Source organism: Trichechus manatus, unplaced genomic scaffold (genome assembly GCF_000243295.1).
Source record: "Trichechus manatus latirostris isolate Lorelei unplaced genomic scaffold, TriManLat1.0 scaffold00087, whole genome shotgun sequence".
Taxonomy (NCBI): Eukaryota; Metazoa; Chordata; class Mammalia; order Sirenia; family Trichechidae; genus Trichechus; species Trichechus manatus.
In genome coordinates, this window is record NW_004444023.1 from 5,249,869 (window position 1) to 5,321,015 (window position 71,147).

Here is a 71,147-nt window from a genome sequence, read left to right on the forward strand (position 1 = left end):
TTTTCTAGGCTGTAATCTTTACAGGAGCCGATCACCAGGTTTTTCTCTCATTGAGCAGAGCAGCTGGTGGGTTCAAACCATTGTGCATCTGGGGCTTCATTTTTGGATGAAGTTCATTTTCTTGAACTTACCTAATTAGAAAAGATACCCTGCTTTTCTAACTTCACAGAGTTTCCTCTACTGGTGTGTTTCTGTAGTGTTCAACGATACATGGCAGCTTGCTCTCTGGGGTTTCTTAGTTCTGTTCCCTTCTTGTACTTTGGTCTGAACCATCTCTTCGCTTTTCTCCCTTCCTGCTCATTTTTTAATCTAGTCCCAGAAGTTCCTCCTTAATAAGGAGTTCTATCCTAGAAGGTACCTCTGGTGGATCCATTTTGAGATTCCTAAGGGCTGGGCTGCTCTGCGGAGTCCCTTGGTGGCAGTTCGAGTCTACCCAGAGGTGCCTCGGAAGTCAGGCCTGGTGATCGACTTCCAAAAAATTAGCCATTGAAAACCCTGTGGTACACAGTTCTACTCTGCACACGTGGGGTCACCATGAGTCGGAATTGACTGGACAGCAACTGTTTTATTTTTTTCTTTTTCCCTTAACTCTGGACCCTGAGTGACTGACAGTGTGTTGCCTTTCAGGAGTTTGTAACCCTCAAGGACGTGGCCATGGACTTCACCTTGGAGGACTGGGAGCAGCTGGGGCTGGACCAGGGGGATCTGTTCTGGGACACAGCGTTGGACAACTACCAGAACCTCTTCCTGCTGAGTGAGTATCTGCCCTGACCCCCGGGGCCCAGTCCTGGCTTTGCTTGGTGCTCTTCCATTCAACCACCACAACCAGGGTGAAGTTCCAGCTCCTGAGCTCCTCAGAATCAGCCCAGAGTGATTCTGCCCCACACGGGGCATTTAACAATGTGTAGAGACAGTTTTGGTTGTCACCACTTAGGTGGGTGGAGTGCTACTGGCATCTAGGCTAGGGATGCTGCTCAACATCCTACAATGCATAGGACAGTCCCTGCCACAAAGACCCATCCAGCCTTAAACATCAGTAGTGTCCAGGTTGAGAACCCTGATCTGTCCCCTGCCCCATCTCCAGCCTCATCTCCAGCCCTTTCCTCCTCATAACTATAGAGTAATTCCTCAAGCTGACACTTCAGGGTCTTTGCAGTTCCCCTTCCTTCTACCTAGAAGGCTCTCATCCCTTCCCTTCGCTGGGGCTTCTCGTTTCAGACTGTAAACTGTGGCCCCATTAGCACTCCATAGCTCACTTTCCTGCTTACCTTTCTCCATAGCTGCATCGATTTCTAACCACTTATTTCATTACTTGTTTTCCTCTGCTAGAATGTGCGCTTTGTAAGGGCAGGAATTTTACTTACTAGGATAGCCCCAGTTCCTAGAAAAAACAGTCTTGCTGTAGGGCTCAGCACATGTCTGTTAAATTAATAAATGAATGATCCCCAGAAGATGCATTGTCTGGAGCCAGGCCCTGAGCTTGATGAACTGAGTACTTAGAATAGTCTCGTTAAGTCCTCCAGTAACCTCACAAGGAAGTTCGATTGTCTCTGTTTTGTCGATCAGGGAACTGAGGTCTGGGGAGGGGAATTAACCCTCCCAGCTGTGTTGGGGGTCCCCAAGACCAACCCATATTCAGTGATTTACTAGGCAGACTCACAGGTCCTTGGACAAGGACCGAGTGTGGTTCGGTGCTGCATCTGCAGGGCCTGGCACTTAGGAGCCCTCCACGAAGTGTTGGTGTAAATCAGGGGCTGGCAAACAGCAGCCCACAGGTGCACTGGCCCACCACCAGTTTTGTCAACAAAGCTTTATTGGAACCGGCCCTTTGCTTACTTCTCCTCTGTGGCTGCTCTCATACTGCTACAATGGCAGGGCTGAGTAGTTGCCACAGAGACAGCAGAGCCTCAACTATTTACAACCTGGCTCTTTAAGAAAAAGTTTGCTGACTCCTGATCTAAATAATCAATTTATGCCTTTCTCTACTTGGTATGCTCTTTTCTTCCAAACCCATCTCAGAAAGTATCTTCTGGAAGCCTTTGCTGATGTCTCCAAGCAGGCAGTTGCTCCCCCAGCCCCTGGGTCTCTGTTACAGCCGTGATCCCTTTTGGTTATAACTTTCTCTCAACCATCCTTGTCTCCCCCACCAGCCTGAGAGGTCCCTGAGGTGGAGAGGAGGTCCCTGATTCCTCGGCCCAGCATTTAAGGCCCATGGAGATGTGGCCCCTGCCTAGCCCGTCCTCCTGCCCCATTGCCTCCTCTGTATCCCCACCTAGGACCCTGTGTGGAGAACCAGCCCCTCTCTCCAGGCACAGGGCCTTTGTGCATACAGTTACTTCTCCTGACGCTCTCCTTTCCCTGTTGTCCAACTTGCGTCTTTTTTTCAAGGCTGTATTTAGAAGTTTCCTCCCCTGCCTGGGCTATGCTAAATTTCTTCACTAGACTGATTGGATTCTGAGTCCCCAGCATCTTCCATCATAGGCCTGGCCCTCAGAGGCCTTGGGGTGATGTGTGATACCTGGGTAGTAAGTGAATCGTACGTGCCTCTTGTCCTTCATGAGACATCTTAGGTCCTTTGTGCCCCCACCTCTGGCTATTACCCTCGATCGTGACCATCTGGGTCTCTCTCTACCAGACTGGGAACCCTCCAGGGCAGGACTGGGCTGACTGACCACCCAGCACAAGATCTGGCCCACAGGAAGTGTGCGTGGGATAAATAATCAAACAAGAAAACTGGAAGTCTCCCACTGAGTATTGGGGCGGACCCACAGTCTTGGTGGGTGACTTTGCCATTCTTTCCCTGCAGACCCCCTGAGACCCAACCTGATCTCCCACCCAGGTGATGGGGAAGAGCTGGAAGCCCTGGGGAGAGAAAGCTCGAAAGCAGCAGACCCCGGTGAGTGGGGATGACCCAGGCAGGTGGGGAGGGCAGACTTATCCCCCACGGAGGGTGGTGGGGTCATGGGAACAGCTATTGTCATACTCTCCGTCCTCCAAGCCTCCAGCTAGAGGCTCCAGCCAACCCTCCAACACGTCCACCCAGACATCTCAACACCTGGCTTCTGGGCTTCACTCTACCACTGGCTGGCTTCTGTCCCCTCATCCCAGGTGGGATGGGAACACTTTAACAGGCTCCTCACTCTGACCTGCCGGCCATAGGTCTGTTCTGGCACCCTTCCTTCCGCCCCCTCCTTGTTCCTTCCTGCCTCAGGAATGGAGGGTCCTTCCATTCCTGGGGTCAGTTCTCTCCACTGCCTGTCTTACACAACCTGAGCACTAGGGATCCCCAGTCTACATATTTGACCCCCCTTTGTACAGACCCAGCCCTCCTTCCTGGCCCCAAGGGGCACAGCAAATGGCCACATTTGTAAGTAACCCAAGCTCAGGCATAAATGCCACCAAGAGCACTCGCTCTGCGATTGCCCAGCCCAGGGTTCCTTCAGGTGGGTTGAGTTAGGTGATGAGGATTCCCAGGGTGTCACATCTGGTCATGACCTCCCCAGTGAGAGGAAGCAGAGGCAGGTACCTGGCTTGGAGCACGAGTGACTCTTCTAATCATAGTACTGTTGACATGAGGAGGGATCTGGAACCAGAGACCATAGGCATGGTGCCTGCACAGTGTAGTCTTAGCCTCCACCCAATCTGGTCAGCCTCTGTTCTTGGCTCATCTCTCATGAGCCCTCTGCAGCCTCCTCTTCATCATACCAGTGTTTGTGTGTAGTTTACTAATACAGGCGCAGACTCCCACCACCTCTGATTCCTGTTTCTACCAGCTTAACATAGGGGATGTTTCCAAGCTTATGCAGCCATACCTTTAACCAGTAACCAGTTACTGTCGAGTTTATTCCAACGCATGATGACTGTGTTGTGTCAGAGTAGAACTGTGCTCCATAGGCTTTTCAGTGGTTGATTTTTTCAGAAGTCGATTGCCAGGCCTTTATTTCAAGGTTCCTTTGGTTTCCTTTCGGTTAGTAGCAGAGTGAGCACCTCAACCAAATACCTTCTGTATTCTTAATCTCATACCCTTTCTTCCAGTAGTAGTAATCATATTGTTAAAATTTCTTTCTCCTTCCCCCTTTAACAGTGCACTTCTCTAGGAATTAGACCTTAGCTGATTCATCTTTGTGTCTCCAGCTTGGCCCACATGAAGTGCCTATTACATGTGTGTTGATGCATCCCAGGCAGGAGAGCAGCTTGAACAAAAGCTGGTGAGGAGCATGAGCCTGATGTCCGTGGGAGACAAAGCAGAGGCCAGCTTGACCGTAAAGGGCAGGAGCTGGTTTTGGAAGGTTTTAGTTTGCTCATTTCAGTTCCAGGCTGAAAGACATCGAGTAGTCTCCAAGATACTAAATAGATGGTAGGCCAAGAAATTGTAGAAGAGGGAACAGGCTTGGAAAAGGGTAATGATGGTGCAGGATGGAGTAGAGGAACTTCATGTGTTGGATGGTTCCCAGAGAGTAGTATGGTTTTATGGATTGAATTGTGTCCTGCCCAAAAATATGTGTTGTAAATCCTAACCCCTATACCTATGATTCAAACCCAGCAGCACTCCACAGAAGATGTGGCAGTCAGCTTCCATAAAAATTTCAGCCTTGGAGACCCTATGGGGCAGTGTTACTCTGTCCTATATAGGTTTGCTATGAGTCTGAATCTACTCAAAGGCAACAGGTTTGGGGTTTTTTGGGGTTTTTTTTTTGGCCGGGTGGGTAGTTATACCTGTGGTTATAATCCCATTTGTGAACAGGTTTCTTTGTTATGTTAGTAAGGAAGTATTAGTGTAGGGTGTGTCTTAAGTCAGTCTTGTGAGATATAAAAGAGCAGAGATGGGGAAAGATAGAAGCCATGCCACATGAAGATCACCAAGGAGCCAAGGCTGAAAAGAGACAAGGACTTTCCCCCAGAGCCGACAGAGAGAGAGCCTTCCTCTAGACCCAGTGCCCTGAATTCAGACTTCCTGCCTTCTAAACTGTGAAAAAATAAATTTCTATTTGTTAAAGCTACCCATTTGTGGTATTTCTGTTAAAGCAGCACTAGATAACTAAGACATATGGCTTGGCACTATTGGGTCTGATGGGCCTGGGTTTGAACCCTAGCTTTGCTGCTGACTTAGTTGTATAAAAGGATAAAAGTGCCCACCTTACAGAGTGGCTGTGAGGAGTCACTGAGGATATATCAGAAGTGCCCCTCCCAGTGAGCAAACACCATCAATGGGAATTATTCCCCTTGGTGAACATTTCCTGTAGCCTCCTGCATGGCAGCCCCAGACTGGCTCTGAAGATACACAAATGAGCAATAGAAGGTCCCCACCAAAAACCTCACCATCTGGTCAGGGATCAGACCCAGTAACACATACTTAAAATTGTGGGTGGTAAGTGCTCAGCTATAGTTCAGAGAATACAAGGGAAGGTGTTTAAAGCAGAATAGGGTGTGGAGATGTTACCTGTGCCGATATAAAAAGAAATACCACAAGTGGGTGGCTTTAAAGAACAGAAATATATTTTCTCACTGTTCAGGAGTCTAGAAATCCAAATTCAGGGCGTGGCTCTAGGGGGAGCTCCTTCCTTGTACCTTTCCGTTTCTAGTGTTGTCATTGTTACTTGTGAGTCAGTTCCAACTCATGGCGACCCTGTGTGTGCAGAGTAGAACTGCCCCATAGGGTTTTCAAGGTTGTGACCTTTCGGAAGCAGATTGCCAGGCCTGTCTTCCAAGGCCTCTGGCTAGGCTCCAACTGCCAATTTTTTGGCCAGTAGTTGAGCTCTTAACTATTTGTGCCACTCAGGGATTTGTAGTTGCCAGCAATCCTTAGTGTTCCTGGGCTTATAGATGTATCTGTCCCCATCATCTATCCTCCTCTTCCTCCTATGTGTATCTTTGTGTCTATTCTACTGTTTTTATAATTCAGAAGTGATTAGTATAGGGACCCCCCCCCCCACTCTGGCCTCATTAACATGACAAAGGAAATCCCTTATTTCCAGAGTCGTATTTACAGATACGGGGGTTAGGATTTCAACACGTATATTGGGAAGACACAATTCAGTCCATACCATGGTATCAAAGAAGGCTCTCAGAGGAAGGTGATACCCAAGCTGGGCATTAGTAAGGACACATAGGTAGGTGAGAATACGCTGGATTCAGGAAACTGCAAGAGTTCTGTGGAGCTGCCACAAAGAATGTGGAGCTAGTACATTTGCACTTCGCTCCTCCAGACAAGGAGCCATGGAAGGGTTTAATCTAGGGGGTGGCATGGTCAGATCTGTTTATTAGAAAGTCCCTTGGAGCTAGCATGCAGGACTAGGAAGAAACTGGAGGTCTGGGGCCAGATGGGAGTTGATGATAGAGGAGAGGGGGTTGAGAAGATTTGAAGGAGAGCTAACAAAGTGGTACTGAAGTCGAGGAAGAGGGGAGAAGTGAAGGTTGACTTCTAGGAGTCTGGCTTGGAGGACTGGATGGATGGCTGTACCGGGATGAGGAACCCAGGATAAGAGAAGCAAGATTTTAGGGACAGTGAAGGATAGGGTGGAGGAGAGGAAGAAGATGCGTACTGGACGCTTTAGGAAACTTGCTCAGTAATTTAGGTATGAGGGTGATAGAGGGGAATATTCGCTAAGAGGATCTCCTTCCCTGTTGAAACTGTGCTGTTCCCCATCTTATGTCTTAGACTTCCCAGGAATGTGCTCTTTGTTTTCTGTGATGCCAGTTCAAGCCAGACCACTTCTGGCCCCTTTGCATTTATCCCCTTGAGTGAGAGGCTTGACTCAGGACCCATACTCCCTCTTGTCCACATTCTCACCCAGCAGTTCCTGTTTCTCTACCCTTGGGAACAGGAGACATTTGCACTTTCCATCTCTTTCAGATACGGCTGAGCCCAAGAGCTCTCCTCTTAAGCAAGACTTCCTGGAAGAAGGACTATCCCAGGAGATAATGGAGACCTTTGCAAAGGATCCAGTCTGTTATTCCAGTTTGGGAGAAGCTTGTATTGGTGAGAGCTGGTTAGATAATTTGCTAGGAGATCCTGAGAGTCTTCTGAGATCTGACTTTGTCACCAACAAGGAAAGTCCCACAAAGTGCAGTAGCCCAGAGCTCAAGAGAGGCTTTAGTCCTAGGTCCTTCCTCTTCACAGGAGAGAATTCCATGGTGTATGATCTTCCTGAAGAGAGCCTCACACCAGCGAAACCTCAGGAATTTCAGAATGACTTTGGCCGCTACTCAGACCAGAGCCAACAAGATGATACAGTCCAGGGTGGCGAGAAACTATATAAATGTAGTGAATGTGGGGAAACCTTCAGTCAGAGTTACCACCTTATCCAGCACTGGATCATTCACACTAAAGAGAAACCCACCACCATGTGTCAGGACTATGAGAAAGATTACAACCAGAGTTCTTGCCTTTTTGTGCATCAGATAACTCACTCAGTCTACAAATCCTATGTGTGTAATGTGTGTGGGAAAACTTTTAGTCAGAATACACACCTCCTGTGGCATCAGAAAATTCACACTGGAGAAGAACTGTGCAGGAGTCAAGACAGTGACCATGCGTTCAGTCACAGCGCACAGCCTGTTCAGCATCAGAAAACTCACCCAGCTGGCAGACTCTACAAATGTAACGAGTGCGGCAAGACTTTCAGTCGAACCTTCCATCTTACTCGACATCAGCAGACCCACACTCGGAAACACTATGAATGTGCCAAATGCAAGGAGACCTTCAACTTGAGTAAACATCTCATCCAACATCAGAAGACTCATGTTGCAAAAACTACCTCTGAATGTCAGGAATGTGGGAAGGCCTTCAGGAGCAGTGCATCACTCATCGAACACCAGTCTGTCCACACTGGAGAGAAGCCTTACAAGTGTAATGAATGTGGAAAACTCTTCAGGCATACCTCAACTCTAAAGATCCATCAGAGGGTTCACAGTGGGGAGAAGCCTTACAAATGCAGTGAGTGTGGAAGAGCCTTTTGCCGGAACACTCATCTTAGTGAACATAAGAGAACGCATACAGGCTACAGGCCCCACAAATGTCCTGAGTGTGTCAAGAGTTTCAGCCGGCCCTCGCACCTGATTCGCCATCGGTCGACACATAGCACAGGCAAACCCTACAGCTGTGCTGACTGCAAGGAGACCTTCAGCCATAATGAACACCTTATTCAGCATCAGAAGATCCATACTGTAGAAGCCCCCTATGAATGTCAGGAGTGTGGAGAACGCTTCATTTGCAGCTCGACCCTGAGTTGTCACCAGATTGTTCACACAAGAGAAAAACAAGGGTTGGTTGAGAGTGGGAAGGTCTTGAATCAGGACTCACAACCTACAGAGCACCCAAGGATTGGAGAGAAGCTCTACAAGTGTAACAAATGTGAGAAAGCCTTTAGTCGAAGCAAATATCTAAATCAGCATCAGAGGATTCACACCAGGCTGAAGCCCTTTGAGTGTAGCCAATGTGGGAAAGCCTTTAGCCAAAATAGACAGCTTATTCGCCATCAGAGAATCCACTCTAGAGCGAAACCCTATGAATGTGGTGAATGTGGGAAAACCTTCAGCCGCAGCTCCTCCCTCACTGAGCATCAGGCCACCCACACAAGCGAGCACCCATTTAAATGTAATGAGTGCGGAAAGACCTTTAACCAAAGCACACATCTTTCAGAACATCAGTTAGTTCACACTGGAGAGAAACCTTTCAAATGTAACAAGTGTGACAAAGTCTTCACCCAGATAAATTACCTCATTCAGCATCAGAGAATTCATGCCAGAAAGAAGCCCTTTGAGTGTAACGAATGTGGCAAAACTTTCCGCCAGAGCTCCTGCCTTTCCAAACATCAGAGAGTTCACACAGGCAAAAAACCCTACAAATGCAGTGACTGTGGGAAAACCTTCAGCCTGGGTGCCCAACTTATCCGACACCAGAGAGTTCACACGGGGGAGAAGCCTTATGTTTGTAAGGAATGTGGGAAAGCTTTCAGCCAGAGCTCATGCCTTTCCATTCACCAGAGAATTCACACTGGAGAGAAGCCCTACGTATGTGCCGAATGCGGGAAAGCCTTTGCCCAGAAAGCAAATCTGACACAACATGAGAGAATTCACACTGGTGAGAAGCCTTATGCCTGTGATGTGTGTGGCAAAGCCTTTGGCCTCAGCACCCATCTTAGTCAGCACCAGAGAATTCACACCCAAGAAAAACCTTATCAGTGTCAACATTGTCAGAAGGCCTTTAGATGCTGCTCAGGCCTCAGCCGACACCAGCGAGTTCACACTCAAAACAAGTAGCCATAATTCAAAACAAATAGAAAGCAGCCATATTTTCCATGGCCACTAGGTGGCAGCAGAGTCACAGACTCTATGTTCATCAGAGGTCAAACGTGGAAACCACCATGTTGCAAGCTCCCCGCTCCAAAATAAATCTGTTAATAAAGACTTAAATCTGCACATGAGTTGCAATGAAAACACAAACACTGAGAAGCAATATAGTGTTAGAATTAAAAGGTAGACTTTGGAGCCAGTCTGCCTGAGTTAAATCCCAGCTCTGTCATCTACTACCTAAGTGACCTTGGAAACATGGAACCTCTCAGGGCTTCAGTCTCCTCATCTGTAAAATGGGAATGATAATAGTTACCTACCTCAGAGAGCTGTTGTGAGGATTAAGTAGATTAGTAAATGTAAAGCACTTAGAATGAGTGCCCAGCACATAAATACTCACCAAGCGTGAGCTATAACTATAACATCAATATACTCTTTTGTATTAAAAGGAAGAAAAGAATTGGCAACCTTCTATCTCTCTGTTTACTGCACTTGATGTTCTTCCTAATGTTACGCACGGCTCTAACTTTTTGAAATTACCTTTGGCTTAATTTGGTTCTAAAAACCCAGCTCCTTGCTCTCTTAACTTCTGGTTTTTCCCTTCTTTTCCTCCATCTCTGCTTTGTCCTAGTTTTTTTCTTAACTAACCCACAGAAAGCCAAAAAAAGCATTCAAACTCCTCATGCCTAACCTCAAATGGCTAAAACGTTCGACTTTGAACCTCCCAAACCTTTTACTCAAAAAGGGCCCCTGTCCCACATACACACACTACCTCTTCCCATTTCCTCCCCAGTTTAAAGCCTTTGGTTATGTGAGACCCAGATTAGCATGGGAGTTGACAATACTGAAAACACTGCCGAACTCAGAAAGGCTGCATTGAATATTACCACCAAGGAAACAACCTATATGGAAATGGTGCGTGGTGATGCAAATTGTGTTGTAGGAAAAAGATTGCTAGGATGTTTACCATTCACCAGATGTCCGAGCCAGCCACTCACTGGGCACATTGCTGGTGGGTGAAAGGGAAATGAATGGCCTCAAGTTCACAAAGGAGCGCTATTGGCTGATAGTTGACATCTAAGATGCCACATTCACTCATGTCACCTAGTAAGGTCTGTGGCCACTGAGGATTGTTGGAGAGTCTAGTGGGGAAGTGGTCTTTCCTTTTGGAGCCCCCAAGTAAACCTTGGCCAAGCCTGTTCCATAAGTTGAGACTCACCTAACGGAGCCACACAGCCAGCTCCCTCTTGATGGAGCCTCCTGAACTCTGGGTACCTGTACCCTGCAGGTTAAGTAAACCAGTCACATGTTGGCTGAAGCACAGTAGAACCTCATGAAGACGTTGGACACTGACACACTCTTAATCTTTCATGCTTTTTGGTGCTTAAAGAAGTTTAGAGGTGTATGTTCTGTACTCTTGGGCTTTTAAAACCTTGCACCTTGAGTTTTATTGGTTGGTTTTGTCATTTAAGCTGTTTGAGAACTTACCATAGGGCCCACACCATAGCGGAGGACACACTGCTTTTCAAATGGCTAACCCTCAGCTCCCCGCCCACAGCCCGTACCCTCCAGAACCCTGTCCAGTCTGGGAAACAGGTGTGTTACACACTAAAGGTATGTGGAAAGTGTTGTGGAGCAGGTCAGAGATGGGCACACAAATTGATAGGTTTGTGTTCACTGAGAGTGTTGACACCAAAGAGAGAGGTCAGAGCCCCTGTGGAAAGTTGGCAGCCAGCGGGGGCAGTCTCTGTAATTCGTTACCTCTGTTGCTGTGAGCCAGTGCAGACCCATCCTCCATGTGTACATGTTTGTTCTCTGATTAAAGTTTTGCATATGAAAATGTTCATTCCTTCTCTCCACCTGATGCCACCAAACACTGGGGTTGCAGAGACCCCACCTGCAAAACTCATGTTCCAATGTGGGAAGGGACTAAATATACAAACATAAATAACTACAGACAGAAGTGGTCATTTTTACTTAACAGAAGGGAGAAGAGAGAAACATGGGAGAGAAGGCTTGTGGCCGAGGGGACTGGGGGAGGCACCTTGAGGAGATAACATTTGAGATGAGCCTTGAAAGGGCAAAGAACATTGTTATCTGTGAAGGTGGGGGTAAGGGTGCTGTGGGCAGAGGAAACGGCCTGACTGAACAAAGGCAGAGTTCGAGGTCACCAACAAAAGACACATTCACACTCTAATTGTGCATGAGACAACGCTTTATTCACACAAAGAAGAGACAGCGAGATAAAATTCACTAGTGGACGCCAGTCTCCCATGGCCAGTGAGTTGCCCTCTGTAGCCGGTGCAGGGCAGATAGATATTCCACGCGCACCCCTCTCATTGTGCAGTTGAGGGAGACCCCTTAACCTCACTGGGAACAGATGTAGAAGGGAGGTTGGCCAGGTGCCATAGTGCCCCTGCATGAGCCAGAGACAGAAGTTTACTGTGTGCCCAGAACGGGGAAGGCTTCTCTGGTAAAGAGGAGGGACTGGGAGAGAGAGACCCAAAGTCTATCCTTAACAGAGAATTTTCTGGGCCCAAGGCCTCTGCTTAGGCAATCCATATGTCAGGTGTAGAGTCAGACCATTCCCCAACAGGAAGAGTGTCTCGTGAGCAGTGTGGGCTAGGCTGGAGGGTAGGGTGCGGGGAGGGGAGTAGCATCCTGACCCACCCTGCCAGCGTATCTTACTTTCCTGCATTACTCTTGAGGGATGGAATGCATTGTTCTTACGAACAAGCAGTGTTCACTCACTTATCATTTTAGTCAGTCATCATTCAGCAAACATTCGTTCACTGCACATCATCAGTGCGCCTGACCCAGTTCTCAGAGCTGAGGACACAGTGGAAAATGAGACAGGATCCCTGCTCTTAATGAAGTTTAAATTCTGGTGATTCCAAAATGACTTAAGGTAACAGATGATCAAGATAGTCTCAGTGATAAGGGTAACCACTAGAGTCAACCCAAACTCATGGTGACCCCATGTGTGTCAGAGTAGAACTGGGTTCCACAGGGTTTCCAATGGGTGATTTTTCAGGAGGAGGTAGCCAGGCATTTCTTCTGAGTCACCTCTGCATAGACTCAAACTTCCAGACTTTCAGTTAGCAACTTTAACCGTTTGCACCACCCAGGGATTCCCAGTGATAAGGATTGTCATTGGGTGCCGTCAACTCAGCAACCCCATGTGACAGTAGAACTGCTCCTCGGGGTTTCCTAGGATGTCATCTTTACGGGAGCAGATCAACAGGACTTTCACAGAGCCGCTGCGTGGGTTCAAACCGCCAACCTTTCAGTTAACAGCTGAGTGCTTAACTGTTGCACCACCAGGGCTCTTTGTGATAAGAGTAGAAGGTAGCAAAGGAGGGTAACATGATAGAGAATAATGGGGGAGGGAGACCACTTTAAGCAGAGTGGTCAGGAAAGGCGTCTGAGGAGGTGGCATTTAATCACAGGCTCTTAGGTGGAACCAGCTGTGAGGTATCAGCAGAGCATTTCGGGCTGAAGGAACAGCAAAGGTAAAGGCTGCGATGAGTTTGGCAGGTGTGACTAAAGTAAGTTTTTAAGGCCATTTTTAAGATATTCTCGTAGGGAATGGGTTGCAGAAGGGGTAATGACAAAGGGAAGGAGCCCTGGTGGCTCAGTGGTTAAGCGCTTGGCTGCTAACCAGAAGATTAGCAGTTAGAACCCGCCCAGAGGCTCCATGGGAGAAAAGAGCTGGTGATCTACTCCTGAAAGTATAACCTTAAAAACCTTACGGAGCAGTTCTACCGTCACATGGAGTCACTATGCTTTAGAATCAACTCGAAGGCACCTAACAACAATGGCAAAGGGAGGGAGGCCAGCGAGGAGGCTGTTGTGCTGTGGGAATGAAGAGCAGTAGGTACATTCGGCCCACACAGGACAGACGGAAACAACTGTGGATCAGGCCTTGGGGTCTTGAGAGGCCTGCCCACTGGGCCTCCCCAACCCAAAGGCCTTCCCTTAAGAAACTTTTTGAACCCTGAAGCCAGTACACAATTTACAAACACTGCCATATTAGAAAGAGCCCTGGTGACACAGTGGTTAAACTCTTGGCTGCTAGCCAAAAGGTCAGCAGTTCAAACACACCAGCCACTCCACGGGAGAAAGATGTAGCAGCCTGCTCCCATAAAGATTACAGCCTTGGAAACCCTATGGGGCAGTTCTACTGAGCTGGAATCGACTCAGTGGCAATGGGTTTGGTTTTTTGGTTTTTAGCCATATTAGAACATCCTTCCGTTCCACAAGCATTATATTACATTTTCCCCCCAGCTATTTCAGTTTTAGTGAAAATGCACTCATTTTTTTTCTAACTCCCCATCCTCCACCCCGCCACCAGCACCTGCCTTCCCCTAGAGGTGGTGCCCTGATTTTGGACTTCTAGCCTCCTAACTGTGAGAAAATAAATTTCTGTTTGTTACAGCTACACAGGGTTGCTGTGAGTCGGAATCGACTCAGCAGCACCCAACAATAGTCATGGTGTCACTGTTTCAAACAGCAAGCGATCAAAACAACGTAAATATCCACAGTAGGGAACTGGTCAAATAAAGAAAGCTGTGGGTTGAATAGTGGCCCCCCAAAAAATTCATGTCTATCCAGAACCTCAGAATGTAACCTTATTTGGAAATAGGGTCTTCATGGATGTAATTAGTTAAGGATCTTGAGAAATCATCCTGGATTTAGAATGGGCCCTAAATGCAACAACTGGTGTCCTTAGAAGAGAAAGCAGAGGAAGATTTTGACACACAGAGACACGGGAAAGATGGCGATGCGTGGACAGAGGCAGAGACTGGAGTGAAGCAGCCACATGCCGCGGAATGCCTGGAGCCACCAAAAGCTGGAAGAGACAAGGAAGGATTCTTCCTTAGAGCCTTCAGAGGGAGCACAACCCTGCCAACACCCTAATTTTGGACTTCTGCCCTCCAAAACTGAATGAATTTCTTTGTTTTAAGCCGCCCAGTTTCTGGTACTTTGTGGTGGAGTGTTATGGATTGAATTGTGTCCCCCCAAATTATATGTTGGAATCCTAACCCCTATGCCTGTGGTGTGGGAGCCCTGGTGGTGCAGTGGTTAAAGCGCTCGGCTTCGAAACAAAAGGTCTGCGGTTCGGACCCACCAGCTACTCCTCGGGAGAAAGATGTGGCAGTCTGCTTCCATACAGATTACAACCTTGGAAACTCTACGGGGCAGTTCTCTGTCCTATAGGATCACTGAGTCAGAATTCGACTAGACAGCAATGGGTTTGGTTTGGTTTATATCTGTGGATGTAATCCCATTAGGAAACAGTTTTCTTTGTTGTATTAATGAGGCTTACCAGTGTAGAGTATGTTTTAAACCTAATCACTTCTGAGTTAAAAAAAGTGTAGTAATTAGGCACAAAATCAAGGAAGCACAAATGAGGGAAAGAGAAATGTCATGTGGTGATCGCTAAGGAAAACCAAGAACACTAGAGAAGCTGAGACAAGGATTTTCCCCCAAGCAGACAGAGGGAATGTTCCCCTAAAGCTGGTGCCCTGCATTCAAACTTCTAGCCTCCTAAACCATAAGAAAATAAATTTCTATATGTTAAAACCACCCACTTGTGGCATATCTGTTATAGCAGCATTAGATAACCAAGACAGAGCCTCAGGAAGTTAACGTACCCGCAATGCTGTGCAGCTGTTATGAAGAATGAGCTAATAGGGAACAACCTCCAAGACAATTTGGCATCATTAGGGGGTACAAAGCAACAAGTTCTGCCACAATTTTGACGGAAACAGAATTAAGCAAGAGGGCTCTAAGCAAGGGATTTGCAGATAGAGCAAGTTGTCTTGTCAGGGCAGCTTGTATACTCACCAAACAGGAAACAGCCCTGGTGGCCACAATGAGGGTGGCAGTGGCAGGAAATGAGGCTAATGAAAGCCAGACTGATGAGCTAGACTCAATACCGGAGCCATCCACTCATTCAACAAACATTTATTGAATGTCTGCACATCCCAGGTGGTATAGGAGGCAAACAAGAACCAAGCATTCTGTCTGCTCAGCACTCCACCCATCCTGCGGAATTTTGAGAAATGCCTCTTCCTCAGCTCTGACTGGCTGGACAAGGGGCAGGCATGTGACCCAAGCAGAGCCAATCAGTATGCTTCCCTGAAATTTTTCAACATGGAGCCCACCAGTTCTACTCTCGTAAAGGAGGCTGTGACACCGTCTTAGATGAGGAGATCACTACACTGTGGAAAAAGCTGGTCTTGGAGGATGAAGACAAGCATAGACACAATTCAAGATGAGAGGTGTGGTCAGCTGAACAATGTCTCCCCAAAGACGTCCACATCCTAATCCCTGGGAACTGTGAATATGGTACCTTACAGAACAAAAGGGACTTTGCAGATGTGATAAAGATAAGGATCTTGAGGTGGGAAGATTATCCTAGATTTTCTGGGAGGGACCTGAATGCAATCACCCGTTTTGTTGCTGTGGGATTTATTCCAACTCATGGCGACCCCATGTGTTACAGAGTAGGACTGCTCCGTAGGGTTTTCTTGACTGTAATCTTTATGGAAGCAGATCACCAGGACTTTCTTCTGCAGCACTGCTGGGTGGGTTCGAACTGCTAACCTTTAGGTTAGTAGTTGAGTGCAAACCGTTTGCACTACCCAGAGACCTGAATGTAATCACAAGGGTCCTTATAACAGGGAGGGAAAAAATGCCTTTTTGCCTATGTCAACTTGGGTTGGATCTTCTATCACTTATCACTTCAAACAGATAAATTCCAAGTCCACTACCTGCCATGGCCAAGCCCCCTTACCTGAGCAGATAACACTCCTCTGGGTCTCAGCTCCCAAGTTCTTGACCAAGACTTGCCAGGTGGGGTCCAGGTGGAGTCCAGGTAGAAATGCCCGGCATCCACCTGAGTTGTAATGGCTGCCTGAAACACAAAACACACATATCTCCATGTGAGACTTCCACAGGCCTCAGATTCACTGGACCCTGAACCAAAACTCCCACTCCTCCTTCTCCACACCTCCTCCAACAGCAGCTCCTATCCCAGGAAGCAGCACCACTCTCCACACTTAGCCACCCCAGCCAGCCCTCTACAGGGAGAGGACAACAGGATGCTCGCACCTGATCTTTCCTTAACTCTACCCTATGAGGTCTAGTGATCTACTTCTAAAAGGTCAACAATTGAAAACCCTATGGAGCACAATTCTACTCTAACACACATGTGGTTGCCGTAAGTTGGAGCAGACTCAATGGCAGCTGGTTTTCTAGACATGAGCATATTGAGTGTCTACATATGCCAGGTGGTATAGGAGGCAAACGAAAACCAATGAGGCATTCTGTCTGCCCAGCACTCCACCCCTCCTGAGGAATTTTGGGAAATGCTTCTTCTTCCTCTCTATGATTGGACAAGAAGCAAGCATGGGACCCAAGTAAGGCCAATCAGAGTCCTTCCCTGAGATTTTCAAGGTGGACACTCAATAGCTCCCTCAGGGGTTCCCTTGCCCTCTCCCCTCCTGAGAGCTGGCTGCATCACTTGTCTCTGGAGAACTTCTTACTATGGGGGACTGCCCCTGCAATGCAAGCTCTCAACACGTTCAAACCAAAACCAAACCCGTTGTTGTTGAGTTGATTCCGACTCATAGTAATCCTATTAGAAGGCAGTAGAACTTCCTCATAGGGTTTCCAAAGCTGTAATCATTACAGAAGCAGACTGCCACATCTTTCTCCTGCAGAGTGGTTGGTGGGTTAGAACCACTGACCTTTCGGTTAGCAGTCAAGCACTCAACCACTGTACGACTAGGGCTCCTTGCAGCCTCCCTTACAACATGTAAATTTAATGTTTGATTTTCAGGCATCTGACTTTCCTCCATAATGACAGGACTATGGTATGCTCAAAACCAAACCAGGTGCTGTTGAGTCAATTCCAACTCATGGCGACCTCATGTGTGTCAGAGCAGAACTGTGCTCCATAGGGTTTTCAGTGGCTGTGATTTTTTGGAAGTAGATTGTCAGGCCTTTCTTCCAACGTGCCTCTGGGTAGATCTGAACTGCCAACATTTCAGTTAGAAGCTGAGCATGTTAACTGTTTGTACCTCCAGGTACTCTAGGTGTCTAAAGGCTTTGGTTTTTCTCTTTGCCTTCTTTTTAGGGAAGGGTGCCCTTTCCTGAATAATAGACATGTATTTTTTTAATTATAGTAAAATGCACATAACATAAAACTTCTCATTTTAACCATTTTAAATTGTACAATTCAGTGACATTTAGTACATTCACAATGTTGTGCAAACTTCACCACTATCTAGTGCCAGAAGTTTTTCATCACCCCAAAAGGAAACCCATACCTACTAGCAGTCACTGCCCCCTACGCCCTCTTCCCAGCCCCCAGCAACCACTAATCTGCTTTCCGTTTCTATGGATATGTTGCATAAGTTTTGTTTTGTTTTTTAAATAATATTTTATTGTGTTTTGTTGATTTACACAGCAGTTTAGATTCCCAATGAACAATTTCTGCACAAGTTGTTCAGTGACATTGGTTGCTGTCTTAATTATCTAGTGCTGCTATAACAGAAATACCACAAGTGGATGGCTTTAACAAACAAATTTATTTTCTCACAGTTTGGGAGGTTAGAAGTCTGAACTCAGGGCCCTGGCTCTAGGGGAAGGCTTGCTTTCTCTGTCAGCTCTGGGGGAAGGTCCTTGTCTCTTCAGCGTCTGTTTCCTGGTTCCTTGAAGATCCATGTGGCCTGGCATCAATCTTCTCCCAGCTCTACTTTCTCCTCTGTTCTAATCTGCTCTTTTTTATCTCTCAAAGGTGATCTTCTTAAAACACACTTTTCACTGATATGGCCTCTTAACATAGCAAAGTCAACCCATTCCCAAATGGGATTATAACCACAGGCATAGAGGTTAGGGTTTACAACACCTATTTTGGGGGGACACAATTCAATCCATAACAGTTACATTCTTCACAATGCATGAACATTCTCATTATTTGCATTCTGACTGTTCTGTTTCCATTAATCTGGCTTCCCTGCCACCTTACATTCTCATCTTTGTTTTAAAGTAATTGTTGACACTTTGGTCTCATATAGGTGATCTTTTTAAGGAGCACAGGATTTTTTTTTTTTTTTTGAGCCAATCTATTATTTAACTACAAAGGCACTCAGCTTTCTCACTCCATGGGCCCAGAAGCCCTCTGCACCATCTTCTGTGGGTCTCTCATGCTGGTCTCTCCTTCCTTGGCGGTGGTGGGCTCCTCTCTTTCCCACCTCTGGGGTGGCTTATTTCAAGCCCAGTGGGATGGCAAAACTGACCAATTCCCTTGATAGGCTACAATTACCCTACCCTATCTGCGCAGTCCTGTCCAGTCACCTGGGTGGGAGTTACAAGACCATGGCAAGAAAGGCCACACAAAAGCAATCCATTACACCATTACCGTGGACTGCCAGAACAACAAACAAATCTATCTTGGACGAAGTACAGCCAGAATGCTCCTTAGAAGTGAGGATGGCAAGACTTTGTCTCACATACTTTGAGCATGTTATCAGGAAGGACCAGTCCCTGTAGAAGGACATCATGTTTGGTAAAGTAGAGGGTCAGCGCAAAAGAGGAAGACCCTCAATGAGATGAATTGACACAGTAGCTGCAACAATGGGCTCAAGCATAAAAATTGTGAGGATGGCGCAGGACCGGGCAGTGTTTCGTTCTGTTGTACATGGGGTCATTATAAGTCGGAACTGACTTGATAACACCTAACAACAACAACACCCATAACAGCTGTCATGTGACTTTCAGTACTTCTGGGGGAGGAGCAGGCTTCCTTTCCTCCTTTAACTCCAGGCTTGGTTATAGCCAATGAAATGTCAGCAGAAGTAATGGTGCCCTAGTTCTAAGCAGAAGCTTGTAGAGCCAGTGCCTGGATGGTCCCCCATGGTTCACTTTTCCCAAAAGAATGGCATGTTCCAGATTGGGGCTGCTTCTTCCACCTGGATTCTAGAATGAAGATGAAACATGGAGTAGTAGCACATAATTCACTGACCTACATGTAATATGAGTAAGAAAGAAATACTTGCTGTCATACGGCAAGGTATGGAGATCATTTGGAACCATGGCAAAGCAGACTAATAAACTATCTGTTATGGTTTGAATTATGTCCCCAAGAAAGATAGGTTGAAGTCCTAGCCCTGTTAACTGTGAACATGACCTTCTTTGGAAATAGGCTCTTTGAAGATGTGATCAGTTAGGTTAACATGATGTCATACTGCAGTAGGATGGGTCCTAATCCTATATGACTGGTGTCTTTATGAAAGAGACACAGAAACAAGGAGACACAGGAAAGACGCCACATGATGCTGCAGTTAAAAGCTAAGGAATGTACAATAAAGCACATGGGCGCACAGTTATGGATACTTCCTAAACATACCCAAACACCTCATGGGATTGATTTACTGGTTTGAAGGCTCAGAATCTTAGTCTTGTTGGACAACTAGGTCAATTGGCATAACTTAATAATGTTCTACATCCTAGTTTGATGAGTAATATCTGGTGTCTTTAAAGCTTGTGAGCAGCCATCTGAGATGCAACTACTGGTCTCTTACTATCTTGAGCAAAGGAAAGTCAAGGAAACAAAAGACTCAAGGAAGAAATTAGTCCACGGGACTAATGGCCCACGTGAACTACAGCCTCTTCTAGCCTGAGACCAGAAGAACTAGATGGTATCTGATTATCACTACCAACTGTTCTGACCAGGGACACAGTAGAAGGTCCCGGTTAGAATGGGAGAAAAATGTAGAACCTAACTCAAACCTAAAAAAGATCAGACTTACTGGATTAATAGAGACCAGAGAAACCGCAAAACCTATTATGCTAAGATATCCTTTTAACTTGGAACTGAAGCCACTCCTGGAGGTCACCTTTCAGCCAAATAGTAGATTGGCCTATAAAATAAGGAACACCCATGAGGAATGTGCTCATTTAAACAACTATACGAGACCAAATGATCAACATTTACATAAAAGCAAATATGAGAAGGCAAGGAAGGGCAGGGAAACTGGATGGATGGAAACGGAGCAGGTGAGGTGGAAATGGTGAGAGTGCTGACACATTACAGGGATTGTAACCAATGTCACAGAACAATCTGTATCAGTTGTTGAATTGGAATCTAATTTGCTGTGTAAACGTTCACCTAAAACACAATGAATTTTTTTTTTTTTTTAAAAAAAAGGCCAAGCAGTTCTTTGAGCTACCAAAAGCTAGGAGAGAGGCCTGGAACAGATTCTCTCTCAAAGCCTCGGAAGGAATCAACATGGCTGACACCCTGATCTTGGACTCCCAGCCTCCAGAACTGTGAGACAATAAGCTTCTGTTCTTATAAGCCACCCAGTTTGTGGTATTGTGTTATGGCAGCCCTAGGAAACTAATACACCAATAAATTCTCTGTCTTCCTTAAAAAGCAGATACTCTTGGCTGATAATAAATCTCTACTTCACACCATGAACAAAAATAGATTCCAGGTGGAATAAATATTTGTTATAAATCATAAAAGAAGTAGAATAAAATATAAGAGAATTTTTTTATATAACCTTTAGGGTGAGGATAGTAGGTCCAGGAAATATAAAGAAAAATACAAATAGATTTGAATGCCTGAAATTTAAAAAATTCTGTATAGCAAAAAACACCATAAATAAAATTGAAAGACAGTAAGCAAACTGGGAGGAAATATTAGTAACTTATATACCAAAGGGTTAATATGCATAATATATATAATTGCTCCTATAAATCAATACAAAAAGGCAGCCCAATTGAAAATGGGCAAAATATATAAATAGGCAATTCACAGAATACAAAACATCATAAACATATAAATGGTCATTAATCTCACTATCAAAAGCTAGTGATTTAAAAATCCTTTTAAAAAAGACAAATACCAAGTATTTGCCAAGGAAGTGAAGAAACAGAGAAATAGGCACTCATATACACTTCCAGGAGTCGTGTAAATTCGTTTGCCTTTTTCTGGAAGACTGCTTAGCAATAGGAAGAAAGGCATGGTGATCTACTTCCAAAAAATCAGCCAGTGAAAACCTTATGAAGCACAGTTCTACTCTGGACACTCATGGTGTTGCCATAAGTCTGAATTGACTCCACAGCAACTGGAACTGGAATTTAGCAATAACTGTAAAATTTTAAATGTGGGTACTCTGTGATCCCACAACTTTATATCTAGGAATTCATTTTATGGAGGTACTTGCACAAGTATCAAATAATAAATGCCCACTGATGGAAAAGAAAATGAAAATAACCTAAGTGTCCATTAATAGGGATTGCTTAAATAAATTCAAGAAACCATAGCACAAAATATCATGCAGCTATTAAAAATAGAAGGTCAGTGAAAAAGAGGAAGACCCTCAATGAGATGGATTGGCACAGTGGCTGCAACAATGGGCTCAAGCATAGCAATGATTGTGAGGATGGTGCAGGACCAGGCAGTGTTTCCTTCTGTTGTACATAGGGTCGCTATGAGTCAGAACTGACTCGGTGGCACCTAACAACAACATTAAAAATAAGGATATGTGTGTTTATATTTGCAATATGTACAATATAAATGTGTAATGTACAGCATACATATACTAGTTTCATAAAAACAAAAAGGTGCATATTCACAGAAAAAAAAAACCTAGAATCTTTGGAAAGAAGATTTATAAGGAGCCATAGCTTTCTTCATTTTGTATTGTCTGAATTATTCACAATGAACATGTAGTACTTCAGTAGAAGAAGCCCCAGAAGATTATAAGAAATACCTGGGCAAAAACTTTTAAATATGATAATAATTACCACCGATAAAGGTAGTTGAGTCACACTCCCATATACTGCCAGGCAGAATGCTAACCAGTCATGATCTCAGAGCTAGGATTTCGCCCAGGAAATGGTCAGGCCCTCAGCCAATGGTTTGGTGCAAGGGATATTCCATGCCATATTTTAAAAAGCCAAAAATTGGAAACAACAAAATGTCCAATGGGGGACTGACTGATACATTGGTTGAGTAAACATAAGCCACATGAAGCCATGAAATATCAGGTTTTTAAAGATTATATAATGATGTGGGCAAATGCCCATGATATAAAGTTAAGTAAAAATAGAAGGACACTAAACTGTATATTCAGTATGCCCCAGAATTGAGATAGCATATACATTATATATTAAATTTTTAAGAATAGAAATGTATCAAAATGTTGCTGTTTATCTCTGGGTAGCACTGGATTTTTGGTGATGTCTGTTTTTGTCTTCATAATTTCTTGGATTTTTAAAATTGTCTGTCATGGATTGAATTGTATCCCCCCAAAATATCTGTCAACTTGGCTGGGCCATAATTCCCAGTATTGTGTGATTGTCCACCATTTTGTCATCTGATGTGATTTTCCTATGTGTTACAAATCCTGTCTCTATGATATTGATGAGACAGGATTAGCAGCAGTTATGTTAATGAGGCAGGACTCAATCTACAAGATTTGGTTGTGTCTTAAGCCCATCTCTTTTGAGATATGAAAGAGAAAAGTAAGCAGAGAGAAAGGGGGACCTCATACCACCAAGAAAGAAGTACTGGGAGAATAGCACATCCCTTGGACCTCGGGTCCCTTGCTGAGAAGCTCCTCTATCAGGGGAAGATTGATGACAGGGACCTTCCTCCAAAGCCAACAGGGAGAGAAAGCCTTCCCCTGGAGCTAGTGCCCTGAATTCGGACTTCTAGCCTACTAGACTGCGAGGGAATAAACTTCTGTTTGTTAAAGCCATCCAATTTTGGTTCTTCTGTTATAGCAGCACTAGATAACTAGGACATTTTCTATAATAAGCAAGTATTAGCTTTTATAATAAGTAAAGTTAATAACAGGGGCCACTGGGTGGCACAAAAGGTTAAGTGCTGGACTACTAACAGGAAGACTGGTGATTCAAACCCACTTAGACACCTCGGAAGTAAAGCCTGGCAATCTGCTTCTGAAAGGTCAAGCCTTGAAAATTCTGTGGAGCAGTTCCACTCTGCACACATGGGGTCGCCATGAGTTGGAATTGACTTGATGGCAGTTAACAACAACAGATGACAAAAAGTACTATTTCAAGAAGGAAATATTACATGTGGGATGTATTTAATCCCAATATAATGTAGTAGAGCTTCAGGACATGGGCTCTACCTGGGTTTGAATACAGATTCCATGATTTTGTGGCTGTGAGACTATGGCCACATCACTTGTCTGTGCCTCAGTGTACTCATCTGTAAAATGGGACAATACAGCACCAATACGTGGGGCTGCTGTGAAGATGAAAGGAGTTCATATATGCCACGTGCATAGAACAGAGCCTACATACAGTCAGCATTCTGAAAGCTATTTTAGATGTTTGACATTGAGGGAGAAATTAAATGATTGACACCAAATGCTGGTGAAAATGTAGTGAAACAGTGGTCCTCACACCCTGCTTGTGGCAGGTAGATTAAGTTCAGCCCCGTTGGAACACAATCTGGCCAAATGTTCCCAGAATCAGGAGAATGGTTAGAGTCTTGGCTACCATTATTCCCTGGAAATTCAATTCACAGAAATAATTCTCCTACAAGGAGGGAGGAACCAACAAGCATGGAAATGCTCATTATACCATTATTCATAATAGAGAAATAACCTGTGGCACTTATGGGGCTTAGAACAAAATCTAATGGGGAAATGGATTTGTAGATTATTCTATGCCCACTCAGTGAAATCTCATTACCACAATGATAAGTATGATGATTGAATGAGCACAAAACGCAGAAGCTGAAATTTTTTCAACACACTACAATAAAATAAAGTTATATTTGTTTATAAGTGAGATTTGGAAGGAAACATGAAAAAATAAAAACAATGTGACTTCTGAGTGTGGCTGAATTGTAGGTGAGCATATGGCTTTTATTTTTTGATCCCAAATTTCCAGCAATTAAAAATATGAATATGGAACACAGGACAAAACAAAATCAGAAAGGAATACACTCCAAAGATGACTAGTGGGTCTCTCTGGGTGGTGGGATTATGGGGAATTGGTCTTATTGTTCATACTTGTCTATGCTTTCCAAATTATCCTTCACAATGAGCACACGTTATTACAGTGAAAACTGTGACAGCCAGAACTCGATGGGACTGCCTTGTTTTTCTGAGTCTCGCATGTTTTCTGCCTTTGACAGTGTGCAGTTTTACCATTTTTCTATCGCTTGTTTTAGTGGAAAATATTTGAGTTTTCCTTCTCTGACAGTTTCCACCTTACACAGGTTCTGGCTTTCAGAAGTTTTACTATATAAGTTTGTCCTGTTATAAAAGCACCAATGTATTATTTTCAGAATAAAAAAATAAATATTATGTTTCTAAAGTATGAGAAAAGAAAAACCTCCCATTAGCCATGAATAAAATCAGATGAAAATGATGTTTAATAGTGCAATTTCTTCATAAAGCATAAATCCTGGAACTGTAAAAGACAGAAACAATAGGACATAAAAAATGGTTGTAAATATGTGAAAGGTATTTAGTGTTTAAGCCAACCGCAGATGATGAAATTTGTAAAGTCTTAAAGGAAATTAAATCCTCTAGCATTTATATTTAGCTACATATATTTGTGATTTTTTACTCTAAATGATTAATCCTTACAGTTTGGGTTTTTTTTTTCCCCCTGGAATATTCAGGCCCCAACTTAATGAATGATTACTAATCTTAAAAGCTCAGAGATAACTGTCCTTATTAAAGATCTAAGATGAGGTTGTGTCTGATGTAGACCACTCCCTAACCATACCACTGCCTGGGGACACTGCAGGATTGAGGAAATACATGAGTGGAAGCCACAAAGTGATCAGAAGCTTTCCCAGCTGGTGGTAAACTGTGCCATCCTCCCTGTAAGAAATAAAAAATCTATCTGAATATATAGTTTTAGGGTTCCTCTCTTGGAGGAAGTCACTAGTGCTGATGAAGGCTGAACTTAATTGAAAAGCAAAACTGCCAGTTCATTACACACTCAGGTTAGATTGCTAGTCAGCATGAGTTCTCTGATGTTCAGCCAGTTGTGTGCTCCAAGCAAAGGCTTTGTCAAAATCATCACAGACATAGGTTTTCTGCCCAGTGTGAAATCTCTGATGCTCAGTAAGGTGTGAACTCCAGCTGAAACCCTGTCCACATTCTTTGCATGCATAGCGGTTGCCACTGGAGTGAACTTTCTGATGTTGAATCAGGTGTGAAATCTGGGTGTAGGTTTTCCCACAGTCATTACACTTGTAAGGTTTCTCTCCAGTATGAATTCTCTGATGCTGAATAAGATGGATGCTCTGATTGAAGGCTTTCCCACATTCCTTACAGGCATAGGGTTTCTCACCAGTGTGAATCCTCTGATGTTGAATGAGGGATGAGTTGTGACTGAAAGTCTTTCCACACTCCGTACACTTATAGGGTTTCTCACCTGTGTGGATTTTCTGATGCTCAATAAGGTGGGTGCTCCGGCTGAAAGTTTTCCCACACTCACCACACTCATACGGCTTCTCTCCAGTGTGAATCCTCTGGTGCTGAATTAGGTGTGAAATCTGGGTGTAGGACTTCCCACAGACTTTACACTCATAGGGCTTCTCCCCGGTGTGAATCCTCTGGTGGCGTGTGAGGGAAGAGTTTTGGCTAAAGGTTTTCCCACATTCATTGCACTTGTAGGGCTTCTCACCAGTGTGAATCGTCTGATGTTGAGTAAAAGATGATGTGTGACTAAAAGCCTTTCCACACTCATTACATATGTAGGGTTTCTCCCCCATGTGAACGCTCTGGTGCCTCATGAGGTGGGAAATCTGTGTGTAAGCTTTCCCACACTCGTTACACTCATAGGGCTTCTCACCAGTGTGAATCCTCTGATGCTGAGTCAGTGAAGAACTGTGACTGAAGGCTTTGCCACAGTCAGAGCACTCGTAGGGTTTCTCTCCAGTATGAACTCGCTGGTGCTGAGTCAGGGAGGAGCTGTGGCTGAAGGTTTTCCCACACTCGTTACACTTGTAGGGCTTCTCCCCAGTGTGGATCGTCTGGTGTTGAGTCAGGGAGGAAGTGTGGCAGAAGGCCTTGCCGCACTCACTGCACTTGTAGGGCTTCTCCCCAGTGTGGGTTTTCTGGTGGCGGGTGAGGTGGGAAAGCTGCGAGTAGAACTTCCCACACTGGTTGCATTTATAGGGTTTCTCCCCAGTATGGCAACGCTGGTGTTTAATGAGGGAGGAGCTCTGTGTGAAGGCCTTTCCACACTCCTTGCATTTGTAGGGTTTCTCTCCAGTGTGAATCCTCTGATGTTCAGTGAGTGATGAGCTCTGGGTGAAGGTCTTGCCGCATTCATTACATGCGTAGGGCTTCTCTCCTGTGTGAATGATATGGTGCTGGATGAAATAGGAGCTGTTGCTGAACGCCTTCCCACAGTCATTACACTTGTAGGGTTTCTCTCCGGTATGAACTCTCTGATGGAGAATATAGTCTGAATGGTAAGTGAAGGCTTTCCCACATTCCATGCAGTGAAATGCTTTCTTCTCTACGAAGGTCCTTTGGCATTTCAAGCTCTTTCTTGGCCCAGGCCATTTCTGCGTTCTCTCTCCACCAGCCACTCTTTGCTTCCTGACAAGGGCTGAAGTCAGCCTGAGGCTTCTCCCAAGCTCAGTGCAGCCAAAGCCTCTCTCTCCAGAGGGGATTTCCTTGGCAGTAGCAAACAAACGACACCTCAGGGGCTTCTCCTGGTTTCCCTGGTCCTGTAACCAACGGCAGCATGCCCAGGATTCTCCCAACTTTACATCTCCAAACACACTCCTCACAATTCCCTGTATCTTTCCCAGTGGGGATATTGACTCTTCAGAAATGCTTTTTTTTGGTGGTGTTTCCTGAGTAGACACAGAGCTTTTCTCCAAGTCTGAAAGAAATGGAAAATGTGAATATCATCTGTACCAGGAGAAAAGAACCTGATTATTTGGAATTTGCATTATAATTTTTAAAGAGAAGGATTTCAAAGTTTATGCTACTATTTTAGAGGAAAGGGGGAGTTTTTGCTTAGGGGGCATTGAGTTTATGTGAATGGTGGTGGAGTGATTTGGAGAAGGATAGTGAGAATTGTTGCACAAGTTGAAGAATGTAATCAATGTTACCGAATTGTACATGTAGAAATTGTTGAGATGGTGTATGTTTTGTTATGTATATTTTCACACAGTCAATGTTTTTAAAAGTTTATCTTGCTATTTGTAGTGAAATGAGTTCCTTTGTGTGGCCTTTTGCCTTGATTTTTTGGAAAACAGCTTGGGAGGTTTTCTCCCTAAGCTTTGAGGAGTTACCTTTGCCATAGTTCTTTGGAGAAGCAACTTGGGGGAGGGGAGTCTCCTAGGTTGTTTTTTACCCCAGAGGGTTTGTTACTTTTGTTCAAGTTGATTGACATCTCCTGGGTAAGCTGTAAACAACTTGATGGTCTGATAATTTTTGTTCAGCCCTGAGCTGCAGTCATCCCTGTAATTGATTTATTTTATACACCTTGCAGGGATTGGTAGGTTTGCTATGCAAATTGAGTGATTTACAGTCCACCAAGGGGATTGGTCAGTTCGTGGTCTTGCTGGGAGAGCCATGCCTTGAAATTGACAAAAAGTTTGCTTATATAAACAGCCCACCCCACAGAGGTTTTTTTTAGAAGAAGAGAAGGAGCAGAAAGAGAGGAGACAAGGAACCTCCTAAAAGAGCTGTAATACAGGTCAAGGGCTGTAACACTGAGGACAGCAACAGTCCTGGAAGGGGCCATGTGGCAGAGTTGGTGGTGACAGGCAGAAAGTTGCTGCTAGGAAAGCAGCTAAGAGAGCTGAGCAAGCTGCTACACTGGCTATGAGCTGGGCCAGTTAGCAGTGGAGAGGCTGACGGCAGGGAGGCTGAAGGCAGAGAGGACTGCACGGCTGAGAGGGGCGATGCACAGCCAAGAGGAGGCTAGCACAGCTGAGAGAAGAGCCTGCTAGTATGGCTGAGAAGAGGCCTGCAAGGCCAAGAGGGGATGTGCACAGCCAAGAAGAGGGCCTGCCTTCGAACACGGCTGAGAATGGCCTGAGAGATTTGTCCTGGTTGGAAGCTGTCCTGCACCTAAGAAGGGAGGGATGTGCTCTCCACCTTGGGAGAGCCTGCCAAACCTTGCCTATGTGCTTCCTGATCCTCAGTTGTTTGTGTTACTTTCAAGTTGATCCTGATCCCTGTTATTTCTCTCATAAACCACTTAACTGTAAGTATGGTCTGTGAGTTCTGTGTGGTCATTACAATGAATTATCAAACCCAGCAGAGAAGTAGAGAGTGTCATGGGGAGGATGGCTGGTGTCAAAAATGAAGAAGTTGGAGAATGGAGACACAGGTATCCCCTGCTTTTTGAAAGTTCGCTTTATGCTACTTTGCTTTTACGAAAGACCTACGTTAGTACCTGTTCTTACTAACTGAAAGAAATCTGAGGAGGATTTTTGCTTATACAAAAAAAGGTGAAAAGCAGAAATAGCATTCAGCGTTTGTTTTGCAGCGAGCCATTAAAGAGGCAGCGCACAACCCCGAGCAGCAAGAGGGCCATTGCCAAGTTCCTTCCCTGGGAACTACACTCAGCATCTCAGCATCAAGCCACCATAGCTTTGAACTGTGTCTGTGAGCATCTGTACTTTATCTCGACTTATATTGTGCATCCATTAGCAAGATGTGTCCCAAGGTATCAGAAAAGCCTAAGAGAGCTCGTAAGGGTTTTATGTGTTATTTGGTATGATTTGGTAGGTTATTTTTTGGGTCTAGGAACACTCTCAAAATTTTTTCCCATATAAACTAATGTTAATTGCTTCTTTGCTTTATGCCATTTTGGCATACGAAATGTTTCACAGAATGCTGTACTTTCAAATAGTAGGGGAAACCTGTATGTCTGACCTCCACCTCATAGAAACCAGCTTTGTGCTGATCCTGGTTCTTATCCCAGGATAAGTTCAGACACTAGACACACTATTTTAGAGGGCATGAGGTAGAGAGTCACATTCTGACATGGATGGCCTCAGTTTATTCTAAAAATGAAAAGAACCAAGTTGCAAAATAGTTTATGTGTACAGAGGTTTACTAACCATAATATATAATGAATTTTTACAAATCAATACCAAAAAAGAGAAACAATCTAATAAACCAGTGAAGCAAGAATATGAGTAGACAAATCACAGAAGAAAAACAAGTGGCTGATAAATACATGAAAATATGCTCAACATCAGTAATAGTCTAAAAAATCAAGTTATTAAGATAACATTTTATACTTTTCAGACTGGAAAATTTCAAAAATGTTCATAATATCCAAGGCATTCTCACACCTTGTTGGTGGTAGTGTACAAGGAAAGGATTAACACAGGTCTATTTTACTCAGTTCTTGTTTATCTCTGTAACCATGGCAATGACCCTGGGCCAAGGGCTGAGAACAAAACTTCTAGAATGTTTACATAATTACTGGTTAATGATGTTATTCTGTATGCTTGAGGCATGCCACAGATCAAGATGTACTAGGCTGTCATCATTGTTTCACGTAAACATGAAGAATCACAACGTACAACTGGTCCCTGGTTGGGGGTCTGCACCATGGCCGGTTACATAGCAGGTATGTGCCCACATGACCAGCTCTTTTTAAGATCTCTGAATGCTAAGACTCAAGTGGGCCTTCCTCAGGTGGGGGCAATAAAAATGTTCCAAAATTTATTGTGGTGTTAGATATACAATTTGGTGAATATACTAAAAGCCGTTGAATTATACACTTTAAATGTGTGAATTTTATGGTATGTGAATTATATCTCAATAAAGCTGTTTAAAAATAAATGAATTGATAAGAAGATTAGGAAATTTCACTTTCTACATTATGTATTTGCAATGTTTTGTTCATTTTAAGTATTTTAAAATGGTTTTCACTAGGCGACTATCTTAGTTATCTAGTGCTGCTATAACAGAAATACCACAAGTGGATGGCTTTAACAAATTTATTTTCTCACAGTTTAGGAGGCCAGAAGTCTGAATTCAGGGCGCCAGCTCTAGAGGAAGGCTCTCTCATCTGACAGCTCTGGGGGAAGGTCCTCGTTTCTTTTCAGCTTGTTTCCTGGTTCTTTGGAGATCTCTGTGTGGCTTGGCATCTATCTTCCCCCATCTCTGCTTCCTCGCTTCCTTAATCTACTGTTTTTATATCTCAAAAGAGATGACTCAAGATACAGCCTACACTAATACTGCCTCATTAACATAACAAAGAAAACCCACTCCCAAATGCAATTATAACCACAGGTATACGTGTTAGGATTTAGAACACCTATTTTGGGGGGACACAATTCAATCCGTAACAGTGACTACAGTGTAAAGCGTATCTCCTACCTTCCCTTTTTCCTACAGGTTCTAGCTGCTTATGACTCCTTTTCGAGATCTTCTATATATTTATGTGCATGTGTGTATATGTAGTGGCAGGGAGGGTTTTTAAATTACTGTTCTTATTTACCTTTGTAATTTGAAAAGGCAGTAAAGATATTGGGGGGGAAATACTCAAAGGAATCCCATTAAAATGTTAAGAGAGAATTTTTTTTGGAGCGATAAGCAGGATTAAAGGGGCCCTGGCAGCGCACTGGTTAAGCGCTCAGCTGCTAATCAAAAGGTCAGTGGTTCCAACCAGCCGCTCTGTGGGAGAAAGATGTGGCAGTCTGCTTCGTAAAGATTACAGCCTTGGAAACCCTACAGGGCAGTTCTACGGCAATGGGTTTTTTTTTTTTTTTGGTTTTGGGGGCACAAACAGTTAGGCACTTGGCTGCTTACTGGACACCTGGCGGTTTGAACCTACCCAGCCACTCCGCAGGAGAAAGACCTGGCGATCTGCTTCGGTAAAGATTACAGCCAGGAAACCCCTATGGGGCAGTTCTACTCTGTCACACAGGGTCACCACGAGTTAGAATCAACTCAACAGCGCCCAACAACAAAACAGGATTATGGGAGATTTTCATTTCCTACTTTATTCTTATTTAGATCTTCAAAGTTCTGTGATGAACACATATAGCTTTTATTTAATTAGAAAAACTTCAATACATATTAAATGTATATGAGACTTTGACACATGATCTTGCAATTTGAAGAAAGGGAAGTGTAGAGAAAATAATGAGCAGTAAACCAAAACCATTTGTAATTTGTTGGAATGGACTGATTTTCAGTTGCTAGTAGATTCTTTCATTGGATGCACATTAATACTACAATGGCTATGTGCCAACCACAGTATTGGGAGCAGGTGTCTCTGTGCTGAACAAGACAGCCCTTGCCCTCAGAGAGGAGGGAGAGGCAGGCTCATACTTAGACATTTTTTTGTTTTGTTTTGAATTGTGCTTTAGGTGAAAGTTGACAGCTCAAGTTAATTTCTCATGCAAAAATTTATACACATATTGTTATTTGACATTAGTTGCAATCCCTATAATGTGACAGCACATTCCTCCTTTCCACCCTGGGTTTCTTGTGTCCATTCAACCAGTTCCTGTCCCCTTCTGCCTTCTCATTCTGCCTCCAGACAGGAGCCACCCATTTGGTCAGGTGTGTCTGCTTGAACTAAGAAGCACCCTCTTTACAAGTATTATTTTATGTTTTATAGTCCAGTATAATCTTTGTCTGAAGAGTGGGCTTTGGGAATTGTTTTAGGTCTGGGTGAACAGAACTCTTTCTTATACTTAGACATTTTGGACATAGCTAACTTTTCTCCTTAGCATCCCTGCTCTCATCTCTATGTAGTCTTGGTGGGACAGTCAATCATAGTCTCCCCTACCTCTACCTCAAGTCATGAGAGCCAGGCTGGCCCATCATAAGATCCCAGGCCATAATAATTGGTTCAGGGTCCAAACATAGCCAGTGATACAAACAGCTAATCAGAGTCTTCCCTGAAAATGATATATGGGGTTTCTGGGCAGAATATAACTCTGAGGCTGGTTAGCCATACTGACAGCAAATACTGACTGGAGGGTTACTTTGTGCCAGGCACTGGGCTACACTCTGTATATGTTAACTCATTTTATCCTCTCAATTCTAGGATGTAGGAACTATAATAGTTGCCATTTTATAGATGAGGAAATTGAAGCACAGAGAGGCTGAGGAACTTTCCAAAGGTCACACAGCCAGGAAGCAGTGGAGCTGGGATTTGAACCCAGGCAGCCTGACTCTAGAGCCCATGATTATAGCCTGCATGTTATGCTGCCTCATTCTTGAATGAAGTCACTGATGATGATAGATAGAGCTAGGAACAGGGCTCATCCCTGCTGGACATTCTCACCCACCTGAACAAGTAACCCATCGAGCTTGTCTCTCCTCCATCTTTGGCTCTTCCCCTCGCTCCAGACGAGAGATCACGTCAGGCTTGGTCCCAGGAAGCCCTGCCCCTGGGAAAAGATATAAGACTTGGCTTTGGATGCCAGGGCCACAGGGAGACCTGGGTGTCTAGGAGATATTCGTACATGGGGGTGCTTGATGAACGGAAACTCTAAGGGTCAATGCAGGACTCATTTGTTGAGCACCGACTACGTTCCAGAGAGAGACTGAGCCATGACAGCACTGTTTAAGGCTCAAGGTCAGTGTCATAAATCACAGCCCTGAACCCGACTATATGCTGAGTCCTGGAAGTCCTTCTGGCAAAATATCAGGCCTGGGGGTGGTCTTGGGGACCCTGACTCCGACGTTTAAGCGATGATTCGGATGAGTTTGTCTACTGAAAGTATGTAGGCGTCGCTGGGGACAAATGGGGCCCTCTCTGCTCCTCTCATCAGTTCCTGGCCCCTCTCTGCCTCCCTGTCTGTCCACCAGAAGGGCTGAGGATGGAGACTTCAGACCACCACAGCTCATAGGGAAAAGCAGAGAAAGCGGAGCCAGAAAGAGAAATTGAGAAGAGATGGATGGAGGAAGAATGAAATGCAGGCCAGAGAGGAAGACAGAATGAGGGTCCAGGGGGTGAGGGTCCACGGCAGGAAGGACAGGAGTAGGGGCTGATGGGCTGTGGGGGGAGGGAAGGAAGGGGAGAGGATAGTGTCCAGGGGTCTGGTCTGGTGAGATGTTGGTGCTGACAAGAGATGCGTACCCTGGAGGGGGAGGAGCAGGTTAGAGGGGAGACGCTGAGCTCAGTGAGGAATATGGAGATCGAGAGGGATGGAATTAACAGGAGACAAGCTGGTAGACAAGTGTAGGACTCAGGAAACTTTTTTTTAAGTCTATCTAATTATGGGGTTTAGTATTAGGAAGTGCTGCTATAACAGAAGTAACACAAGTGAGTGGCTTTAACAAACAGAAATTTATTTTCTCACATTTTAGGAGGCTAGGAGTCCAAATTCAGGATGCCGGCTCTAGGGGAAGGCTCTCTCCGTCCACTCTGAGGGAAAATCCTTGTCTCTGCCTCCCTAGCATTCTTTTTGGTGTTCCTTGGAGATCTCCGTGTGGCATCTATCTTTCCCCCATTCATGCTTCCTTCCTTCTGTGCCTAATCTGCTCTTTTATGTCTCAGAAGTGATTGGATTAAGATACACCCTACATTGACATGGTCTCATTAACATAACAAAGAAAACTCATTCCCTAATGGGATTATAACCACAGGTACAGGAGTGTTCCCTCAAAATACATATCGTAAATCCTAACCCCATACCTGTGGTTATAATTCCATTTGGGAATAGGTTGTCTTTGTTATGTTAATGAAGCAGGATTAGCGTAGGGTGCGTCTTGAGTCTATCTCTTTGGAGATATAAGAGAGACTAAAACAAGCGAAGAAGCAGAGATGGGAGAAGAGACATGCCACGCCACATGAAGATCACCAAGGAACAAGGACCTTCCCCCAGAGCTGAGAGAGAGAGAAAGCCTTCTCCTAGAGCTGGCACCCTGAATTCAGACTTCTAGCCTCCTAAACTATGAGAAAATAAATTTCTGTTTGTTAAAGCCACCCACTTGTGGTATTTCTATTATAGCAGCATTAGACAACTAAGACAAGGGGTTAGAATTTACAATGCATATTTTGGGGGGACACAATTCAATCCATAACAAGCATTGTGGCCTCACACCTAACCTTTTCACAACTGGTGGAAGACACACTTACCCAGCAACATTTTCTGCCTTTCAGGTTCATTGGGAAGCGCTTTCCCACTGACAGCGCATGCTGCCGCAAGGCAGGGGCCTTTATGGCTACTTGAAACTGACAAAACAGGCATGTGCCACAAATTACTGTTTCTACAGGGTGTTGTGTAGGTTTGTGCATTTTTGGTAGGAATATAGAAATTTTGAAAAAAAAAAATGTGGGGACACATATGTCCCAGTGGGCTCAGGGAGACGCTGGAGGATAAAATCAGTGGGACAACGTATGTCCCACTAGACTCTAAGGGTAGGTTTGTGGGAGGGGGAAAGAAAAAAAAAAAATCCATACTACCTACCAAAAATTCAACAACACTCAATGATTCAGCATGCTTCTATTAATTAAAACACACAGTATTGAAAAATTCAAAGCAGAAAATAACTGGGTCTTGAAAGGGTTCTAAGCTCCATTCTTTAATAGTCCCAGCTGACTTTTTTTTTAACTCCCCATTTCTCTCTCCCCCTAGCCCTTGATAACCACTTATCTACTTTCTGTCTGTGTGCATTTGCCTGTTCTAGATATTTCTTATAAGTGGGATCATACAATATTTGTCTTTTTGTGTCCGATTTCTTTCATTTAGCATGTTTTTAAGGTTGACACATGTTGTGACATGCATCAGAACTTCATTTCTCTTTATGGCTGAATAATACCCCATTGCATGTATGTACATTTTGTGTATCCATTCATCAGTTGATGGACATTTAGGTCGTTTCCTCCCTTTGGCTAATGTGAATAATGCTGTTATTAACATTGGCGTAGAAGTATCCATTTTGAGTTCCTGCTTTCAATTCTTTTGGCTCAGGGGACATATTTAGGGAACAGAGTTTATGGGCTTCAAGGAGAAGATGCCAAGCTTGGTTCGGAATCTATTAATTAGGAGGACATCCAGGAGGCCCTAGGAGTCAGAGATTCCAAAATGGGCATTCCAGGGTGGAACCTGGGGGCTGGGGAAGATCATTCACAGAGAGGGGAGAGGGAGAAGAGGGCAGAGACACAGGCTGAAGGGGCTGAAGAATACCCACATTTTACAGAATAGGAAGAGGATGCAGGGGCCTCCGGGTGCTGTGGCTCTAGGACAAGCTGGTGGAAAGACTAGGAGACAGAGAGGGGCCCACACAGCCCCAGCCACACCCACACTTAAGCATGGGTGGATACAAAGGAAAAAGGTCCCTGAGCGGAACAAAGGGTTTGCTCTCCTCTCAACTACTAACTTAAAGGTCAGCAGTCCAAACCCAACCAGCAGCACCATGGAAGAAAGGCCTGGCAGTCTGCTTCCATAAAGATTACAACCAAGAAAACCCTACGGAGCTCAGTTCTACTCTGTAACACGGTGTCACCAGGAGTTGTATTCGACTCCATGCCAACAGGTTTAGTTTTGGTTTAGACACAAAGAAGGAGAGGGCAGCAGGGGGCATTGTGCCTCTTCCTGGGTGAAGACTGGGTGTGGGGCCTCACCCAGTGAGAGAAGGTTCTGGTAGTTCTCCAGCATCACGTCCCGGTACAGCTCCCTCTGGCCAGGCCCCAGCCAGCCCCACTCCTCCAGGGTGAAGTCCACGGCCACGTCCTTGAAGGTCACCGATTCCTGGAAGAGCCAAAGTTACATGGTGGAGGGGCCGTCCTCCCAGAACTCAAGGGCAGGAAAGGTCATTGCTCCACTGCGCCAAACTGCTTGCTCTACGACTGTTCCCTGGGCCGGGACGTTCTGACTCAGCAAATTTGGGACGACAAAATCAAAACCATCCCCATGGGAATGTGAACAGTCTTGTTGTTGTTGTAGATACCTTCAAGTTGATTCCAAAACATGGTGACCTCCACGCCATGTGACAGAGTAGCACTGCCCCATAGGATTTTCTAAGGAGCCCTGGTGACACAGCAGTTAAGTGCTCAGCTGCTAACTGAAAGTTTGGCGATTCAAACTCACCAGCCACTCCACGGGTGAATGATGTGGCAGTCTGCTTCTGTAAAGACTGCGGAAACCCTATGGGGCAGTTCTACTCTATCCTATAGGGTCACTATGAGTCAGAATCTACTCGACAGCAATGGGTATGGTCACAGCGACCCCACTAACAGAGCAGAACGGCCCCATTGGGTTTTCTAGGCTGTAATCTTTACAGAAGCATATAGGTCATTCTCCTGCGGAGCAGCTGGGTGGGTTTGAACTGACAACCTTTAGGTTTGTAGCTGAGTGCTTAACTGTTGTGCCGCCAGGGCTCCTTGTGACAGTTTAGGGCACTGTAACAGTGGACACATGACATTAAGCATTTGTCAAAACCCACAGAACTGTACAACACACAGAGCAAACCCTAATGTAACTATGAGCTTTAGTTAATAGTACTGTGTCAGCACTGGCTCATCAGCTGAAAGAAATCTACCACACCAATGCAAGATAATAATAGGAGACATTGTGTGCAGGGGGAGAGGAGGTATATTCAAACTGTCTGTACTTTCTGCACAATTTTTCTATATAAAAAAAACTGCTCAAAAAATAATAATAATAGAGTTTATTAAAAAAAAAAAAGAAAGTCTCAGGCAGCCCCTAGCCCATAGACAGTATAAAGTAGAGCAAGGGGCCCTTCCGTGTGACTCTTTACTGCCATCTGCTGGAAAATTGTTGTAATATACCAACTGTGTTTAACAGGGAATCCCTGGCTGGTGCAGTTAATGTGCCCGGCTGCTAACCAAAACCCTGGAGATTTGAGTCCACCCAGAGGCACCTTAGAAGAAAGGCCTGGTAATCTACTTCCAAAAAATCAGCCTTTGAAAACCCTGTGGAGCACAGTTCTACTCTGACACACATAGAGTCACCATGAGTCGTAATCGACTTGACAGCAACTGGTTTACTAGTAAGATTAATATATGACAGTTTGCCCTATCTGCCTGATAACGCATACCAGTGCAGGAGGTCCAAGGTGTGAATATTGCACCTTAGATGAGGCACCCGTGCGCAGTGCATAACCCGCACAGCTGTATGTGGCAGTCTTAAGAAACACGTTTTACTTTTGAATCATCAAGCCATTGTGTGCAAGAGATATTCCTGAGTCCCACTCCATCACAGACCCAACCTTGATTCTGACCCCTATTCCTGACTCCAAGGATAAGGCTCAAGGGTGAAGCAAAACCATCAACTGCCCATTTTACCTGGTAAGGAAAAACACAGCTGACTGTTAGATGGATTGATTTTCAGACTGTGTCACAAGGTCTCAGCTCAAAGCTGCTCCCCGACCCCCTGCACCTCCCAGCCCCTGAGCTCCTCCAGTATTTGAGAGAGGCAGAAGGCCTTCAGACCACAGGCAGAGACAGGGATGGCCCTCGGGGTCCTCAAAGTCATCTTGGGAAAGAGGAAGCCCAGACTCACCTGGCCCTCGGCCGTCAAGGTCCCAGTGGCCATTGCTGAGTCCTGGGCATTCACCTCCAGGACAAATGTCCAGGTCTGAGTGGGCAGAGCTGGTGGAGGAGAGAGGAGCAGACAGGGGGTCAGTTCTGGCCCAGCCAGACACTTTCCCCAAAGGCTCCTTGAGACAGATAATTGCAGGGGCCCCTGGTCTTCTATGAGCCAAAGCAAAGGCTCAGGATAGGCTGCCTGAGGCCTCCATTCAGTAACAGTAACGGTAACAACAACAGCGAGCAATCAGAGGATCATCCCCCAGCACCCACATAACAGCTCTCTCAGACAGGTGAAACTGAGACCCAAGGGGTTACAGGCTGTTATGGATTGAATTGTGTCTCCCCAAAATAGTGTTGTAAATCCTAACCCCTCTACCTATGGAGGAGCCCTGGTGGTCCAGTGGTTAAGCACTCAGCTGCTAACCAAACGGTTGGTGGTTTGAACCCACCAGCTGCTCCGCTGGAGAAAAGACCTGTTGATCTGCTTCCGTAAAGATTACAGCCTTGGAAACTCTATGGGGCAGTTCCCACAGCAACAGGGGTTTTTTATACCCATGAATGTAATCGAATTTGGGGATGGGTTTTCTTTGTTATGCTGACGAGGCAGTACCAGTGCAGGGTGTGTCATAAGTCAATCTCTTTTGAGATATAAAAGCAGATTAATCAAGCAGCAAAAAAGCGGAGTTGAGGGAAGATAGATGCCATGCCACATAAAGAGCACCAAGGAGCCGAGGAACAGAAGATGGAAAGAGACAAGAACATTCCCCCAGCCAGCAAAGAGACAGAGCCTTCACTTAGAGTCGGCATCCTGAATTTGGACTTCTAGCCTCCTAAAATGTAAGAAAATAAATTTCTGTTTGTTAAAGCCACCCCCATGTAGTATTTCTGTTACAGCAGCACTAGATAACTAAGACACAGCCCTTGCTCAAGACCATACAGAAAACAAGTGCCGAACGGGATTTGAACCCAGAGTCTGACCACAGAGTCCCCACTTTACATATGTGTGTGTGTGTGTGTGTGTATACATGCAAACCAAACCAAAACCAGTGCCTTCAAGTCTATTCCAACTAAATGGCAACCCCATGTGTTACAGACTAGAACTGCTCTATAGGGTTTCCTTGGCTGTAATCTTTAATGGTTTGCACCCAACTGCTAATCTAAAGGTTGGCAGTTTGAACCTACCCAATAGTATCACGGAAGAAAAGGCCTGGTGATCTGCTTCCATTAAGATCACAGCCAAGAAAACCCTATGGAGCAGTTCTACTCTGTAACACGTGGGGCCGTCCTGAGCTGGGATCGACTCAGCAGCAACTAACAACAACAAATCTTCATAGAAGCAGACCTCCAGGCCTTTCTTCCTCAGTGCCACTTGGTGGGTTAGAACCACCAACCTCCAGGCTAGTAGACGAGCACAAACTGTGCCACCCAAGGACATGATATAGATGTATATAATTGTGGTCAAATACACATAACATGAAATTTAAGAGCAAAATCCAGTGGCATTAAGGACATTCACAGTGTTGTGAAACCATCATTTCTATTTAGCTGCAGAACATTTTCACCACTCCCAAAAGAAACACTGTACAAATCACTTTTCAGTCACAAAGAGAAGAGGGTTCGTTTAGGACCAAGAAACCTGGCCGACACCACCTTAACTAAGTGATCAAGGCTGACGTGACCAGTGACAGGGCAAACAGATGTCACAGGCCCCTGGTTTGATAAGAAGGACATAGTGTCATTCTGGGGTTGTTGTTGTTATTAGGTGCCTTCTAGATGATTTTTGACTCATAGCGATCCCAAGTGTTACAGAGCAGAACTTCCCCCATAGAGTTTTCTTGGCTACAATCTTTACTGGAGCAGATCGCCAAGTCTTTTTCCCGAAGAGCTGCTGGGTGGTTTGAACTGCTGACTTCTCAGTCAGCAGAGTGCTTAAGCACTGTGCCATCAGGGCTCCACTTTAGGGTTAAAAAAAAAAAAAAAAAAGTTGCCTTCGAGTCAATTCTGACTTGCAGTGATCCTATAGGACAGAGTAGAACTAACCCGTGGGGTTTCCAAAGCTGTAATTTGTTGTTGTTGAGAATATACACAGCAAAACATCAAAATATACACCAATTCAGTGACACCAGTTACATTCGTTCAGTTGTGCATCCATTCTCACCCTCCTTTTCTGAATTCCTCCCCCGTTAACAAAAACTCACTGCCCCCTAAGGATCTTACCTAATCTTTCGAGTTGCTATTGTCACTTTGATCCCATGTAGATGGTTCTTAAAAGAGCATAATGCTCAAGGCAGACATTTTTTACTAGTTAAGCTATTGTTTGGTTTTAAGAAGACTCCAGGGGCTATTTTTTGTTTTAGTTTTAAAGATTATCTCAGGACAGTAGATTCAGGGGTTTGTCCAGCTCTCATGGACTCCAGAAGATCTGGAGTCCATGAGAGTTTGATCTTCTGTTCTGCATTTTGCCCCCAAAGGCTGTAATCTTTACCGAAGCTGACTGCCCCATCTTTCTCCCGCTGAGTGGCTGGTGGGTTCGAACCGCCCAACCTTTTGGTTAGCAGCCGAGCACTTAACCACTGCGCCACCAGGGCTCCTCATTCTGGTGTACTCCTGCCCAAAGAGCAGAACCTAATCGTGAGGAAACATGGCACAAACTCAAACTGAGAGCCGTTCTACAAGTACAGGGTAGGTAAACTTCAGAATTGTCAAGATCGTGAAGGTCGAGGGGAGACGGAAGAACTTCGTCGATTAAAGGAGACTAGAGAGCTAACAACTAATGCAATGCGCGATCAGGACGGTCTTTTACCATTAGGGACATTACTGGGACAATTAGCAAAATTTGGAATAAGGTCTGTAGATAAGCTAATAGTACTGTATTGATGTTAATTTCCTGATTGTGGTCATGGTGCTGTGGTTATGTAAGAGAATTATTTGTTTTTACAAAACACAGAGACCCAGAGGAAGGGGGACAAAGACCCAAAGGGGAGGGATAGAAAACCCAGAAAGAAGGGGACAGGGACTCAGAGAAAGAGGGGGACAGAGACGGTGGGGGCGTGGAATCAGAGATCCAGAGAGGGGGCGGGACAGATGCTCAGGATAAGGGGACAGAGCCCTAGGGTGTGATTGTCCAGTGCTGCGCTCTGGTTTCGGGCCAGACATCCTGGGTGTGATTCCGGGTCTCCCACTCATTAGCTGTGTGTGTGACCTGGGAGAGGCTGCGGAGCCTCCGCAGTCTGTTTCTTCACCTGGGAAACGGCGAAAGGTTTACTCCGTCCTCCTAGGAGATCGCAGCAGCCCGCGCTCGGTCAGACTCCTGGCAAATAGCAGACGCTCAATGCATGGGCGCGGAGAGCGTCTGAGCCGCGAGGGTGCCCGGGGGGCTCAGGAGCAGATTCGCAAATGACAGGAGGGGGCGGGGCGCCGCCCACAGCGCCCTTCTCCCCTCCCCGCAGGCCCCGCCTCTGGGGGCCCCGCCCACCTGCCGGCCGCCCGCTCCCTATCGCTCCTGGTCGGTCTGTCAGGTCTGGACTCACCTGTGCGCTCCCGCGGGTTCTGCGGGGCTGCCAAGCCTTCCCTCCCTCCGGCGGGCCGCGGAGCGCGCCTGCGCGGTAGCCTTCTCTGGCCCGTAAGTCCCAGTACTTTAAACTCGGCTCCGCAGCTGGACTACATTTCCCAGAAGGCATAGCGGCTCACGGCGCCCCCCCCCACGCCTCAGTTTCCTGTGGCCGAGGGAATGCTGGGAAATGGAGTCAGGGGGTAGGATGAGGCGCGTGAGAGTGTTAGGAATACACAGCTGCTTTGCAGTTGGAGGAAGCCTGATAATTAGGGAAATGTCTAGCTGTACGTAGCCCTGGTGGTATAGTGGTTAAGAATTCGGCTGCTAACCAAAAGGTTGGCAGTATGAATCCACCAGCTGCTCCTTGGAAACCCTATGGGGCAGGTCTACCCTGTCCTAAAGGGTCGCTATGAGTTGGAATCCAGTGACGGCAACAAGTTTGGTTTTTATGGATTTTGTCTGGCTGTACTGGCACTTCCAATATCCTAATTTTAACCGAGGTCTTTTCACTACCCCCACACGCCGTGGCCCATTTAACCCAAATTTCTCTTACTGTAGCTTTAGAGCGAAGTGGTTAAGAACTCGGCTGCTGACCAACAGATTGGCAGTTCGATTCCACCAGCCGCTCCTTGGAAACCCTATGGGGCAGTTCTACTGTGTCCTGTAGGGTCGCTATGAGTCGGAATCAACTCGACGGCATCTGATTTGGTGTATAGCTTTAGGAAAGATGAAAGTGGGCCCTATCTAAACTGATGGTGAATAAATTGAACCTCTGCCACTTGATTACTCAATTTCCCTGGGCACCCCCCCATCCTGTTTGCTTCAGTTTTAACTATCACCTTTTAATAGGCAGTGTGGTAGAGGAAAGTGAACCCTGCCAATTCACCTCTTGCGAAGCCACCACCAGTCCGTCAGTGGAGGCTTGTGTGTTGCTATGATATTGAGCCACTTTCAGTAGAGCTTCCAGACTCAGATGGACTAGGAGGAAAAACCTGGCAATCTACTTTTGAAAATCAGCCAATGAAAACCCTATGGATCACAATGGTCTGATCCCATTGTGCACGGGTCCCCATGAGTTGGGCGTGACTTGAAGGCAGCTAACAAAAACTGGGAGCTGGGTGATGTATATCCAGAAATGCAAGGATGGTTCAATATTAGGATATTATATGTATAATTTACGTATCGATATATCAAAATAATGCAGTCATAGTCGTAGATACAGAAAAGGCTTTTGTTAACATCTAGAAATCATGCATTTCTAAATGAACTGTTAATAAATTAAGAACAAGCCAATATTGAACAATAACAATGTTAAGGAATTACTGGCCTAGTCTTGTTTTTAAATATATACATATAATGAAAAGCCCATATCAGGTTTAATGGTAAAATACTAAAAAAAAAAAAAAACACCTCATTAAAGTCAGGAAGAATACACAATGCCCATCATCACCACTATCGGAAGAACCAGCAATATAATTAGACAAAAGAAAGAAAGAAGACATAACTGCAACAGAGAAGTCCAGGTTCTGATCCTTCTTTGCATATGATATGATTGACATCTTGAAAATCAAGGAAAATTAACTGAAACACTAAGATAAATAATAATTCTGCAAACTAACGGGGAGAGAACGATAGAATTTGAGTCATGGATGATGCTGTTGAGTGGTTGTGTAGCCCGACAAGTAAAAATAAATATATTAAAGTAAAAATATCAATAAAAATATTTTACTAGATGCTTAATGAATATGTGTTGAACGAATAGGTGAATACATTTTCATTGTAATAAAAATACCCAAAAACCAAACCCATTACCATCGAGTTGATTCCGACTCATAGCGACTCTATAGGACAGAGTCCCATACGGTTTCCAAGTATGTAATCTTTACGACAGCAGACTGCCACATCTTTCTCCCGCGTAGTGGCTGGACGGTTCGAACTGCCGACCTTTCCGTTAGCCGCCAAGCGCTTTAACTACTGTACCACCAGGATATAAATCAAATATACAGATATTCAATAAATAAACAAATAAAGTCGTTTTTACACTAGCAAGGTACACAATCAAAAAAGGTTGACAAGGTCAGGTTTGTAAGTATGACCTAGGGCGCCGTTCAGGGCAGTCTAGGTCTTTCACAGTCTGGCGTCTGCCCCCATTAGCCTCACCACTCCCCACTCCTCACATCCCACTTACTCCAAGCCTAGTCTCAGGACACTTTATTCCAGTTTCATCAACCTCCTTGTTGTTTCCTAGTCTGTCTTTCACCTTTTGGGCTGTTGTACAGAAAACTCAGTAACAATTTGCTGAATGAATGAATGGTGTAAATGTGTCTTGTAATAATAACTCTTCTTGTTGTTGGGCACCGTTGAATTGATTGTCACTTATAGCAACCCTATGTATGCAGAGTAGAACTGCCCCATAGGTTTCCCTAGCTGTAATATTTACAGAAGCAGATCTCCAGGTCCTTCTTCTGCAGAGCCAATGGTTGGGTTTGAACCACCAACCCACAGGTTAGCAGCCGAGCGCTTAACCATTGTGCTGCTAGGGCTCCTTAATAATAGCTCTTATCCACTCACAAGTGTCAATGTTGCTGTCCCCACTGGTCCCTTAGCTCTTCAAAGGCCCCTTTTCTGGCCTCCTACAATGCCTTTGATGCCTCCATTACGGCATATATCACATTGGATTGTGATTGTGTTTGTATCTGCAACCTTTCCTGCAGTCGGCAAACTCACTGAGGGCAAAGTCAGATCTGGCGACTCTGTATCCATTGCCCAGCCCAGGGCCTGGCACACGGGGTGCCTCAAGAGATGTTTATTGAATGAATATTATTAGAAGCAATTTGCAGTTAATTCCTATCTGCTGGCCTTTTTCTTTTCTGTTCCCTCTGTCTGGAATACCCTTTCTCCACTATTTCTTTCAAAAAACTTCTGCTTTTTTTTCAAGAGTAAGCTCTTACACCCTCTCCTCTGCGAAACTTTTCCCAATTCCCACCCAGTCAGAGTTGGCAACTCCTTCTCCTGCGTTCCCGCAGGAACATTCCAGTATACTAGCGCTGACACTCTAATAATTGTTGGGTTGTAATTATTTGGTAACTGTCTCTCCGCTCCAGGCTCTGGGTTCCCCCAGGAACTCTCACCACACTGTAATTATGCACAATTTAATTGTCGGTTTATTGTGCACTTCTCCCAGCAAATTTCCAGGAGGTTGAGTGAGTGGCTGGACCCGTAGCGTGAACATAGTAAAACAGAAAAACAAAAAAAGGTGGGGGGGGGGCGGGGGCAGGAAAATAACCAATCAAATCCCCGGGTGGCACAAACTGTTTGCCCTCAGCTACCAACCAAAAGGTTGGTGGTTCGAATCCACCCAGCAGCGCTGCAGTTTACAGCCAAGAAAACCCTATGGACTGCGGCTTTGTTCTGAAGCACATGGGGGTGCCACGAGTCGGAATCAACTCCACAGCAACAGGTTTGGTTTGGCTTACCCAACCAAAAAGCATCTTTGGGCCATTAGTGCTTGTATGATCCCCGAACTAAATCCTTTAGCCTACAACCAACTTTTCAGACAAAGATTAAGACTGGACTATGGGACATCAAATGATACTCGTGAAGAGTGTGCTTCTTAGCTCAAGTAGATACTTGAGACTAAATGGGCAGCTCCTGTCCAGAGGCCATATGAGAAGGCAGAGAGGGTCAGGAGCTGGTTGAATGGACACGGGAAATCCGGGGTGGAAAGGAGGAATGTGCTATCACAGTATAAGGAGAGCAATGAGGGTCACTTAACAATGTATGTATAAATTTTTATATGTGAGACTAACTTGAATTGTAAACTTTCACTTAAAGCACAACAAATAAATAAATCCTTTAGCCACGAGGTGGTCGTAAATCCAAGCATCAGTGAGTCAGAGTGTGCAGATGATGGTCACATGAAGCACTGGTAAGGCCGTTGCCATGGCGACCAGCGTCCGTTGCCACGCCAGGGAGTACTTCTGCTGCAAGACTGGAGCCTGATTCCAGTGGACTTTTCCGATACTGCAGAAGGTGGCGTGAAATGCGCGCCCTTCGCCAGCGCCGCTCTGGCAAGTGCGCTTGCGCGGGCGGAGGCGGGAAAACTACCATTCCCAGAATTCTTTTTCGGTAGCAGCAAGGCTACTTCAGAGGTTGGCGCCTCTGCTCTAATTCAAAGGCGCGCCAGTCAACGCGCATTCCACTGCGCATGTAGTAAAACTGGTCTCTTGGCAACGGGTGAGAGGCTGGAACAAAAAAAAAGTCAAGATTTCGGCCAATCAGAAGTTGTGTTTTCCTCCCGTTCTCTAGATTTGGATGATAGTATCTATGGCAACCGACGCACTTGCGGGAGGCGGAGGATTCTCGGAAATGTAGTTAATTATGGAGTCCAGCGGGACCCACTAATTCCACAATTCTTCCTTTGCTAACTGCTCACTGATATAAAATCTACAGCCAGCCTCAGATGTTTCCTGTTACCTAGCAAAGGTCGCAAAACATGTTTTGGTTGGCCTGTAGTATTTGAAATAGATTAGTTGCGAACACTAATTATGGAGGCATTTCACATAGAAATATGAATTTTGGTTCTCTTGGAAAATCTGAAGACCTGAAAATACTGGGGCTGTGTTTCGCCCAGACCACAACAGGATGGAGCGAAGTATTTTCTTTCCCCTTTGAATGGGACCTGCAGTTGTTCATCCGGACCCGTAAGATATTTGTGTTTTCAATCTTAACCCGTTGCCGTCGAGTCAAATCCGACTCATAGAGACACTAGACCCCTGGGAAAACAACCAAGCTCCTTTCCGTGGCATTTAAAGCACTTCAATATATGGATCATAATTGTATTTGTGTTTCCCAACACCGCCATTCTCATTTAGTCAACAAATATATACTGAGTGCCTACTCTGTCTGGGCCAGGAACTGAATCTTCAGCTAAATTCAGCCTTTCTTACCACCACCACCCTGTATGTAAATCCTGAATTCTGAATCTGAATGCTAAATTAGATAGTGATAGTTCTGCTAGCCACCGTCCATCCGTCGGTTTGTCGTACTGCACCACAGTTGTGTGTTTCTGTGATGCTGGAAGCTATGCCACCAGTATTTCAGATACCAGAAAGCCCTGTGAGCACAACGGAATATTGTCTGATACAGTGCTGGAAGATGAGCCCCCTAAATTGGAAGGCACCAACGGACTCAAGCATTCTGGTGATTGTGAGGATGGTGTGTCCCCACATTATGTCCCCCAAAAATATGTATTGTAAATCCTAATCCCTATACTTCTGGTTATAATCCCATTTGGGAGTGGGTTTTCTTTGTCATGTTAATGACACAGTATTAGTGCAGGGTGTGTCTTCAGTCGATCTCTTTTGTAACCACTGCACCACCAGGGCTCTTTCTTTTGAGATATAAAAGGAGCAAATTACCCAAGCAGAGATGGGGGGAAGATAGATACCATGCCACATGAAGATCACCAAAGAGCCAGGGCACAGAAGATGAAAAGAGACAAGGACCTTCACCCAGAATCAACAGGGAGAAAGCCTTCCCCTAGAACCAAACTAAAAAAATCCAAACCCATTGCCGTCAAGTCCATTCTGACTCATAGCGACCTTCTAGGACAGAGCAGAACTGCCCCATAGGGTTTCCAAGGCTGTAACGTTTACTGAAGCCGACTGCCACATCTTTCTCCTGCGGGGCAGCTGGTGGGTTCAAACTAATGACTTTCGGTTAGTAGCTGAGTATTTAACCACTGTGCTACCAGGCCTCCTTTCCCTAGAGCCGGTACCTTGAATTCAGACTGCTAGCCTCCTAACCTGTGAGAAAATAAATTTCTGTTTGTTAAAGCCACCCACTTATGGTATTACTGATATAGCAGCACCAGATAACTAAGACAGCTTTGGACTGGGCAGCATTTCATTCTGTTGGACATGGGGTCTCCATGAATTGGAGCTGACTCAATGGTAACAAGCAATAACATGCTTCCTAAAGGAGATGACACCGTACTTGGACCTTCAGGGATGGCTAGGCAGAGGACACAGCCGTAGTCGATGTGGAGGGTACAGGTATCTTTCCCCCTCTGAACTCTAATTTCTCACCCTCTCTGTTCGAAAATAGATTCAGATACATTTCCAGGTAAATCCTTTGCTGTCTGAACTTTAACTACTCACTAACCCAAAGCAGTAAACAAACAGAAGAACTTGGGATCCTTCAGTTTCTGAACCTGCTAGCAGAGCTGTTGTTGTTGGTAGTTGCCATTGAGTTGGTCATCCCTCTAAGGCCCAAGTCACTTTCTACCTTGAACGAGGGTAACTGTGTCCACAGATAAGTCAGACGCAGTCTCAACCCTTGAGGAGTGCCCGGCCGGGTAAAGAAACAGAGCTGGACACTAATTAGATTCTTGGGGATGGTGAGGTGTCACCAAGAAGCTGACAGAGGCATGGAGGAATTTGTCATAGACTTTATTAACTAAATTTCTTTTCCTTTTCTCTTCCACATCCCAAATCCACACCGCTACTGCAGCAAGAGCCTTCGGTTTTTCCTGTACATATAAGCCCTGGCCAGAAAGAAATAGTCCGGAGGTTAGAAAAAGAACTTCAGGCTTCTCCCTATCAACCGACCCCCAAACTCCCCTACAATCATTAGCCTGATTCGACTCAGCCTATCAGGAGGTGCCAGTGACATCATGGGTTTCTGGGCAGATTTCTGGGGTTCTCAACCAATCAGTGTTGGTGCATGAGGAGGGAAGCGGCAAAAAGATGGGACTAGTAGGAGCTCTGCCCGCGCAAGGGTTAAACGCTTAGAGGAGTTCTGCTGGCGTATGGTTAAGCGCTTGGCTGCTAACTGAAGGGTCAGTGGTTCGAAACCACCTGCGGCTAAGCAGAGGAAAAGACCTGGCGATTACCTCCCATAAAGACTTCAGCCTAGGAAACCTTATGGGGGCAGGTCTACTCTGTCCTATAGGGTCGCTATGAGTCGGAAGTGACTCCATGGCACCCACCAGCAAGAGTGAGGGAAACATGTGGGGGCAGAGAGAGTCTAAGAGGACACGGGGAGACTCTGAGAGACACAGACATAGGGAGAGAGACACAAACAGAAGAGAATGACAGAGGTGGAGAGGAAGGAGGGAGAGACAGAAGCTGGGAGACAAGCAAGGAGGGAGTCAGAGATGGATGGAGGAGTGGCTGGAGGGCGACAGGGATTCCAAGTGGAAGAGACCCACAGAGAGAGGTTCTGCGATACAGAGAGACTGACAGAGTAGAACTGCCCAATAGGGTTTCCCAGGCTCTAGTCTTTACAGAAGCACATTGCCAGGTCTGTTCTCCCGCGGAGCGGCTGATGGGTTCATACTGCCCACCCTTCAGTTAGCAGCCCAGTGCTTAACCACTGTGCCACCAGGCTCCTTGAGACGGAGAGAGCTTGGGCAAGAGGCTGAGGGGGAGAAAAGCAGAATTCAAGACAGCGAAGTCCAGAGATGACAGAGGGGAAGACAGCGACAGAAGTGAGAACCAGAGGCAAGGGAGAGAGATTCCAACACAGAGGAAGGGAAGAGAGAACTGTGGGAAGGAGAGGAGAGCCTGGGAGGGGTGGGGGGGGGTAGGTGGCCACAGAGGGGCTGCTCTGTGTCTGTAGGTGGGAGGACAGAGACCCAGACATAGTGTTATGGATTGAGCTGTGCCCCCTAAAAAGTTATGTTGAAGTCCTAACCCCTGTACCAGTGAATGTGACCCTGTTTGGAAATAAGGTTTTTCTCCTGTTATGTTAACCAGGTTATCCTGGAGTAGGGTGAGTCCTAAACCTAATCCCCTTTTAGTGGTGTCTTATAAAAAGGGAAAACAGACAGACACACACACACACACACACACACACAAGGAAGTGACCACATGAGGAGCCGTCTATAAGCCAAGGAATCAAGGAATGCACAGGGCTACGACAAGGAAGGAAGGAGCCCTGGTGGCACAGTGATTAAGCGCTTGGATGTTAACTGAAAGCTCAGCCATTCGAACCCACCAGCTGCTCCGTGGAAGAAAGATCTGGCAGTCTGCTCCCATAAAGATTACAGCCTGGGAAACCCTATGGGGCAGTTCTACTCTGTTCTACAGGGTCGCTATGAGTTGGAATCGACTCAACGGTAACCGGTACCAACAAATAAGGGCCCTCCCCTAGAGCAGATGCTCTGGTTTACTCTTCTATCCTCCAGAACTGATGGGAGTGGTAGACATAGAGGGATGGAGAGATGGAGGGAGAAGCAGGCTACGAGACAAGGGAGAAGGAGAGTGGCAAGAGGAAGAGAGACAGAGAGGGAGAAATTGAGGCAGAGAGGAAGAGACACCTTTGATGAGGCAGGCAGAAAGAGGAAAAGGGAGGAAGAGAACAGATTGAGCTGGAGGCAGAGACCAGACACACAGGCAGGCAGACAGACCTGGGGAATAAGCTGCCAAAGAAGGGATGACAACGGGAAAGAGGGATGGGCAGACAGACACAGAGCCCGATGGAGATGCAGAGACAAGGAGAGAGGCCCAGAAAGAAAATGAGGAGGAGGAGAGATAAACAGAAGGAACAGGGAGAAATAAAAGGGAGGGAGGGAAAGAGAAACAGAGAAACCGAAAGCCAGTTGACATTGAGTCAACTCTGACTCATGGCAACCCTATGTGTGTCAGAGTAGAACTGTGCTCCACAAGGTTTTCAAGAGCTGATTTTTTGGAAGTAGATGGCCAGGGCTTTCTTCTGAGGTGCCTCTGGGTGGGCTCGAACCTCTAACCTTTTGGTCAGCAGCTGAGTACTTAACTGTGCACCATCCAGGGACAGGAGTATCTGCCAATGCAGAAAACCAAAACAAACAAACTAGTTGCCATCAAGTCAATTCTGACTCATGGTGACCCCATGTGTGTCAGAGTACACCTGTGCTCCATAGGGTTTTCAGTGACTGATTTTTCAGAAGTAGATCACCAGGCCTTTCATCCAAGGCACCTCTGGGTGGACTCAAACCTCCAACCTTTCGGTTAGCAGCTGAGCTCTTCACCATTTGCACCACCAGGGACTCTAGAGAGAGAGAGAGAGAAAGAGGGTGGGAGAGAAACACACAAGAAGAGAGCAAGAGACAGACAGGCAAAGACATATTAAGAGAGAGACTGGGGAGGAGGAGGCTCTGAAAGAACACAGAGGCAGGTCACTTCAGGGACTTCGCGGAGGGCAGGGCTGACTCACGAGAACACGATGACCATGAAGAGGAAGAGGGCCAGAAACACAGAGATGGTGATGCCAAATGCAGCCTGGTCCCACGGGTACTTACTCCGGGTGTTGTACTGCAGGGCCATGCGGGGCTGCCGGTTGACTGGGGTGGGTGGGGAGACAGCCCCAACCACAAAGTAACTACCCTTCCTTGGCCTTCCATCCTCACCCCACCTGCTCCCTCTGCAGCCCGAGGCAGGGTGCAAGTTCTCTCTCTCTCTCCCTTCTTGGGGCTTGATAATGCCCTTCCCCCTCCTGGGATCTGCTCTCTCTCCAGGCATTCCTCAAATTCTGAGTCCCAGGCACTGTTCTGGGGATACAGCTATGAAGTTACAAAATTTCAGAGCAATATGCCTCATGAACATAGATGCAAAACCCCAACAAAAATATTAGCAAATACAATCCAACAATGTATAAAATGAATTACATACCATGGCCAAGTAGGATTTATCCCAGCAATGCAAGGCTGGGAGTGAGGGGAACAGTGTGATAGAGAGGGAACAGTATGTGAAAAGGTCCAGAATAGCATTTAATTTTGATGGATATATGGGGGTTCATTGAACTATTCTTTCTGCTATAAGGATATACTGGAACTTGTAAAATAATTTTTAAAAATCTCTAAATGGATGAATGAGTGAATTCAGCATATTCTTCCGGATTCCCCAGGTATGGCACTGGCTGAAAGGAAAACTTTTTTTTCTAGCACCTACCATTCTGGCATTAGGGGCATTATAAAGTTAAGGAGGAATCTTGCCATTTAATTGTGGGGGGGCGAGGGAGGAACACACCCAGAATGTGGAAGTAATTTCTGGACCACACTGTAAGCAAGTGGAGAGGGCAGGATTCAAGGCTACATATGGGAGACCTCAAAACCCATATTCACTGGGATATGGTTGTCTTCATCCCTCACGCACCTGTCCTGTGTCTCCTCTACCCCAGGACCTTACCGAAGCAGTAATCATATTTGATACATTGGGGAATGATCTTCTGGCAAAGGAAACAGTCCAAGACCTCTTCTTGTAACACGTCTGGATAGGGGGAAAGAGGAAAAGGGTGAGGGCGGCTCTCAGGATGGTCAAGGGGTAGAAAGGAAGGAGGAGAAAGAAAAGATGGGGTCCCTTGGCCCTGTTGATGTTGGAGGTCCCATTCTACTGCAGAGAACCCTGGTTACTGGGTGGTGCAAACAGTTAATGTGCTCAGCTGCTAAGTGAAAGGTTGGCAGTTCGAGTCTACCTAGAGGCTCCTCGGAAGAAAGGTCTGGCAATCTACTTCCAAAAAATCAACTCCTGAAAACCCTATGGAGCATAGTTCTACTCTGACACACATGGGGTCACCATAAGTTGGAAATGACTTGATGGCCACTGGTTTTTAAACTGGTTACTCCACCACAGAGCAAGCTGAGCAAAATGCACTGACAATTCACATTAAAAATAATTTTTATGTAATTATTGAGTCATTGAATTGAGTTGCAGTTGTCTAGTTGACACAACATTCTGTTTGTAGGCATTTAAATATTTGTCCATTTTGATTTTGCAGTTTTCTATTCTGATTTTGGAGTCCCTGGGTGGTATAAATGGTTAATGTGCTTGGCTGCTAACTGAAAGGTTGGAGGTTCAAGTCCTCCCAGAGGTGCCTCGGAAGAAAGGCCTGGCGATCTACTTCTGAAACCCATTGTTGTTGAGTCTATTTGGACTCACAGTGACCCTACAGGACAGAGTAGAACTGCCCCATAGGGTTTCCAAGGTGTAGCTGCTGAATTTGACCTGCCGACCTTTTGGTTAGCAGCCGTAGCTCTTCACCACTGCACCATCAGGGCTCCCCTACTTCTGAAAGATCACAGCTATTGAAGACCCTATGGAGTTTAGCTCTACTCTGACACACATGGGGTCTGCCAGGAGTCAGAATTGACACCACGGCAACTGGTTTGGTATGTCTATCTTGGTGCCCCCTTGTAGCAGAGTGGCTAAATACTGACTCATCTGTCTTTTCAGCCTGTGCGCACAGGAAGACTACATTTCCCAGGCTCCTGTGTAGTAGGTTGCAACCATGTGACTGAATTCTAGCCAATAGAAAGTGGGCAGAGTGATGTGTGCCATTCCACGCCTGGCCATAAAACTCCCTGTGTGAGTCCTTATTCTTTCTCTTCTGAAGCAAGGTTGGATTATACAAAATGAGGGCAGCCTGGATCCCTGAGTCACCACTTGGTAAACCACTCAGCTCATAATGGAATTTGCATGAGACAGAAATAAACCTTTGTTGTGTTGAACCAGGGAGATGTGGGGGTTGTTACTACAGCATAGCCTATCCTATCCTGACTTACACAGCCTGCAAGTTGCAACCAATTTCATAAACTCTCAAAAAGCAGACGTCCCCCTAGGTACCATGGCTTTGGGGTAGGTAGACCACCGAATGGAGCAGGTGTGATAGCAGGGCTTGATTTGGGGGAGATAGGGTCAGGAGGAGTAGGAGGGTAGAGAAGGGAGGGATAGACAATAAATCCAGAACTCACGGCAAATTTTGGGATGGCAGGCTGCAAGAGAAAAGAGCTGAGGTGAGTTAGGTTGAGGCAACAATTTGATAATTTAATTAGGAAGGGACTGGGAGAAGGAGAGTGAGAGGGTGAGTCTGGGAAAGGAGAGAAGAGAATACTGGGGAGAGATGATGTAGGCTGAGTCACAGGGGAGCTGAGGCAGGAGTCTGGGAGGAAAAATGGGAGAGGGGATCGAGGGACCCATAGGGAAAGAAGCTCAGTGGAGAGATGGGGCTGCACCTTTTAATTCATATTCTTTCAAAACTTTCTTGAGTTCCAGGAGCACATTCTGCCTAAAAGTCACCAGCTGTTCCATCAGTGGCTCATCTGAGGAGAGAAAGAGACCCTTATGGGGGAGGAGGCAGCCAGCAAGCATGTGCCACCTGCAGTTTCCAAGAGAAGGGACTAGGAAACTCCTCTTCATTTACCAGGTATCTTAGTCTCCTAGTGCTGCCATAACAAAATACTATGAGTGGCTTTCAAGAACAGAAACTTATTTTTTCATAGTTCAGGAGGCTAGAAGTCCAGATTCAGGGCTTCAGCTCTAGGGGAAGGATCCTGTTTGTATCTTTCAGCTTATAGTAGCTGTGGGCAGTCCTTGGTGTTCCTGTGCTTGTGGATGCCTCTGCTTCCATCATCATATGGAGTCCTCCCTCTGTGTGTGCCTGTCTCCCTGTCTATTTTCACTTTTTATAAAACACCACTCAGAAAGGGTTAGATTTAGGACCCACCTGACTCGGGTATGACCCCTTTAACATAACCACAAAACATTATTTCCACAAAGGATCACATTCACAGGTAGAGGGATTAGGACTTCAGCATACGTTTTAGGGGGGACACAATTCAATCCATAACACCAGGCGTGACCAAGACCAGGTATTACTCATGGTCCACTGGGAAAATCCATGGCCTGGGAGATCTAGTTTCTGATCCACTGTGGGGCCTCTGGCTACTCAGCCATCCTCCCTTGGCCTCAGTTTCTGAATCTGGTAAATGGGAGGAGGGTGAGCTTGATAAACTCTTCTTTTCTCTTCCCGTCCCTTCCATTCATTTCTCTTCCCTTCCCTTCTCTTCATTTTTCTCTTTTCTTCCTTTACTTTCTCTTCTCATTTCTATTCTCTTCTCTTCCCTTCCCTTCCTTTCCCCTCTCCTCTCTATCTACACCCACTCCTTCATTATTTCAATCCATCCTCATGGCTATATTTCCAAGTACTAAGATTTTGGGGTGGGGGAACCACCAAATGGAGTAGGGCTTGATTTGGGGGAGATAGGGCAAAGAGGTGTAGGAGCCACTGACTTAGGGACCCTATTAAAACCTAAGTCAGCTCACCTTACTCTTCTGCTCAGAACCCTCCCATGTAACCTAGAATAAAAGCCCAAAGTCCTTACAGTGACCTATAAGACTCTGTACTACCTACCCATCCCTTTGCCCTACCCCCAGGACATCATCCCCCACCCCTCTCCCTCTCAAGCACTCCACTCCAGCCTATCTAGCCTTCTTGCTGCTCTGTGAATATGCCAAACATAGTTCCATCTCAGGGTCATTGCACTGTTGTTTGTTCTGCTGCAACCTTCTACCCCTAGATACCCACATGGCTGCTTTTCTCTCTCCTTTGGGTCTTTGTTCACATGCTACCTTTCCAGCAACACCTTTCTTGACTTCCCTGTTTTAAACTGCAACAACCTCCCTCCCCTACTCCAAACACTCCCAATCACCTGGTCCCTGCTTCCTTGTTTTTTCCATAGTACTTCTCGCCATTTCCCATATTATATTGGTGCGGTAAAGGGGAGCCCTGCTGGCGCAACGTTTAAGCGCTCAGCTGCTAACTGAAAGGCTGGCGGTTTGAACCCTCCTGGTGGCTCCGTGGGAGAAAGACTTGGTGATCAGCCTAGGAAACCCTATGGGGCAGTTCTACTCTGTTATATAGGTCACTATGAGTAGGAAGCGATCCATATTTGTGCCCATTCCAAAGAAAGGTGATCCAACAGAATGCAGAAATTATTGAACAATGTCATTAATATCACACCCAAGTAAAATTTTGCTGAAGATCATTCAAAAATGGTTGTAGCGGTACATTGACAGGGAACTGGCAGAAATTCAAGCCCGATTGAGAAGAAGACATGGAACAAGGGATGTTACTGCTGATGTCAGATGGATCTTGATTGAAAGCAGACAATACCAGAAAGATGTTTACCTGTGTTTTATTGACTATGCAAAGGCATTTGACTGTGTGGATCATAACAAATTATAAATAACATTGCGAAGAATGGGAATTCCAGAACACTTAACTGTGCTAATGAAGAACCTGTACATAGACCAAGAAGCAGTCTTTCAAACAGAACAAGGGGATACTTCATGGTTTAAAATCATAAAGGTGTGCATCAGGGTTGTATCCTTTCACCATGCTTATTCAATAAGTATGCTGAAGCCAGACTATATGGCAAAGAACAGGGCATCAGGATTGGAGGAAGACTCATTAACAAACTTGAATATGTAAATGATACAATCTTACTTGCTGAAAGTAAAGAGGACTTGAAGCACTTACTAACGATGATCAAAGAATACAGCCTTCAATATGGATTCCACCTCATAAAAAAGAAAACAAAAATCCTCACAACTGGACCAATAAGCAACACCATGATAAACGGATAAAATACTGAAGTTGTTAAGGATTTCGTTTTACTTGAATCCACAATCAACGCCCGTGGAAGCAGCAGTTAAGAAATCAAACAATGCATTGCATTGGGCAAATCTGCTGCAAAAGACCTCTTTAAAGTGTTAAAAAGCAAAGATGTCACTTTGAGAACTAAAGTGCACCTCACCCAAGCCCTGGTATTTTCAATCACCTCATATGAATGTGAAAGCTGAATAATGAACAAGGAAGAGCGAAGAAGAATTGATGCCTTTGAATTATGGTGTTGGCGAAGAACATTGAATATACCATGAACTGCCAGAAGAACAAACAAATCTGCCTTGGAAGAAGTACAGCCAGAATGTTCCTTAGAAGCGAGTATGGTGAGACTCCATCTCATGTACTTTGGACACGTTATCAGGAGGGACAAGTCCCTGGAGAAGGACATCTTGCTTGGTAAAGTAGAGGGTCAGCGAAAAAAGAGGAAGATCCTCAATGAGATGGATTGACACAGTGGTTCCAACAATAGGCTCAAACATAGCAAGGACTGTGAGGATGGTGCAGGATGGAGCAGTGTTTCATTCTGTTGTATACTGGTTTGCTCCGAGTTGGAATCCACTCAACAGCACCTAATAACAACCACAACATGAGTTGGGATCAACTCGATGGCACCCAACAACAACATTGTGTAGTAAAGGGTTAACTCAGCAGGCCTGAGTTGTCCACACCCTGCACATTCCAAACAAAGGTTTAGCCCTTGTCTGACTCCTGGGAGATAACCTCTAAGCCCTTGGAATCTCCTACCTGTTAAGAATGTCTTTGTTTACCTGGGGGCCTTGGGCCAAGACAGGTAGTCTATGTTGTTGTTGTTGTTAGGTGCCCTCGAATTGATTTTCGACTCATAGTGACCCTACGTGACAGAGTAGAACTGTCCCATAGGGTTTTCTAGGCTGTAATCTTATTTATTTTTTATTGTGCTTTAAGTAAAAGTTTACAATTCAAGTTACTTTCTCAAACAAAAATTTATACACACATTGTTATGTGACCCTAGTTGCTCTCCCTATACTGTGACAGCACACTCCTCCTTTCTGCCCCTGATATCCTGTGTCCATTCAACCAGCTCCTGACCTTCTCTGCCTTCTCATCTCACCTCCGGACAGGAGCTGCCCATTTAGTCTCATCTATCTACTTGAGCTAAGAAGCACACTCTTCACGAGTATCATTTTATGTCCCATAGTTCAGTCTAATCTTTGTCTGAAGCATTGTCTAGGCTGTGATCTTTACAGGAGCAGACCGCCAGGTCTTTTCCTGCAGAGCCACTGGTGGGTTTGAAATGCCAACCCTTCGGTTAACAGCCAAGGGCTTCATCATTGTGCCACCAGGGCTCCTTTGTCTATGCTAACAATGTGATTTATGGTGGGGGCTTTTGTTACACAGTATCAGCTTGACATCTGGAGGGGCTAGAGACTAAGGTCAGCCACACAGGTGGTCAGGTATGTCTACATGACTGACCCCCAGTAGAAACCCTAGCTACCAAGGCTTGGGTGAGCTTCCCTGGCTGGCAATACTCCTTGTGTGTTGTCACACATTGTCTTAGTTATCTAGTGCTGCTATAACAGAAATATCACAAGTGGATGGCTTTAACAAAGAGAATTTGATTCTTCACAGTTTAGGAGGCTAGAAGTCCGAATTCAGGGCTCCAGGGGAAGGCTTTCTCTCTCTGTCGGCACTGGGGGAAGGTCCTTGTCATTAATCTTCACCTTGTCTAGTAGCTTCTCAGTACCGGGACCCCAGGTCCAAGGGATGCACTCTGCTCCCAGCTCTGCTTTCTTGGTGGTAGGAGGTTCCCCTATCTCTCTACTGGCTTCTCTCTTTTATAGCTCAAAAGAGATTGACTCAAGACACAACCTAATCTTGCAGATTAAGTTCTGTCTCATTAACATAACTGCCTCTAATCCTGCCTCATTAACATCACAGAGGTAGGATTTACAACACACAGAAAAATCACATCAGATGACAAAATGGTGGACAATCACACAATACTGGGAATCACGGCATAGCCAAGTTGATATACATTTTTGGGGGACACAATTCAATCCATAACACACATGTTGCTGGAAGAATTAAGCATTGTCCTTATGATTCCATTGCGAGAGGACAACTGGAAGCTCGCACTTGGTCTCTCCTTTTCTATATGCCTTTTTCCATTGCTGATTTTTATCTCTTCACTGTGATGAATCGTAACTGAGTATAACAGCTTTGCTGTGTTCTGAGTCCTTCTAGTGAATCATTGAACTTGAGGGTGGTCTTGGGGACCCTGAACACACATATATTTTATGGCTTTGTTTCCTGTCTAACTCTCCCTCTAGCAGATAAACTCCACAATGGTAGTGATTTTAGTTTGCTTTATTCACTGGAGTATCTCCAGCTACTACAATAGTGGCAAGCATAGAGTGCCTAGCATATAGTAGGTGCTCAATAGATATTTGTAGAATGAATGAATTCAATGACTTTTTAAGCACCATGTCAGCTAAACGCCTCTAACGACGTAAGTGTGTCTTAGTTATCTAGTGCTGCTATAACAGTAACACCACAGTGGTGGCTTTAACAAACAGAAATTTATTTTCTCACAGTTTGTTGCTGTTGTGTGCCGTCGAGTTGATTCAGACTCATAGCAGCGAGAAGTCCCAACTCAGGGCACTGGCTCTAGGGAAAGGCTTTCTCTCTCTGTTGGCTCTAGAGGAAGGTGCTTGTTATGGATTGAATTGTGTCCCCCCAAAATATGTGTTGTAAATCCTAACTCTATGCCTGTGGTTATAATCTCACTTGAGAATGGGTTGTCTTTGTTATGTTAATGAGGCAGGATTAGTATAGGGTGTGTCTTGAGTCAATCTCTTCAAGAAACAGAGATGGCGCGCTGGGCGGGAGGGGGGTGGGTGCGGAGAGATGCCAAGCCACATGAAGATCGCCCAGGAGCAGAAGCTCAGAAGAGACAAGGACCTTCCCCCCAAAGACAACAGAGAAAGTCTTCTCCTAAAGCCAATGCCCTGAATTTGGATTTCTAGCCTCCTGAATTGTAAGAAATTAAATTTCTGTTTGTTGAAGCTACCCACTTGTGGTATTTCTGTTACAGCAGCTCTAGATAACTAAGACAGTCCCTGTCTCTTTTCAGCTTCGGTTCCTAGGTTCCTTGGTGATCATGTGGCCTGTATCTTCCTCTACCCCTTTGTTTGTGCTTGCTTGCTTGATTTGCTCTTTTATATCTCAAAAGAGATTGACTTAAGACACTACACTAATACTGCCTCATTAACATAACAAAGGCAACCCACTCCCAAATGGGCTTATAAACTACAAGTATGGAGGCCTGGTGGCTCAGTGGTTAAGAACTACAGTTACTAACCAAAAGGTTGGCAGTTTGAATCCACCAGCCGCTCCTGGGAAACCCTATGGGGCAGTTCTACTCTGTCCCATAGGGTCACTATGAGTTGGAATCGATGGCAACGGGTTTGGTTTGGTTTTTGGTTTATAGGGGCTAGGGTTTACAACACATATTTGGGGAGGACACAATTCAATCCATAACAAAGTGCTATTTGTAGCACTGCAGGTCATGCTGTGTGAGGTGGTGGTTAGGAATACAATGTCTGAGCCGAATGTCCCAGGTTCAAATCTTCAGCTCTGTTACTTCCTAGCTGTGTGACCTTGGGCATGTCACCTAACCTCTCTGCACATCAGTTTACCCCTCTGTAAAATGCAAATCATAATAGATCCCATCTGGAGGAATTGTCATATGAGAAGCACTGAGAACTGTGCTGGGCACACAGAAAGGCTATACACTTGTTTGCTTTTATTTTTATATCAAGGGGGTGGAGTCACTGACCAGAGGGAAGGGAAGAAGGGGGAGGGGCTGGGAAAGGGCTTTCCTTCTTAGCTCCTACCTCTCAGAGAGTCACCCATGAAGGTCTCTGTTTGATTCTTGACAAACGAGGCCACAGAGTCCAGTTTGGCTGTCCCTGGGGGCGACAGGGGAGGAGGGTTCCAATAGGTCCCCCAGAGAGCAAAGTGACCCCTTCCCCTGTTCTCCTCTAGACATGACCCAGCCCAGGAGGCAGTGGTTCCCAAAGCATCTGTCTCTCACGTCAGCCTCGGGCAGCCCCTCACTTCTCCCCTCCCCAGCACGCACCCACTTTCCCCACAAACGCGTTCACAGCGTAGTCACGGAAGAAAGGCCCCTCCATGCCCAGTAGCAGAGCCTGAGCACGGGCCTGCAGCTGCTCGTGGTGGAAGCGCCCGGGAACCAGAGTGAAGCGCAGGTGGCTCAGGGCCTCCTGCACCGAGGGGATGCATTGCAAGCAGCTCCGGCCTCCACGGGCGCTCAGGCCCAACAACAGCAGAAGCGCCAAGGCTAGAGACATGGCAGGGCCTTCGTGACGTCACAGAGGGAGGGGCTGGGCCACGCCTCAGGAGGGGCGTGGCCAAGGGAGCCCAGGGAGGATCGCTAAGTGTTTGCTGAACACCTACTATGTGCCAAGCCCTGTTGGAGACACCAGGGATAGGGCTGAGAAAAACAGAAAGGGTCCCTGCCCTCAAGGAGTTTACATTCATTCATTTGATACTTACTATGTGCAGCACCTACTATGTGCCAGGTGACGTTCTAGGTGCTAGGCCTGTTGTTGGCTAAGGTGGAGTCAATTCCGACTCATGGCCACCCCATGTGTTACAGAGTAGGACTTCTTCATAGGGTTTTCTTGGCTGTAATCTTTTTTTAAGTTTTCTTATTGTGCTTTAGGTGAAAGTTTACAGTGCAAATTAGCTTCTCATTCAAAAATTTATACACTGTTTTTTTGACATTGATTGCAATTCCCGCAAAGTGTCAGGACTCTCCCCCTTTGCCTTTTCACCCCAGGTCCCCGTGTCCGTTCGTCCACTTTGCCTGTCCCTTCCTGCCTTCTCATCTTTGTTTTTGCGCAGGTATATATGAGACCATTTGGTCTCATATAACTGATTGAAATAAGAAGCACGTTCCTCACGTGTTACTCTTTGTTTTATAGGCCTGTCTAATTTTTGGCTGAAAGGTGGATTTTGGGAGTCTGGGTTAGCAGTGTGTCCAGGGGCCATAGTCTCCGGGGTTTCTCCAATCTCTGCCAGACTAGTAAGTCTGAGTTTTTTTGTGTGAATTTGAATTTTGTTCTACATTGTTCTCCTGCTCTGTCCAGGCCCCTCTGTTGTGATCCCTGTTAGAGCGCTTGGTGGTGGTAGCCAGGCACCATCTGTTCTTCTGGGCTCAGGCTGGTGGAGACTGGTTCATGTGGTCCATTAGTCCTTTGGACTAATATTTTCCTTGTGTCTTTGGTTTTCTTCATTCTCCTTTGCTTGGGACAGAATGGGACCAATAGATGTATCTTAGATGGCTGTTCACAAGCTTTTAAGACCCCAGATGCTACTCACCAAAGTAGGATGTAGGACATTTTCTTTATGAACTATGTTATGCCAATTGACCTAGAGATCCCCCTAAGACCATGGTCCCCAGCTCTTAGCCCCAGGAACTCAGTCCATCAAGGTGTTTGTATGTGTCTAAGAAGCTTCTATGACTTTACCTTGGTGAAGTTGTGCTGACTTCCCCTATATTGGGTATTGTCTTTACCTTCACCAAAGTTAACACTTGCCTACTGTCTAGTTAGTGATTTCCCCTCCCCACCCCTCCCTTCCCTCGTAACCATCTGTAAGGGATTGAATTGTGTCCCCCCAAAATACGTGTCAACTTGGTCAGGCCACGATTCCCAGTATTGTGTGATTATCCATCATTTTGTCATCTGATAAGATTTTCCTTTGTGTTGTAAATCCTATCACTATGATGTTAATGAGATGGATTAGTGGCAGTTATGTTGATGAGATATACAAGGTTAGATTGTGTCTTAAAATCATCTCTTTTGAGATATAAAAGAGAGAAATGAGCAGAGAGACAGGGGGACCTCATACCATCAAGAAAGTAGTGCCGGGAGAAGAACTCGTCCTTTGGACCCAGGGTTACTGGGCAGAGACGCTCCTAATCCAGGGGCAGATTGATGAGAAGGACCTTCCTCCAGAGCTGACAGAGAGAAAACCTCCCCCTGGAGCTGACGCCCTGAATTTGGACTTCTAGCCTCCCAGACTGTGAGAGAATAAACCTCTGTTTGTTGAAGCCATCCACTTGTGGTAGTTCTGTTATAGCAGTACTAGATCACCAAGACACCATCAAAGATTGTTTTTTTCTTTGTGGGAACTTTTTATCGGATTTTCATAATAGTCGTCTTGTACAATTTTTGTCCTTTCGTGATTGACTTATTTTACTCAGCATAATGTCCTCCAGATTTATCCATACTGTGAGATGTTTCATGAATTCATCATTGTTCTTTAACCTTGAGTAGTATTCCATTGTGTGTATGTACCATAGTTTATCCGTTCATCTGTTGATGGGCACTTAGGTTGTTTCCATCTTTTTGCTATTGTGAGTAATGCTGCAATGAACATGGATGTGTTGGCTATAATCTTAACAGAAGCATATTGCCAGGCCTTTCTTTCTTGGTACTGCTGGGTGGATTCGAACTGCCCACCTTTAGGTTAACAGTCAAGCACAAACCATTTGCGCCCCTGTCTTAGTTACCTAGTGCCGCTATAAGAGAAATACCACAAGCGGGTGGCTTAGCAAACAAATTTATTTTCTCACAGTTTAGAAGGCTAGATGTCTGAATTCAGAGCACGGGCTCTAAGAGAAGGCTTTCTCTCTCTGTTGGCTGTGGAGGAAGGTCCTTGTCTCTTTCAAGCTTCTGTTCCTGGGTCGCTTAGTGATCTTCATGTGGCCTGGCAGCTATCTTCCCCTATCTCTGCCGCCTTCTCTGTACCTATCAGCTTGTTTTATATCTCAAAGGTGACTGGCTTACGCCACACGGTATGCTGATATGGCCTTATTAACATAATTTAAAAAAAAAACTTTATTCCTAAATGGGATTACATCCACAAGTATAGGGGTTAGGATTCCAACATATACTTTTGGGGAACACAATTCAATTCATAACAGCCACCTGGGGTCACTGTGCCAGGATTAGAGGCTGAGGAAAAAACATGGGGTTCCTGTTCTTTTGGCATTTAAATCTATTAATTCAACAAATATTTATTGAGCACCTACTATGTGCCAGCCGATTAGGATAGATGGAATAGGACGGGCACAGTCCCTGTTGATGGGATTCAGTCTAGAGAAGGTGGGAGGGAGTAGGGGTGGGGAAGAAATGTACAAACTGGTAAACAGATTAGTAAATAAAATAATGGCAAACTGCATTAATTGCTGGGAGGCAGATACCAGAAACCCAGTACCACTGAGTTGATTCTGACTCAGAAACCCTATTGGACAGAGCAGAACTGCCTCATAAGGTTTCCCAGTCTGTAATCTTTCTCCCATGGAGTAGTTGGTGGATTCAAACTGCTGACCTTTCAGTTCGCAGCGAAGCACTTAACCACTGTGCTACCAGGGCTCGAGGGAAATAAGCAAGCAATGTGATACGGCAAGAGAGTTACTGGCATGCTAGGAGTCCTGGGTGGAGAGAACGGTTAGCACATTGGCTACTAACTGAAAGGTTGGAGGTTTGAATCCACCCAGAGGTGCCTCAGAAGAAAGACCTGGCAATCTACTTCAGCGAGATCACAGCCATTTAAAACCTTATGGAGCGCAGTTCTACTCTGGCACACGTGGGGTGGCTATAAGTAGGAATCAACTCTACAGTAACCAAACCGAAACCAAACCTGTTACCCTCCAGTTGATTCCAGCTCATGGCAACCCCATGTGTTACAGAGTAGAACTAATCCAGCGGGTTTTCTTGGCTGTAATCTTTACAGGGAGCCCTGGTGGTGCAGTGATTAAGTAAGTGCTCAGGCTGCTAACCAAAAGGTCGGCAGTTCAAATCCACCAACCCCTACTTGGAAACCCTGTGGGGCAGTTCTACTGTGTCCCTTAGGGTCGCTATGAGTCAGAATCTACTCGACTGCAACAGGTTTCGGTTTTTAAAATCTTTACAGAAGTAGATCGCCAGGCCTTTCTCCTGCGGTACCGCCGAGTGGGTTCCAACCATCAACTTTTAGGTTAGTAAACCAAAATCAAACCAAACCCACTATGATTCCGACTCATAGTGACCCCAGAGGGGTTCTTAAGCTGTAAATCTCTACAGAAGCAGACTGCCACATCTTTCTCCCGTAGAGCCGCTGATGGTTTTAAACCACCGACCTTTTGGTTAGCAGTCGATCACTTTAAACACTGCGCCACCAGGGCTCCTTCGAATTAAAATATATATCTCATAGTGACCCTACAGGACAGGGGCTGCCCCATAGGTTTTCCAGGGAGCAGCTGATGGATTCAAACTACTGGCCTTTTGGTTAGTAGCCAAGTTCTAAACCACTACGCCAACAGGGAGCCGTTTAGATTAGTAGTCAAGTGCAAACTGTGCCACCCAGCCGGAGGAAGAATCTGTCAGGGTGTAATGGGGCCATTAGACCACAAGGGGGTGCTCACACCCGAGTGAAATTCTCTCACCCACCTGAGAGCGTTTTCTGCCTTGGCGTCTAGCTGCCAATGCTCATTTCCCAGGATTCGCCAGTTATAATTCTAGCTAATGTGGTGAAAGCTATAATTTGAGATATTAAGCTGCATGTCCTTTTCCTCTTCCTCCATTCCCCATTCGGCAGGGAGTCAAGGGGCTGATATTTCTCCTAAGAAGGAATTCTCAGAATGGATGGAAAACAAAGACTGCGCATTCCTCAGCTTCTAAACCCCAAAGCCTCAGGTTTGGGTGGGAGGCAGGAAGAATTAGGAAGCAGAACCAGTTTTCTTTCTCTGATGCAGTCTGTCCAAGAGCAGTTTGGCAACGTTGAGTTAAATTAAGTATCCACAGACTTCACCACCCAGCACTTGCCCTCTCCTGGTACAGAAGGTGAAGAAATTCTCACAGTAGCCCATCAAGGAGGAAGATGTTCATCACAGTGTTGTTTACGGTGGTGGGAAGTCACAGGCAACCTGGGTGTGCATCAATGGGAAGGTGGGGGTGCTTGAGAGTACCCACAAGGCCCTGCTTGTGTGCTGTCGAGTTGATTCTGACTCATAGTGACCCCGTGTAACAGAGTGGAACTGCCCCATAGGGTTTCCGAGGCTGTAATCTTTTTTTTTAAATGCCTTTCTTTGTCTTTTATGGTGGATTTCTTTTTAAAATCTATTTTATCTGAGATTAGTATTGCCACTCCTGCCTTTTTTTGGTAGCTATTTGCTTGATATATTTTTTTCCATCCTTTGATTTTTAATAAATTTACATCTTTGTTTCTAAGGTATGTCCCTTGCAGACAGCATATTGATAGATTCTGTTTTTTATCCATTCCGTCACTCCTAGGCTGTAATCGTTACAGGAGCAGATCGCAGAGTCTTTCTCCCACGGAGCCGCTGGTGGGTGCAAACTACCGACCATTCGGCTAGCAGCGGAGTGCAACGCTAATACCCCGGTTTGACGTTGGCGTGAGACAGAGAAAAGAATGCCAGGGAGATGGTTTGAGGGATTTGGCTTGGAGCCCAGTGGGGGAGAGGGAATTAGAGGAGGCAGCTCTAGGGCCAGGGCAGAAAGCATTTTCCCAACGTTCCACTGCCCGTGCCCAGCCCCCTTCTCAGTCCACATTGGCATGGTTGCAAAGACAGTGGCCTGTTCTCACACCTGCTGGTGGGAGGGAAGATTGGCATGACCATTTTGGAAACTATTTGGCAGGATCTATTGAAGCTGGCCACCACTCCTCTGTCAATTTGTCCTACTGTGGTGGCTTGAGTGTTGCTGTGATGCTGGAAGCTACGCCACCAGTTTTCAAATACCAGCAGGGTCACCCATGGTGGACAGGTTTTAGTGGAGCTTCCAGACTAAGACAGACTAGGAAGAAGGACCTGGCAATCTACTTCTAAAAAAAATGGCCAGTAGAGTAAAGGATCAGCGAAAAAGAGGAAGACCTTCAATGAGATGCATTGACACAGTGGCTGCAACAATGGGCTCAAACATACCAATGCTTGTGAGGATGGCACAGGACCGAGCAGAGTTACATTCTGTTTATATAGGGTCGCTCTGAGTTGAAACTGACTCGAAGGTACCTAACAGTAACAACAGTATTAAAGCTGGGGAGTGCCTGGGTGGTGCAAAGGGTTAACAAGCTAGGCTGCTAACGGGAAGGTTACTGGTTCCAGTCCACCCAGAGGCACCTCAGAAGAAAGAACTGGAAACCTACCACTGAAAACCCTATGGGGCGCGTTCTACTCTGACACACGTGGTCACCATGAGTCAGAGTCAACTCAATGGCAACTGGTACTGCTACTAAAGCTGGATGAAGCATTGGTGGTTCAGTGGTAGAATTCTTGCCTCCCATGCAGAAGACCCAGGTTCAATTCCCAGCCAGTGCACCTTATGCACAGCCACCACCCATCTGTCAGTGGAGGCTTGGGTGTTATTGTGGTGCTAAACAGGTTTCAGCGGAGCTTCCAGACAAAGAAAGACAAGGAAGAAAGTCCTGGTGATCTGCTTCTGAAAAATCAGCCAGTGAAAACCCTATGGATCACAATGAAGCATTGTCCCATCCATGACCCCGGCACACAGTTTCTCCTATTTTTTTTTTATTTTTGTTTTTTATTGTACTTTAGGTGAATGTTTATGGAACAAATAGTTTCTCATTAAACAGTCAGTACACATATTATTTTATGACATTGGTTAACAACCCCATGACATGTCAACCCTCTCCCTTCTCGACCTTTTTTTTTTTTTTGGTGAAAATATACATAGCCAAAGATACAACATTTCAAAAATTTCTGCATGCACAATTCAGTGACATCGATTACGTTCTTCCAGTTGTGCTGCTATTCTCACTTTAGATGAAGGTTTACAGAATAAATCATGTTGCCCTATGACAATGGTTAAGAACCCCACTACATGTCAACATTGTCCTTACTCAACCTTAGGTTCCCTATCGCCAGCTTTCCTGTCCCCTTCTGCCTTCTAGTCCTTGTCCCTGGACTGCTGTGCCTCATTAGTCCCATTTTGTTTTATGGGGCTGTCCAATCCCTGGCTGAACGGTGAACCTCGGAAGTGACTTCACCACTGAGCTAAAAGGGTGTCTGGGGGCCATACTCTCGGAGTTCCTCTTATTATTAACAGCTTCCATTCTGTGGTACATTTGTTACAATTGATGAGCCAATATTGATAGATTATTATTAACTAAAGTCCATAGTTTACATTGGGGTCCATTCTGTGTTGTGCAGAGGAGGGTCTCATTTTATATTCATCAGTTATCTGCACATTGTGTTTTATATTCTTTTCTGGGTGCTTGTGTTCTATTTCACAATAAACCAAAACCAAACCAGTTGCTATTGAGTCAATTCCGACTTGTGGTGACCCCATGTGTGTCAGAGTAGAACACGCTCCATAGAGTTTTCAGTGGCTGAGTTTTCAGAAGCAGATCACCAGGACTTTCTTCTAAGGCGCCTCTGGGTGGACTCGAACCTCCGATCTTTGGATTAGCAGCGAGCGTATTAACTGTTTGCACCACTCAGAGATTCCTATCACAATACAAAAGCTTTAAAAATAAAATAATGTACTCTGCTCATTTGTTGAGTAAATATCACACACACACACAAGCACACACACGCACACCTATACACCCACCTTGGTCTGGGACTGGGTGTTGCCTGAAGCAGAGGTGGGGCCAATGACCTGTCTGGTGGGGCACATCTTCAGTGACTCTCACACCTACGGGGTGGGGACACCATCATACCCAGACACTGACACACCCATCTGTCAGCTTCCTCCAAGACTTGTCATTTGCCCTGGGGGTGGCCATGCCAATTGCTGCTCAGATGCCCAGCTCCTCTGTCCCCCTTTTTCTGGGTCTCTGTGCCCCTCTCTCTGGGACTTCTAGCCTCTATAACTGTGAGAGAATAAATTTCTGTGTTTTAAGCCACCTAGTCTGTGGTCCCCTGGTGGCACAGTGGTTAAGAGCTCAGCTGCTAACCAAAAGATCGATAGCTCGAATCCACCAGCCACTCCTTGGAAACCCTATAGGGCAGTTCTACTCTGTCCTATAGGGTCGCTATGAGTCGGAATCTACTCGATGACAGTGGGTTTTGTTTTGTTTTTTTTTTGTTTGTGATTGTTCCTTACGGCAGCCACAGGAAACAAATACAGTGTGTGGCCTCGTGTCTCCAATGCCAGGCTGGGTTCTGTTCCTGGGGCACTGGGGAGCCACGGGAGGGATGTGAGCAGGGGAGGAGTGGGGTCAGCTCTGAAGGAGGAACTGGACTGGAGACCAAGAGGCCAGAAAGGAGGCTGGGGCAAGAGTCTGAGGGAGAGGAAAGGGACTGAGTCACCACCAAGCAGAATGGTTTTAAAATAAAAACCTCGTTGTCTTTGTAAAAATACCATGTGCTCATTATAAAATAATTCAAGCGAGATACAGAAAAGGACAAAGATGAAGGTGAAAAAAATTACCCTAGAGCCACTACCTGGGAGTACTCATGGTTAGCATGTGTTGCTATTCTAGCTGCTGTTGAATCGGCTCCAATTCATGGCAACCCCATGCGCAGCAGGACAAAACATTGCCTGGGTCTTTGCCATCTTCACGATCATTGATATGCTCGAGTCCATTGTTGTGGCCACTGTGTATTCTGAGTGCCTTCCAACCTAGGGGCCTCATCTCCCAGCACTGTAATGGACAGACAATGTTCTGTTGTGATCCATAGGGTTTTCATTGGCTAATTTTCAGAAGTGGATCGCCAGGACTTTCTTCCTAGCCGGTCTTAGTCTGGAAGCTCTGCTGAAACCTGCTCACCTGGGGGACCCTGCTGGTATCTGAAATACCATGGCATAGCTTCCAGCCTCACAGCAACATGCAAGCCACCGTAGTACAACAAACTGACAGATGGGTGGTGGATAGCCTGTATAGTAAGCATTCAATAAATGTTAGCTTTTAGTATTAAGGGCTGGGGTCAGCAAGCTTCTGCTGTAAAGGGCAGACAGAAAATATTTTCAGCTTTGCAGGCCGTATGGTTTCTGTAGCAACTACTCAACTCCACCACCATTGCAGTCTGAAAGCAGCCACAGACAGACAGTACGTAAATGAATGGGCTTGGCTGTATTTCAATAAAACTTTATTTACAAAAATAGGCAGCTGGCCTGCTGGCCATGGTTTGCCAACCACTGTATTAGAGTTTCAAAGGAGGTAATTCTTTGGTGAGTGGCGTCTGGGGTCTTAAAAGCTTGCAAGTGGCCATCTAAGATGCATCAATTGGTCCCAACCACTTGGAGTAAAGGAGAACGAAGAACATCAAAGACACAAGGAAAGTACTGGCCCAAGAGACAGAAAGGGCCACATAAACCAGAGACTTCATCAGCCTGCGACCAGAAGAACTAGATGGTGCCCGGCTACCACCAATGACCTCCCTGACAGGGAACACAACAGAGGGTCCCTGATGGAGCAGTAGAACAATGGGATGCAGAACTCAAATTCTAGTAAGAAAACCAGACTTAATGGTCTGACTGAGACTGGAGATGCCCCGGAGAGCATGGTCCCTGGGCTATCACCCCAGAACTAAAACAATTTCCGAGGCCAACTCTTCAGACAGGGATTGGACTGGACCCTGGGACATAAAGTGATAATCGTGAAGAATGTGCCTCCTAGTCAAGTAGGTACAAGAGACCAAAGGGGCAGCTTCTGTCCAGAGGTGAGATGGGAAGGCAGAGAGAGTTAGGAGCTGGTTGAATGTTTATGGGGAATCAGGGGCGGAGGTGAGGAGTGTGCTGTCGCAGAATGGGGTGAGCAGTTGGGGTCTCATAACAAGGTATGTAAAAAAAATATTTTTGTATGGGAGACTAACTTGAAATGTAAACTTCATTTAATTACAACAATAAAAAAATAAATAAAAGGAGGCAATTATTTCTTTTTACCGGCTTTGTATGTCTAAAAATATCATGGAAGTATTTGCAAGGAATAGCAGTTACCTGTGGAGACGGGTTCTAGATGTCTGGGGTGGGAGGGAAACTTTTTATTCCATATCCCTTTGTATTGTCTTTGAAAAAAAAATCTTATACTATAGGCATTTATTACATTTTGGGCCAAAAATTAGAACTTGTTTTATGGTACAAACTTGCATTTAAAAAAAAAAGTATTAAAGATTCTAAGGCATCATGTGATTATGAAAAGCTAATTATTATCTGTGTCTCTAAGATAGGGGGTCATAATCTCAACCAAAAAAAAAAGAAGTTACAAAATGCACATTAAATATTTGACATAATGAGTGTTTAAATGGGGTGTTTGGTTGTAGAGTTCAGCTGTTAAAAGTTACATTCGAATGTTCTCCATGAGAAAGTCCCTCTCAGGGAATGGTGCTGGGTTTAGTAATAGGTTGTAACTTTATTTATTTATATTTTTTATTATGCTTTAGGTAAAAGTTCACAGAGCAAATTAGTTTCTCATTAAACAATTAATGCACAAATTGTTTTGTGACATTGGTTGCCAACCCCGTGATGTGTCAACACTCTCCCCTTCGCCACCCTGGGTCCCTGTTTCTGGTCGTCCGGTTTTCCTGTCCCTTCCTGCCTTCTCGTCTTTGCTTTTGGGCTGGTGTGCCCATTTGGTCTCATAGACATGGTTGAACTACGAAGCACGTCCCTCACATGTGTTACCGTTGGCCCTGTAGATCTGTCTAATCTTTGGCTGAAGGGTGATCCTCAGGAGTGACTTTGGTACTGAGTTAAAAGGGTATAGGTTGTAACTTTAAACACTCACATTAACCCACCGCCGTCGAGTCGATTCCAACTCATAGCGAACCTATAGGACAGAGTAGAACTGCCTTATAGGGTTTCCAAGGCTGTAATCTTCACGGAAGCAGACTGCCACATAAAGCAGGTGGGTTCCAACCGCCAGCCTTTTGGTTAGCAACCAAGTGCTTTAACCACTGCACCACCAGGGCTCCTTAAACACTCACATTACTTTTATGCAATTGGCAAACTTTTGTTTATCATACACCCACCAGAATTGCTAAAATGGAAAATACTGACAATTCTAAGTGTTGGCGATGTAGAGCAATCAGAACTCTCACACACTCCTGGGGGAAAAGCAAAATGGTACAATAACTTTAGAACACAATTTGGCAGTTTCTTATAAAGATAAACGTACACTTACCCTATGACCCAGCAATCTCACTCCTAGGAATTTACCCAAGAGAAGTGAAAACTTACGTTCACAGAAAGATTTGTACTACAATGTTTACGTCAGCTTTACTCAAACAGCCATAACTGGAAGCAACCCAAATATTCATTAGTAAGTGACTAGTATCGTTGTTGTGTGCCATTGAGCCATT

The 71,147-nt window shown here is 45.4% G+C and overlaps 2 protein-coding genes and 1 non-coding gene across 11 annotated transcripts in view; 2 read left to right on the plus strand and 1 right to left on the minus strand.

The window, feature by feature from the left end:
- Window positions 1–10,288, plus strand: part of ZNF473 (zinc finger protein 473) — a 16,363-nt gene extending 6,075 nt beyond the window's left edge. The window contains exons 2-4 of the mRNA XM_004381842.3: window positions 628–754; window positions 2,807–2,896; window positions 6,854–10,288. Of these exons, the coding sequence (XP_004381899.2) occupies window positions 628–754; window positions 2,807–2,896; window positions 6,854–9,261 (2,625 nt within the window). The 3' untranslated portion in view covers window positions 9,262–10,288. The remainder of the gene's footprint in view (window positions 1–627; window positions 755–2,806; window positions 2,897–6,853) is intronic.
- A 14,683-nt stretch (window positions 10,289–24,971) lies between these two features.
- On the minus strand, window positions 24,972–60,165 carry IZUMO2 (IZUMO family member 2). Of its 9 annotated transcripts, XM_023736301.1 has the most exons (9): window positions 59,934–60,165; window positions 59,689–59,763; window positions 53,361–53,447; window positions 53,100–53,120; window positions 51,538–51,618; window positions 37,787–37,875; window positions 35,887–36,013; window positions 32,603–32,704; window positions 24,972–27,207 (listed from the first exon to the last, which is right to left on the minus strand). In XM_023736301.1, exons 1-9 carry the CDS (start codon window positions 60,163–60,165, stop codon window positions 25,319–25,321), a joined length of 2,703 nt encoding a protein of 900 aa, XP_023592069.1. In that variant the 3' UTR covers window positions 24,972–25,318. The 9 variants fall into 9 exon arrangements, with proteins under 9 accessions (XP_023592069.1, XP_023592073.1, XP_023592075.1 ...); XM_012557141.1 differs by lacking the exons at window positions 24,972–27,207; window positions 32,603–32,704; window positions 35,887–36,013; window positions 37,787–37,875 and adding exons at window positions 47,873–47,915; window positions 50,567–50,693; XM_023736305.1 differs by lacking the exons at window positions 32,603–32,704; window positions 35,887–36,013; window positions 37,787–37,875; ... (3 more) ...; window positions 59,689–59,763; window positions 59,934–60,165 and having other exon boundaries at window positions 24,972–26,032; window positions 26,117–26,815.
- A 5,964-nt stretch (window positions 60,166–66,129) lies between these two features.
- Window positions 66,130–66,200, plus strand: TRNAG-CCC (transfer RNA glycine (anticodon CCC)). The gene has a single exon. It is a non-coding gene; the product is annotated as a tRNA-Gly (tRNA).
- Window positions 66,201–71,147: the final 4,947 nt, after the last annotated feature.

Excerpts from the sequence above, each read along its gene's own strand:
- IZUMO2 (XM_023736301.1), bottom strand. The coding sequence starts at position 60,165 with ATGTCTCTAGCCTTGGCGCTTCTGCTGTTGTTGGGCCTGAGCGCCCGT. Across the intron at positions 36,014-37,786 it reads CCTTGACGGCCGAGGGCCAG|GAATCGGTGACCTTCAAGGA; the intron begins GTGAGTCTGGGC and ends TGGCTCTTCCAG. Across the intron at positions 32,705-35,886 it reads CCAGAACCTTCTCTCACTGG|GGGCAGGGCTTCCTGGGACC; the intron begins GTGAGGCCCCAC and ends ATCTTTTCCCAG.